Source organism: Physcomitrium patens, chromosome 14 (genome assembly GCF_059467195.1).
Source record: "Physcomitrium patens ecotype Gransden chromosome 14, ASM5946719v1, whole genome shotgun sequence".
Lineage (NCBI taxonomy): Eukaryota > Viridiplantae > Streptophyta > Bryopsida > Funariales > Funariaceae > Physcomitrium > Physcomitrium patens.
Window position 1 is genome coordinate 13457583 of NC_143423.1, and position 72089 is coordinate 13529671.

The 72089-nt window shown below is 31.8% G+C and overlaps 4 protein-coding genes across 8 annotated transcripts; 2 read left to right on the forward strand and 2 right to left on the reverse strand.

Annotated features, from left to right (window-relative positions):
• Positions 1-10895: 10895 nt before the first annotated feature.
• LOC112291918 (uncharacterized) lies at positions 10896-14351 on the forward strand. Of its 2 annotated transcripts, none has more exons than XM_024539907.3 (8): positions 10896-11069; positions 11592-11695; positions 11970-12073; positions 12527-12609; positions 12742-12850; positions 13324-13337; positions 13553-13654; positions 13878-14351. In XM_024539907.3, the coding sequence occupies exons 1-8, from the start codon at positions 11013-11015 to the stop codon at positions 14058-14060; spliced, it is 756 nt and encodes a 251-aa protein (XP_024395675.1). In that variant the 5' UTR covers positions 10896-11012; the 3' UTR covers positions 14061-14351. The 2 variants fall into 2 exon arrangements, with proteins under 2 accessions (XP_024395675.1, XP_024395676.1); XM_024539908.3 differs by having other exon boundaries at positions 11595-11695.
• A 4390-nt stretch (positions 14352-18741) lies between these two features.
• Positions 18742-23051, forward strand: LOC112291680 (uncharacterized). 4 transcript variants are annotated; one of them, XM_090255940.1, is made up of 7 exons: positions 18789-19067; positions 19202-19441; positions 19930-20197; positions 20437-20765; positions 21060-21134; positions 21575-21712; positions 22062-23051. In XM_090255940.1, the coding sequence occupies exons 2-7, from the start codon at positions 19334-19336 to the stop codon at positions 22572-22574; spliced, it is 1431 nt and encodes a 476-aa protein (XP_090112066.1). In that variant the 5' UTR covers positions 18789-19067; positions 19202-19333; the 3' UTR covers positions 22575-23051. The 4 variants fall into 4 exon arrangements, with proteins under 4 accessions (XP_024395229.1, XP_090112066.1, XP_024395232.1 ...); XM_090255941.1 differs by having other exon boundaries at positions 18930-19067; positions 19192-19441; XM_024539461.3 differs by having other exon boundaries at positions 18742-19441.
• Positions 23052-31855: 8804 nt separating this feature from the next.
• LOC112291113 (uncharacterized) lies at positions 31856-37855 on the reverse strand. Its single transcript, XM_024538146.3, has 8 exons — positions 36589-37855; positions 36042-36197; positions 35846-35950; positions 35605-35715; positions 34816-35455; positions 34038-34591; positions 32850-33914; positions 31856-32616 (listed from the first exon to the last, which is right to left on the reverse strand). The coding sequence occupies exons 1-8, from the start codon at positions 37222-37224 to the stop codon at positions 32257-32259; spliced, it is 3627 nt and encodes a 1208-aa protein (XP_024393914.1). The 5' UTR covers positions 37225-37855; the 3' UTR covers positions 31856-32256.
• Positions 37856-39098: 1243 nt separating this feature from the next.
• LOC112291114 (eukaryotic translation initiation factor) lies at positions 39099-42118 on the reverse strand. The gene has a single exon (XM_024538147.3). It carries the CDS (start codon positions 41932-41934, stop codon positions 39370-39372), a length of 2565 nt encoding a protein of 854 aa, XP_024393915.1. The 5' UTR covers positions 41935-42118; the 3' UTR covers positions 39099-39369.
• Between the last annotated feature and the right edge of the window lie 29971 nt (positions 42119-72089).

Below are 72089 nucleotides of genomic sequence, written 5' to 3' on the forward strand. Positions count from 1 at the left end.
TTAAAACGTACCACATCAATTTGCATGTCTTCTACTTTCGAATGTACGTTTGGCAAAGATGTTGATGTTGCCATTGAGTAATAACGTTGAGGTTCCCGTGAATGATTTTCGGATCGAAATTCGAAAAGTCGATTATCACATTTTACCGCAAAATCGATTGCTTGACTCAAAGTTTGAGGATCAGGTAAGTTGAGCATCAATTTCTTTACTTCGTATTGCAATCCATAAAGAAATTGACTGATGAGTGCAGCATCATCCCACTTGATGTCAATTGCAAGTTGTCAAAATTGTGAAGCATACACTATTACAGAGCAATTTCTTTGTCGCAGAATTTGGATCTTATTTGTTGCAACACGAATTGCATCGTGTTCACCATACATAGATCGAAACTCCGCCAAAAAAGCTTCCAAAGTGTCTAATATTGGATTTCATTGTTCAAGAAAAGACGAAAACCATGATAATGCAGAACCAGAAAATAGAGTGCCAATAAACCTGACTTGTGATCCTGGAGTTGGATAGCTTTGCGGTTGAAGTTCAATTGCCAATTGTACTTGATTGATGAATCCTCGAAACTTTGATCTCGTACCATCAAATTTCTCGGATAAGGTAATTCTTGGTTCTCTAGTGCTTACAAGGTGTTGTACAATTGAAAAAGGAACGTGATTTGTTGTAGATGTTGAAGCAGCTCCGATCATCTCTATATCCCCACTTTCTGCTATTCTTGTTCTTTCCTGTGTTGGTGAATTGAGTTGATGCATCGCAAGCATTAACTCCCTCATTTGCTCTTGCATTTGTACCATTGCACTCTTCATTTCAACAAGCTCTGTCATAATGACACTAAGAAGAAAAATTTGTTTGATACTGCTCAAGACAAAAGAAAAGAAAGACTTGATAACAAAGAAGATACTAAGAACAATATCAGTTTAGAAGTGGGTAATCCGTAAACTTCTAATACGCTTATGTCTTGTCAAGAGAAAGGGGTAATCCACTCTTACTCAAGAAAAACAAAGCTCTGATATTGTAAAAGCACACTTGTCAATCTGTCAAGGACAAAGACTCGATGAGGGAAAATATACACAAAAGGCTATCTCGATATAATAAGTCAAAATATAAACAAGTATGTATATTAAAAGGAAACTGGAATGGCTATTGCCACAAGACAAGAAACTAAAGACTCTTGAACCTGGACTAGGAGCAAGAAAGGAGTTGACAAGAGTGAAGAAGCCTTCACTCTTGTCTCTATATATACTATCTAACTAGGGGCTACGTGGCGACGTTCTATAGGACCTCCAATATGTGTTGACTTTGTAGGACACATGCCTTGACTTACAAGGCAAGTTTTTCTACGTGTGGGCCACATAGTTAGCTTGATCTTCAAGCTAACAACATGTGTGGCACATGGCCAACTTGTTGACCACGTTTCTAATCCAAAAAGTCAATTAAAGATACCTATGAAGTCAAAGCAGCGTCTAGGAAGTTTTTAGGAAGCTTTCATATTAAATATTATAGAATTAATTTACTTTTATCTATTTTTACTTACTTCTACCTATTTCTATATGTAATTATTAGCTTACATGATTATGGCCATGACACTATGTTCTTAGAATAGAACATGATGTCATTTAGATAATAGACAACAAAATTGTCTAATAACTCTCAAAAAACATCATTCATTAGATGTTGAAAAGTTGTCGATGCATTTATAAGTCCAAAAGGCATGATATTGTATTCAAAATATCCATACCTAGTTTGAAATGCAGTCTTCCATTCATCTCTTTTTTTAATACGTACTCAATTGTATACTCTCTGTAGATCTATTTTTGTATAGATCTTAGCTTGATTCAATTGATCAAGAAGTTCAGATATCAAAGGTAGAAGGTACTTATTCTTAATGGTGATCTTATTGAGTCTTTAATAATCAACACACATCTTCAATGATCCATCTTTCTTCTTCACAAATAAGATTGGAATTTCTACTTGTGCTTTAGAATGGGGTATGAAATTCTTGGCAAGATTTTCTTCAATATATTCCTTGAATTCAGCCAATTTATTTTGTGATAAACTATAGATTGGTCTAAATGGCGGTTGTGTTCCTTCTTGAAGGTCAATTGAGCAGTCATAGGGATGATGTTCCGAAAGAGTATCTGCATTCTTCTTCTCAAATACATCTTGAAATTCTTGATATTGGTTGGAAATGCCACTTGAAGTCTTTGCATCATTAGAAATAGGTGTGGCATAAATGAGATAAGGTGATCCTTCTTTTGCAACATACAAGAAAGCTCTTGTACCTACAAACATAAGTTTAATTGCACTAGACTTACGACTTTTTATTGGATTAATTTCACTCTTAATTATGTTTTTAGAAGAGTCAAGGATATAAGAAATTTAATCTATACAAGGATTATATTTTTTTAACCATGATAAATCTAAAATGATTGGATTAGAAGGAGATCTAATTATATTAAAGATTATACAACTACTATGATCATTTATTACTACATCTATAGGAAGTGTTTCATGAATAACATCTCTAAAAGGCAACGGATGACCATCTATGACTTCTACATGAATAGATTTGGTTTTTTGTACTAACGATATTTTATGACTTTTAACAAATTCTATCTCTAAGAAACAAGCTGAGGCTCCTGAATCTATCAAGGTGGAGGCTTTGTAATTATTAGGTCTTAAATACATATCTATTATAAAACAAAGAGAGGATTCTGAAGAGAGGATAGGACCTTCATTAAAAATTGTATAAGATTCTAACTACACGATTCTTATTTTAGTTGGACAAATTTGTTTTCCGACACATTGTCTTCTTTGACAGATGTGCTTCTTATTTTGTAATTTTTTTGCTTCTTTGAATAGTGTTGAGTAGTGTGTTTAGGTTCTCTATAATATAAGCACAATCCTTCTTGATGGTGACAAATCTTTTCTTACTTGGTAAGAGGTTTAAAATATATCACATCAATTTGCATATCTTCTACTTTTGAATATATGTGTTGAAGAGATGTTGGTATTGCCATCAAATTGTAATAACATTGAGGCCCACTTGTACAATTCTCAGATTATAATTCAAAATTCAATGTTTCAAGATCAGGTAAGTTGAGCATCAATTTATTTATTTCATATTGTAATCCATAGAGAAATTGGCTAATAAATGCAACATCATTCTACTTGATATTTATTACAAGTTGTCAAAATTGTGAAGCATAAAACGTTATAGATTGATTGCCTTGCTGCAAAATATGAATCTTGTTGGTTGCAACATGAGTTGCATCATGTTCTACATGTATGGACCAAAATTCTGCCAAAAATGCCTCTAGATTATCTAATATTGGATCTCGTTGTTCAAAAAAAGATAAAAACTACAATAGTATTGAACTTGAAAGAAGTGTAGCAATAAATCTAACTTGTGATCTCAAAGTTGGATAGCTTTAAGGTTGAAGTTTAGTCACAAGTTGTACTTCATTGATAAATCTTCAAAATTTGGATTTTGTACCATCAAACTTCTTAGACAAAGCAACTCTTAGTTCTCTAATACTTGAAGAATGTTCTATCATGGGTGGAGGGACATGATTTGATGCACATATTGAAGTAGCTTTAATCTTCTCTATATCCTCACTCCCTGTCATTCTTATTGATCCTTGTGGTGGTAAGCTAAGTTGATGCATTGCAAGCATCAACTCCTTCAATTACTCTTACATTTGTGCCATTGCACTCTTGATTCCAACAAACTCTATCGTAATAACACTCAAAAAAATATCTAATATCATTCAAGATAAGTAAAAGAAAGGATTTAAGGATAAAAAAAATACTAAAAATAATATTAGTTTAGAAGAGAGTAATCTATAACTTCTAATATGCTTATGCCTTATTATAAAAAAGGAGTAATCCATTCTTAATCAAGACAAGACAAAGCTTTGATATTGTAAGTGTACCCTTGTCAATCTATTAAAAACATGAACTAAAAGATGATGCATAAATCAATGAAGTTCATATCAAAGAAAGAGTAACAAAATAAAAATAAGGAAGTATGTATATTAAAAAGAAATTGGAATGGCTTATTGCCAAAAGACAAACAAACTTCAGACTCTTGAAACTAGACTAGAAGCTAAAAAAGAATTGACAAGAGTGAAGAAGGCTTTACTCTTGTCTCTATATATACTATCTAACTAGGAGCTACGTGGCAATATTCTATAAGACCTCCAATATGTGTTGACTTTGTAAGATACATATCTAGACTTACAAGACAAATTTTTTTACATGTAGGCCACATAGTTACCTTGATCTTCAAGTTAACAACATGTGTGGCACATGGCCAATTTGTTGACCACTTTTGTAATCCAAAAAGTCAATTATAGACACCTATAAAGTCAAAGCAATATCTATGAAGCTTTTAAGAAGCTTTTATAGAAGATATTATAAAATTAACTTACTTTTACATACTTCTATTTACTTCTACCTATTTATATAGGTAATTACTGGCTTACATGTATACATTCATGATAAAAATTTATATCCCTTGATCCAATTATTCAATTTTTTTAAAATTTAAAAATAATATTCAGAGTATTTTAAAGCTTTATCACAAAAAAATGGACCATAAAACTATTAAAAAAAATTTGGCATTTTAAAAATCTTAGCATGTTCTTTAAATTTTGATAAAACAAGACTCGTCTATCATGAGTTTTGAAGATCCTTTTAATCCACAACAACATAAAATCTCATTACAAAATAAGAAAAAATGGACCAAAAAAACTAAACAAAATTAAATAGAATAGAACACAAAAGACAAAACTGAGTAAATAAAAATAGAACAAAACAAAATTAAAAAAAAAAGATGCAAAATCAAATTTTACTAAAAAAAAAGGTCTAAAGTCATACCTCACCAGATGCCTAAAAAGCCTTGGCTAGTCCTATTTATAATTTGTCCAACCATCTTCAAATTTTTTAGAAGGTTTTGTAGTAAATCTGGCCTAAATAACTGCCTTAAGTCCTTTTTAGAATATTCTATGGTAAAATCTACCTAGATAACTATCCTAAGTTCTTTGTAGATTGTTCTATGGTGGATCTTATATAGTCCACTAACCTAGCTCCAATTCTAGAAACTTCTAAAACTTTTCAAATATGGTTCCAACTATCTATTTTTATGTGTCAATAATACAAATATTTAATCTATACTCTATTATACCTAATTTATAAATACTCGAGTACTATTTTTTCTATATCATAAAAAATCAAAATCCAAATGTTACAAAGTTTGAATATAAAATTAGCAACATGACAATATTCATTCTTAAAAAAATTTAGCCAAAATCTTATCAAATTGCTAAAGATAAAGTTCAAAATACAACCACTAGTCAATCAAGTTATTTATTGCCTTTAGATTGGAATTACTGACTTCAACCTCTTATATTTTCTTTAATTTAGTTTAGAATTTATTAAGCAATATGCAAAAAATATATTCAAAAAAGTTTTATCTATAATCTTAGTTGTCAATGCTTCATAATTTTCTATATGCCCTTATTATATACAAAAGAATTATAATAGGTACAGAATCAATATGATAATTTTGAGTATTTCTATTTCTTTTATAAAAACTCCAAATCACTCAAAATTTGTAACAAAACTATAGACTAAAATCTAAACTCAATGATTTAAACCTCCTAAATTTGAATGCACTCAAAAAAAAACTTCAATTCCTGATAAGAATTCCAGAAACCTCTCAAAAGTACATTGGACATGCCTTTTGGCTAATAGCAATAAAACAATTTATCATCCATTCTTATTTATCTACATAGATACTTTAACTATTTCTTTTGCTACCAAAATTCATCTCAAATCGATTTTTATAAAAGATTTATATAAAATATGTCCTAAACAATAAATTAAACAAAATAAAATAAAATTACAAGAATCACATAGGTGGCTCTAAATGTATAAAATATATAATCAACATAAAATCAACTTCAAAAATAGCCTTTAAAACTAATTACTAGAAAATACTAATTTAAAGAAATTTAATAGATAATTAAAATTTAAAAATATAAATCTTACAATAATATAAAATAAAATAAATGTTATATACAAATATATAATATTTTCATATAAAAGCCAAATTAAAATATAACTAAATTATATTTCACAATTTATTTGAAGAAAGACATATCATTCTTGAGGATCTTCATCTCGATTACATCATCTCAAAGGTTTTGAGAATCACAATGTCTCATCTAGTAAGTCAATAAATGATAGCTCTTGACTTCAATTTGCTAGTTGTTGATTTTTTATTTGCTTAGCATCACAAATATACAAAAGTTATAAATAAAAGTAGAAGATAGAATATTATCTTCTCTGGATCTTATATCTTTTATAGCAAAGATTTGCTATTCTTCATCTTAATTTTAATAGATGTTATTGATGAAAAGCTTCAATATTCTTTGTTACATGTATAAGATTTTTTATCAATTCCTATGTACATTCACTAATATCATATTTACATCAATGAATAAAATATTATAATCAATTTTGGCATCGCCTTAAATGTAAGACTTCTTCTATTTCAAACTTTTGATTATTATCTATTTCTATAGAAGGAAGTAGCATTTGTCTTCTTCCCAAGTTATTTACTATCTTATATGGCTCCAAAAGAGACATGTAGAATACATGATAGATCTTCATAGACTTCAATAGATGTAATCAATAAGCAACATGATTGACTTGTTCAATGATTAAAAAAAAAAATCTAAGCCTACAATAGTCCAATTTGTCACAAAGACATGTCATGGATGATAATCACAATTGACAAAGAAATATTTTTTTTGAATAGAAAAATGTACCAAATTATTGTGTGCAAACTACATCAATGGCAAAAAATTTGTCTAATCATCTTAATAATAATTGATGGTACACGTCAAATATTGCTCCAAAATTTGATTCACTTATTTTGTTTGTTTAGTAGTTTGAGGATGAAAAGTCAAAAAAAGCTTTATATCTAACTTTAAAATCTTGAAAAGAGTTCTTTAAAATCTTGATATAAATTGAGTCCCTTTAGTCAATATAATATCTTTAGGCAATCTGTGATAGCAATAGATATTGTCATAAAAAAAACTTAATTGTTTCTTTACTTGTGATACATTTTGTACATGGTACAAAATATGTAATCTTAATAAAAAATTTCTATTATCACAATTATAGAACCATACAAACTTAAGACTAGAAGATCTACAATAAAATCCATAAAAACAAAAGATTATGATTGTTTTGGAATAGGTAATGGCTGAAAAAGTCCATAAGGTCAATGATGAGGATTTTTTGATCTTGAATAAATATCACATAATTGCACAAAGTCTTTAATTGCCTTACATATTTGAGACCACCAAAAATCTTTTGATATTAATTCCAAGATCTTATTGTATCCAAAATATCCAATTATTAAAAAATCATGACAAGCTTGAAGAATATATAATCACATTTTATCTTTTAGAATATATAATTATTTTTCAAAATAGAGTAGATTATTCTTAAACTCAAACTTAGAAGTATAATGAGATTTAAAAGAATTATTCTTGATATCATGAATAAGAAGATTAGAGGATATACTTGATTGAATTTGCTTGACAAAAGTTGAATCAATAGTCAATGTTAATTTCATTATTCAAAGATGAGAATGCTCTTATTTTAAGAAGATTGTTCTTTGTTAATCAAAAGTTGTGTTTATTTCTTTTGATATAAGATAAGAATATTTAGAAATAGCATCTGATAAATTTTATTATTTTTTGGATTAATAAGTAATCTTAAAATCAAATCTTAATAAAAACATGCTCCAATAGGCTTGGCAACAATTCAAAATGCATATTGACATAAAATACTTGAAGTTCTTGTGATTCATATATGCAATAATTGGACTAGAAGTACCTTCTAGATAATGATGCCATTCTTGAAATGAATCCATAATTGCAAGAAGTTTTTTGTCATGGATCTCATAGTTAATCTTGGATATTAAAAATTTCTTGGAATAAAAAGCTATTGAATAGAACTTGTCATCTGCTCCCATTGGTGATAAAATAATACCTACAGCAAAGTTTAATGTATTTTTTATTATGAAGAATGCCTTTGAAAAGTCAAGATTGGTACAAAAAAATATATATATTGTTTTCAAGACTTTAAAAGCTACTTCAACTTCTTTACTCCACTTAAGTTTGTCATTACATGTCAAGCATGTAAGAAAAGCTGCAACTTGAAAAAAGTTTTTGATGAAGATCTACTAATAATTGGCAGATTTCAAAAAACATTGTACATCTCTAACTATTTTAGAATCTTTCAATCTATGATAATTTGGACCTTCTTTGGATCCATCACAAGACTATCATTTGAAATGATGTATCCTAAGAAGTCAACTTAAGTAGTGTAAAATACATACTTTTCTATCTTAGCATATAATTCTGTATTTCTTAATTTTTGTAATATATGATGAACATAAAATTTATATTCTTTTGTATTCTTAGAGTAGATCAAGATATTGTCTAAATAACAAACAACAAAATTATTAAGAAACTTACAAAAAATATCATTCATTAGATGTTAAAAAATAGTTGGCACATTTATAAGTCTAAAAGGCATAATATTATATTTAAAATGCCCATACCTAGTTTGAAATATAATTTTTTTTAATGTATATCAAATTATATATTTTTTATAGATTTATTTTTGTATAGATCTTTGCTTGATTCAATTGATCAAGAAGTCTTAAAATCAAGAATAGAAGATACCTATTCTTGATGGTAATCTTGTTGAGTCATTGATAGTCCATACACATCTATAAAGATTCATCTTTTTTCTTTACAAATAAGATAGGAGCTTTGATTGGAAATTTAGAATGGTCTATGAAGTTCTTAGCCAAATTTTCATCAATGTATTCTTTGAGTGCATCCAATTCATTTTGTGATAGGCTATAGATTGATCCGAATGGTGGTTGAGTTCCTTCTTGAAGACCAACGGAACAATCATAAAAACAATGCTCTAAAAGAATATTTTCATTTTTCTTTTCAAAGACATCATGATAATCTGGGTATTAGTTTAGAATATCACTTAAAATCTTTTTTCTATTAACAATAGGTATGGCATATATATATATATATATATATATATATATATAAATCTTTCTTTTGCAACATGCATGAAAGTTCTTGCATCTACCAATAATGGTTTAAATATACTAATCTTATGGACTTTTATTTGTCTAGCAAAATCTTTAGCTAAACTATGAAAAAAATCGAAATTGTAAGAAATCTAGTATATTTGAAGATTATACCTTTTTTACCACAATAATTTTAAAATAATTATATTAAAAGAAGATCCAATCATATTAAATATTATTAAACTATTATAACTACTAGTTGCTACTTCTATAGAAATAATTTTATGTATAAAATTTCCAAAAGATAATAAATGGCTACCTATTATTTATGTATATATATATATATATATATATATATATATAAGTTTGATTTACTTAATTAAAGATATATCTTGTTTTTTAACAGAGTCTTTCTTTAAAAAATATGTTGAGACTCCTAAATCCAATAAGGCTAAGACATTGTGATTCTTTGATCCTAATCAAAGTTCTATTGTAAAACAAGGTGAAGGATTTGAAGAGAAAATTTAAAACCTTTACTAGGAGTTGCGTAAGATTTTAGTTGCATAGTCTCTATTATAATTGAAGAGACTTGTTTTTTGATACGTTATCTTTTTTAACAACCATGCTCTTCATTTTGTGATTGCGTTGCTTCTTTGGATAATATTAAGCAGTGTGCTTGGATTCTCCACAATATAGGTATAAATTCTCTTTGCAACAATAAGTCTTTTTTTTTTAGTAAAAAATTTAAAACGTACCATATTAATTTGCATTGCTTCCAACTTTGATGAATAAGTTTTTGAAAACCTAAGAATTGCCATCATTACTTGATTTGTTCTTCTTTAGCCAAATCTTTGTATTTGATGTCTTTCAAATAATCAATTATTGCATGCAATGGCTTGAGTGATAAATTATTCCAAAGATTTTGCTTGCAAAATTGTTAATAACAAATCTTTGACTTTGTCCTTCAATCTATATCGAAATTGATTAATAAAGGCTTTGTCATTCAAATCCACATCTTAATATCTAGGAAGTCTTGGTATAAATACTTTAGATAAAGTTTTATATTTTTGTAGAAAATGACGTTCTTTTAAAAGCTTCAGATTTTGAAAATATTATTAAGTAAAAAGAGCCCATAGAATGAACCAAATCAAAATTTATTATTACAAGTCTAAATATGTTGGGTCATAATATGATTTCTATAATTATATAATAATAATTTTGTTTTGAATTTTTTTAATGGGATTTTTTTAAATTATATTGGATATGACTTCTCAACAATTTATAAAATCCACGTTTTAACGTTTGTCGTTACTAAAATATCTGCTCTGCTGTGTGATCCAAAACCCAGGGATAAGCAGTGGACCGAACCCTAAAAGTGCCAGTGTTAGGGACCCCCAAGTTCCCTGTAAAGAAGCGAGAAAGATATTAAAGTAGAATCTGTTTCATCATCTAATGTCGGAGAGGATGGACTCCTGGGTAAGGATTGTCAAAGTGGGATATATCCTAATTACTGGTTAAGACTCGAAAATCCGGGTGAAAAACGGAGCCTGAACCTCAGAGATAATATGGAGCAAAATTGGAGGTAGTGATCATGGGTTGGAAATAGAGACAACATAATTAATGGCAAGAGATTAGGGCCCAGCTTAGAATTCTCTGGGACACTGATGCAATGCTCACCAGAGTGTCCACGATACCCATTCGGCACCGAATTTAGCATCCGGATTGGATAGGTGTTGGCCTTGTTTGGAGACTCTCAGGCTGCGTGGATGCGCTTTGTTCTGGGAGCTGCAAGGGTGAGAGTGGTGTAGAACGAGAAACGTATTCACGCACACGGAACTGAGAAGGAGAGTGTAGTCGAGAGAATTCGACAATGGCTATGGCGGCGATCTCGTCGACGACGTGCACTGCAGCTCCCTCCAGTACTCTGGTAAGCTCCCAAGAGCTGTCGTCTTGAAGCTTGGGTTTAACCTTATCTGAATGCTTGTGGGCTGCGAGGTAATCGCTTTCTGACAGTTTCGAGATTTTGAAGATGGACTATTGTGGGTGGTTTCTGAGAGTGAGGTGACAAGTTTCGAGATAGGAATGACAAAATGGGAGGAACTAGACGAGAGCGCAGTGTATTGGACCATTAGAGCAGTTGCAAGTACTATTTTGATTCATTCAGGTCTCTCTTGGTGAAGTCCTTGTTACCGGACTATGTTCCTCGAGTTGGGGCTCGAGTTGGATGATTGTTTTGTTCGAGGGTAGAACTCGTCTGCTTACTTGTATCGGCTAGTATGTATAGTGTTCTTCGTAGATTCTTGCTTAGAGATTATTTGACCTTGTTCATTCGCGCACTGATACCTGATAATGTCGATTCAATTGGTACTGTTGTTTATATGTTAAGCCTTATACTGGCAATTGTTTGTTGGTATTCTGTAACCTAGTCAACGTTTGGTTATTGTCATAGCAGAGGCTATCTAGCAACGGTAGTGGATTACGAAGTGCTTTTGCTGGTCCTCAATGTAGCTGCGGAGGATTTTCATCAGCACTCTTCGGTGCCCCTATCTTGAGGTTGCATATGCTGGCCCTTATGGATTATAGTCTCTTACTTGAATTGAATATCTCATGGCTTTCACAAGGATCCATTCTTGGATGATATTCTAGTGTGAAATGTTAAAGCCTTTATGTACTTGTTAGAGGATCTGAACATGAAGAAATCCACCAATGTATATGCAGCGTGGCGGCTTACACTCACTTATTTTCTCACGCTCTTTCTGGCTCTTCACATATATATCCTCTGAATGTAGGTTTGTGTTACCCTAAAAGATTTGTACCATGCTGACAGGGTCCAACGTCTAAGCGGTACACCTCGCCAACGAGGACCTGTTCAAATTTCTGCTGTCAAGTATGAATATAAATCTTCTCAGAATACAAATGATCTAAGTCAAGGTATGTGTGCCATCATTTCACGAAGATTTCACTTTTGGCTTGTTACGTATGCGCATGGAAGTTACACGAAGTGCTCTGATACGCAACATTCATCTTGGACGCAACATTAGGAGAGAATGTCACGATGTAATTCAAATCTCTAGGTTGGGCTACTTGTGATCCCTATAAGAGCGTCGCTGCAGCTTTGTTCTTCACTCATTTACCTATAAATTGAATGACGTTTTCACTGGGTGTTGTTGTAACAGTATGCTACTATCATCTCTCTTTCGTTGATCGTATCATTTTTGTTCCTCTTGTGTTACATTTTTTCACAAATCGAGTAGTGTTGGCGTTTTCTCTATCAGAATATAATATGTTAGATAGGTAAATGGCACCAATAGATTGTCTTTGCCTCCCGAGACGTTGTTGATTTTAGTTTTTATTCATTGGTGATATGTATTGTGATGCGAGCAGCTCCGCTATCTAGTGGAAATAGCAATTTGACGTTGATCAAGGATGCTCGCATCGAGGCTCAACCTCAAGACATGAAGCTCAAAGTAAGAATCTACCGAAATTAACTTTTTCCAATGATCAGAATGTCCTTACGTAAATGCATTCAACGACTAAGCTTCATAATGTATGATCAATACTCTATTGATATGTATGATATCTTCGTGATGTGGATGCAGCTGAGAGTAGATTTGACAGGCCAATCTACACAGAAGGCCTTTGACACAATTGTGAGAAGTCTTGCTAAGAACGCTCCACCAGTACCTGGATTCCGTAAAGCTAAAGGAGGTGATTTCTTACATGATTTTCCTAATCCTTTTCAAGTACTTGTTGACCGTTACTATCTGGCATGAAAACTTTGACATACATTACTGCTCGGTCTTTCAAGAGGATCGAATCTTGGTCCAAAAGTTTCTGTTTCATTATCTCTCTAAAACTTGGATTTCGTCATTAAATATCCTTGGTTGATAATTATTAGTGAGAGTTGGGAGTTCTTCAGTGTTGCTTTTTGGTCGCTTGTCTGTTCAATAGTAACCGAAAATTTTGCACAATTATGTTCTGCCCATACCTCAATCTGTTTTTAGTCACGTCTAAGCATTTTTGAAGCCTGCCTTGTCCGTCCTATACCCATTTTTAGGTCTTTCTTAAAATTTTCTAGAGGACGCGAGGTGGAAACCTTTGATGGGATTGATTTTGGGAACAGTTGTCATGGCCCCTGAATTTCTGTGATGTTGTGTGCATGTCTTCAATACGTCAATCAGGAAAAACATCCATTGTAAGTTCCCCATATCAAATAGAGACTCCTCAGAGTGCATTTGATGACTAATCAAGTAACTTTTCCAAGGGTGCCATTTTGGACGATTTGGGTCGCTTATTTCCTGGAACCAAGGCAACTCATTTTTAAGAAAATCACTGTAAAGGTTAAAATGGTCTGACTCTTCACAAATGCTCCTAGTTTACAAGTTGCGTACATGCTGAGTATGTGAACAGGTCCCTACAAGTGTGTTGCTGAATATGATGGGAGTCTCAAGGGTACGAAAGTTCGTGATTGAGGAGATTGTGCGGACGGTTTTGGTAGAGTATGTTGAGCAGGTTCGTACATATCGTCTCTGGCACATATGTTCATGTACATAGTAAATGTTGCAAGGTATACCACACCCCCAAAATCTAATACATCAATCTTCGACAGCGTTATATTGGTATTACAATATAATTCCAAGTAATCGTGAGGTATGTAGACAATTTATTGTGGTTGAATATGGAAGTGGCAGCTGCCTGTCCTCGTTCTCTAGTAATGTTATCTTCGTGGTTGCAGGAAGGAATCAAAGCAAAGAAGAACCTCGCAACAGATAAAACTGCGGACGAACTAAATGCCATATTTGAGCCTGGACAAGAATTTGGCTTTGATGCCACCCTTGAGCTGGAGGATGACTCAGCTGATGAAGTGGCAAAGCCAGAAGCAGCAGACGCATCCGAAATTGAGGTTGTGGGTGCATAATGTTCAACCAGGATCAGTACCATTTTGCCCACTCAAGGAGAGTGACACGAGCTCACTATGAATCTCGGACACTAGTCCATCCGGGACGGCGTTGCAGACACAGTGAAGCACTCAGCTGACTTTCTATAGTATGCTTCTGACCATGTAGAAAGTCTAGATTCTTCTCAGGCTCAGCTCTTGTTTTTATCTCGGGTGGGGTTTCTTACGCTCTAGGAAATGTTGAGCAGCTTGAATGTAAAATTTGTAGCGACCACATTCTTACCTCAATGTGAGTTATTTTGCTGTGAGAAACTGCCAGCGTACCCAACTCTCCATGCATGACGTGCTTCTGTGTGTCAACTTCATCAGCTTACTTTGCTTGATCTGAGCTAGTGGTTCTTAGCAATGTCGATGCTGATGTGGGTACAGTGAGGGGCACTGGCATTGTTCTATGTTCGTGGCATTACTTCCATTCAAGCAATTTCAGTGATGAAAAATCAAAATGGGAAAAAGCCTTTCAATTTGAGGAATTTGGCTTGAAAATCATAGAACTGTAACGAAAGTTGAATAAGACGTGATCACTTTCAAATTACAGTTGAAGTAGTAATCTTACAAGTCTTCAAAAATGTAAACATTTCATGAAAGAAAAAGTCGAAGTGCTGTAAGGAATCCCCCATTGTAGGCATCCATTTTCTCTCTTGTTTCTACAAAGGTTCAATTTCAGGTATGTGTGTCGGTGAAGGTGGTAACGTACGCGGTTTTAATTGGCAACGTAATCACATTAATATATGAATTTTATAAAAATATTGAAGTGTTTTGCTAAGTGGTTTGAGGTGCATATAAATACTTAAGAGATACAAAAAAAAGTTCAAGCGATGTTAAAAGTAGATCACCAAGATTTTTTTAAAATTCTAAAATAAGTGTTTACTTTACTTGTCAATTTGCTAGAATCTAAAAAAAAGTTTAGCATGCTTGTATTACAAGCACAATGATGACAAGTGTAGTCCATAGAATGGTTGATGATAAGTGAGGCCTGCACAAGAGTGGATCAGCTTAATCTAAAAAGTGGGCCACCAAGAAACTTGTGAAATGAATATTTATCTAACTTAATGATTTAGATAAATCCAAAAAAATCTAATTTGCTTCCATTAGCAATGAAACAATGACAAGTGTGGCCATGGGGAGGGTGGAGAAGTCTAAGCTAAAATAGATTTCCCCAAAGAGATGAGTTGCAAAATCAATATTAATGCATTAAGAGCTTTCTATAGAGATTCAAACTTCACCCCATATATATATATATATATATATATATATATCATGGAGATAGTCCTACTTTTTGGATCTACTATTTATTATATTCATATATATCATTTATGAACAATGAGAAGATATTTATTGTGACCAATCTTTGCATCTTATTGGTTGCTGCTCAAAGGTAATAAATTGGAAGGCAAAAGATTTTGTAGATTGTTGCTTATGGATGAAAACATGATAGATAAAAATTATTCATGTGATTTGATATAAGAATAGTTTTTTAAATATCTATTTTTAAGAATATCTCACTACTAAACAGAACTTCAATAAGGTTCCAAGGATTTATTCTACAATTTGACATACACAATTAAATACATAAAGTCAAATTAAATCGTACAATGTTCAGTAATATTGACACTTGTTGGCATTTAATTTATCAAATGCCAATTTAAATAATGTTCAGTACTATTGGCGTTTAATTTATCAAATTATTTATTTCTCAGGAAAAAAAAAAATGAAAAATACATTACCACCATTCCTCTTCAGTGTGTCTTTGTCCTCATAAATTACTCATCCTTATCTAAGTTAGACATTTCCATCCATTTGGTTCATACGAGCTTGGTAACATTGTATTTTAAATATCGCTTATGACACGTGTACATCACATCGTCTATCACGTCACTCGTGGCGGCGATTAACTACGCACCCATTTAGTAACTTACTACAAGGCCGGTTCGTTATCGGTGACTGCTCCACAACTAAATGCTTGCTTCGCTCCATCTTTCCATGCTTTCTCCAGGTTATCAGTGGCTAGTTGCGATGAGTTGCGGAAATTAGCCTGGTCCCTGAAGCTGTTTAGAACTGTGAGAAGAATCACTGCTTGGCTGTAAATGAGGGTGATAGCGATGAACGCCGTCGTGAATATGACTTGTTCGTAAGAGCACCTGTGACTTGGTCCTGCATTTCGTTACGGTTCCCCCTCGAGAATCCCGTCTGGAGGTTCACAAACTTAGCTGGAACACTTAGCCCCTGCATATGAGGGATTCCGCGGACGGCTTGTAGTTGCCGATAATTTTTGTCACCATCTCTCGAAGCTTCTCCGCAGTGCTGGAGGGATTGCAGCGAGACGCACCTCTCGGAGTCCTTTCCATGCTTCCCATTGCTGACTATGATGCAATGCTTTCCTGGCTAGGTACGCATCCTGGAAACTTGGAAAGACAGGGAGGGAAGTTCGTCAGAAGCAGGAAGTGAGAATGAAAACAAAGAGTCTGTATCCTATGTGCTTCCAGCTGAAGTTGCCAAGATGCAGCTAGAGCTCCAATTACTATTCTGTAGTCTTGCTTTTAAAGGTAGGTCCAACATCAAATGTCTCTCAAATTACTTCAAGTAGGTCACATTGGTGTAATAAAGTGTACAGATGAGTATGTGTATTTGAATAAGTATATCTCCATGTGGGTCAAGTTGATCATGTTTTTAGAAGTACAGTTTTTTTGGTTTTATGGCGGGGTTTTCAAAATTAGCATGAAAATGAGGTAATTAATGGAAATAGTTTTAGTGCTTTTGAAGAAGTTGTGCAGCATTTGGTATGAGGGAATGTATAAAATGTCCTGTCTCTAATGATGATGACCGTAAAAGGATTGGAGTTGACGTCCACGGTGTGCAAACTTGTGTGAGGTATGATAAGATTATAATGCGCTTACTTGATTTATCCAACTGCAACTTATTTAGCCTGTTTTAAATATGAATCCAAATATTCACTTATATTTTTAATATCAGATTAAGACTCTGTTTTATAAGTTGTAGAACATCATGTCAACATCTAATTCATTTTATTTCATTAAAACATATTTATTTATCTAATAAGTGTTTTTTAGAAATACTGTAAGGACTTGTGGTTTTTATTTATTTATTTATTGCAACATTCAATATGAATACTATCCAAAAAAACGTATATGTGCATTATGGAGAATTGAATAAAACTATTAAGAAATGTTGTACTGTAACAGTTTGAAATTTTTGTGTTTCTTTACTTTTTTATTTGTTTATGAAGTCAAGTTTTTGTGCCTAATTAAAAACCTGTGCAGATTTTAAAATAATAAATTTATTGTTTCTTTGCAATGAACAAGTGTGAAATTCTTTCAACCACATCACCAATGATTTTTTCATTTTTTATATATTTCTATATATCTATATATAGATATATATTTAATACACTAATTATGTATTTTGAAAATCATGGATGCTTATTACTTACTTTCATAAAACTCATAATAAGAATGACACAAAAATTTATATATACTGTCTATAAGAGATTATTTTATTTTCACAATCAATTTTTTTTTTCATCTTTAATTTGTGAATATGAACAACATCAAAAAATAATTAAACCGGCAACTGTTTTCCACCTACAGGCACAATGCATAATCTGCAAAAGACATGGAGCCAAATGAGGGTCAAGGATATGTCACTTCAGACTTAAAACATACAAGAACAGTAGATTCAGAACATTAGAAGACATGCAGACTCCTTAAAAAGCTGATATTTAAAACAAACAAACATGGAAAGCATCAATGAAATCCCGTTTCACACACTTGTGTCAACAGTTGAAGCCAAATGAAGCCAAATGAAGCCAAATGCGTTGAAACTGATAAGGACGTTCCACCATCCATTCTAGATCCATGTTTGCATCCATCCGTCGATGTTGCCAGCGTGTGATTCTTAGAAGGCGCAACAGGATAAGACCCACCCTTGACTTACAGAAGCTCCAGTCTTGACTAAGCCAACGAAAGCCAGTTCATTCATTTACATGATGAACATTTATTTATAGAAGTGCACATTATTAATTTAAAAAAAAAGTTTAGAACATTGCCATAGAAAGAGGTTATATATTTGAATGATTAAAAATAAGAATCTTCCGTTACTCAAATCTAGGATTTTACTTGTGTGAAGTCCCGGAAGTAAGTGAAACCACGTGGCGTGTGCAATAGGCATATTAATGGAACTGACTCTAGGAGGTCGACGGTTCGGCGACGAGGACTCCGGTTTCGGCACGGAAACCGGCCTCGAGACACAAAAGGCAACATGGTGTGGATCTTCGTGTGGAAGCAAGCTTTTAGCAACCCGACCTTTTCACGTCGGCCAATCAATCGCCAAATTCCCTCTTTAGGAAAACGAGTAATTCGACGCAGAGTTCGAGATTTCCCTACAAGTATCAGACCTTGGGTTTTCACATGCATGAAACTCGTCACACCCAAGATTCACTTGCAGTGACGGAATTCACCCTATTTCGGAGCGTCGCTAGGCTCTTTCCGTCCGCCGGAGGTGAAAAAGCAGCAGTCAGAGCACGAGCTTCCGTTATCTGTTGTGGCTACTGGGCCAGATAGCGGCTAAGCTGGGCAAGGGATTATGCGCAATCGTGCGGGCTGGCGGAAAGGTCATCGCGAGCCAAAGCCTGTCATCGCCTCAACTCCATCTATTGTCAGCACATTTCATGCTGAAGCCTGCGTTTGGACGTTGGACCACGGTAGTGTCGGTTGTCGCGGCCAGGGAAGGGAAGCGGGAAGACGGGAGAGGGAGAGAGAGCGAGAGATAGAGAGATAGGAAGGGAGGAAGGAGAAGGGCTCGTGGTGGACTCGGGGATGAGTGAATGACGAATTGGCTTTGTGAAGAGGTGGTGCGGGAGTTGTTTTGTGCTGTTGTTCCTCACTCCGTTTGCCGTCGGAGCATTCTTTGAGGCGGGGAATGCGCGCCGCTAGTAGCTGGCCGCGTACGCAGGTACTGGCAGTGATTGTGAGTATCGAGAAGATTGGGGAAATGCGTTAGATGGTTGTGTGCGTCCTTGGCCTGGTAACCTTCGACGGCGTCATTGGAGCTGAGCAAGGGGTTGACTGTGGTGTAGTTTCTTGCAGCCTGGGCATGAAGAAAAGTACCCCCGAGTGCTTTACATGTAGCATTCAAGCATCAAGTCGCCGACGCTCCCTAGTTGCTAGCCTTGACTTATCCGGAAGTACAGGTGAGGTCTGCGGAACGCCGTGAGCGAGATGGCGGGAACTGGGAACAGTCCTGTGGTGGCCATCAAGTTAGCCAGGTCGCCTCAAACAGAATCGTGGACGCAGGACAAGCTCTTAGCTGGTGATGTTGTGCTCCAGGTAAATGTTTGACCTCTTGGAGAATCTTCATGAGCAGTCTTTCTTCTCCGGGGTCGCAATTTCTCATTGGACTGGAGAATGATAATCAGTTTTCCCCTAGTTCCGCAGGTGCTATGATAAGTGTTTGCTGCTCGATAACAGAGAATATTTCGCTTGTTGCTTCTTTGAGTTCCCAACCTGAGAGTGGCTTTTTTGCTAGCGAAATTGGTTGAAATGCCTTTCCTTTTTATGACAAATTAGGTTAGTTATCGTAGCGGCAGTTAGTTATAACGTCGAATGATGTCATCTCTAAGCGAATACAGTACAATGCTTCTTCGTGCGGTAGAGTCTGCACGGTAAATGTTTCTTATTTTCCGCGTTCATGTGAAGCTTCCGAAAACCTCTCTGATATGTCTTCTGAGTCTTCTTTCAAGAAACGCCTTTTAAATTATGTTAATGCAGGACTGTATTGTGGTCTCGTCAATTAACCTCCAAGAGCTGTTTCGTAGGTCAGCAGTGACAGTGGAGTTATGTTAGTTGCTCCATTTGCTGGCGGGAAGAAAGGCCTCATCCGTGAGCTGAAGAAATTGTACAACGTGTCAGGCGGGGTAAAGGTCAAAGTCAAAAGAGGTTCCTCCGTAATCGAGGTTCGAGCTAAAGTCGCGGTGGACGAGAGTTCCCTGCTGAAGAAGACGTATGTACTAGCTAGTGCTACTGATAGCGGTCATGTAGCGACATTGGTGGATGCCATGGAACAAGATTGCCTGGTTTTGCAAGGTACACTTGAGTGAATGTCCTGCTTGAATATTTAGATTGAGTTTCTGACATTCACCTCTATCTGGAAAGTTCATTCACTGGGGCATTATAGTTTTTCTTTGCTGCTTTACTTTTAACAAATTGATGCCTTGGAGGCTAGTGAGGGAGTTCTCGTCAAATTATCTTCTGTTGTGTTCTTGTTTTTTCTTTTAGAAGGAAACTTACGAGCCTCTAAGAAATCTTGGCGAATTTGCATGCAGAAAAAAGTCGAAAGGTACTGGAAGCATCCAAGATACTGAAGGAGTACTCCAAAAAGGATGACTTGCTTGTGAAGTTAGGCAGTATGAAGTTGAAGGACAGCTATGTTAATTATCCTTGGGAACAGAAGATGATGACTTTCTTACCTGTCTCGGGCTCCGCGATGCTGTTTTCTCTTCTCATCATGCCACCAGCTCTATCGACAAGGGCTCGCGACTACGCTTGTGTTGAGCAAACATCATCTCGGGCAGTTGCCTGGCTATCGGCTGCCCAGGCGTCTGGAGTGCCGATCACCTTCGTCAATATCCAGACAGAGCATCTCTTTATGCAAGTGAGTAATCAACCCCTAAAATATATTACATATTTCATGTTTTGTATGTCGAATGTATTAAGAGGGAATCCGTGGCACCTTTGTCATTTGTTGATGGTGATAGTGGATTTTCAGATTATGAGCTACAAGGTTCAATCATGCTCTTCGAAGCTATCTTAAACGACCTCGATGTGGTTAGATCTTATTTTTTGCGGTTAGCAGTTGAAGTTGGCTTTTTTCATAAACCATGCCTTTCTGTTCTACAAAGTAATTCCTTAATATCTCCTAATTTACTTCGATATTCTCGAATTGCAGTTTGCAGATTACCAAGTTCCAGGCTACAAGCAGGACCCTGCGGTTATTAGCAATAGTGGTTGTTACAGATTGCAGGTAAATATGGTTTTGTAAATTCTCTATTTTCCGTTTCGTCTTCCTTGAACGCAGAATCTTTTACCAACTATTGTAATGATATTGGAGAACTTAGTCTTTACATAAATATTTAGGTGACGCTGCCACCACTTGCCCGAAATATAGATAGGAGACTAGAGAAAGCATACGCAGTCATCATCTGATTCTTTTGTTCTATTCGTCAAATTTTCATATATCCTACTTGGTAAAAGTAAGACCGGGTCTCAAGGACTTTTGGAAGATCCCATATGAATTTCACAGGGAATATGGAGGTTATCTTGTGACCAAGCAGGGGTAGAGCATCAGCAGAAGATTTAGCATTAATCCCCTCGTTTCACTGTATTGGACATCCTGGGGTTACTGGAGAATCCGCTTTATTTAAAAGTTTATCTTATGTAATAATGACAAGAATGTGCTTGCAGGATCGAGAAGCCATGGATATGGATGTTGTAAGAGCAGTACGATTATGGTACTCGCCTGCAGCTGCTGAGCTTGCCATCGACCTGAGACCTGAAGCGAACGAGTCTCGCCTTGGTGTTGGCATCAGCTGCACAGAAGAGGTATATTTGCGATAAGTTTGTGATAGTTTGTTGTTGGAGGATGATCTTCATCGAACTAGGACTTGTCATTCTTATATTTAAGAATGTTGTAATTGAACTGACTTTCAAATTGGTAGCCTGACGGGGAAGTTTCTTTGCGGCTTGTAGATAGTGATAAAGAGGATTCTTAAATTCAAGTTTACATTGATACATGTTTTAGCATGAAGATTATCGAGTCGTGTATTTAATAGTTACGAGCTTACGGTTTAGGATTTTATTTTTATTTTTATTTTTACCCTACGTAAAAGTCTACGGTTAAATAAATATGAAGCTGAACATATTCGAGGTTCTGGTTCTGTTTTCTTTGCAGGGGTTTTGCTATGTCTCTTCTGTGGACCCAGGCACAGTGGCTGACCGAGCAGGGCTGTGGACTGTATATCAAGATGCCTGTGCAGCAGGAAAGCTGCTTGTTATTTCTCGAGTAGGAGGGGAAAAGATAGCGCCCTGGTTGGTTGCGTCTTCTGGTTCAATACGGTGCTATGAAACTATCTCGTTGTCTAACAAGCTTTCGCTGCACCGGCAGACTGGCCAAGCTATCCGTCTACATGTTATGTTGTGGGAGGGTGCTCTCACATCTGACTTGTACCGCTCACCAGAGGATGGTTCAAACCTGGAGGAGAATCTTCCGTCGGTTGCGTGTATGAGTAGAAGTGTTCATAGATATTATGACGATCACTTACCGTATGATAAAGCATCCCACCATGAGCCGCACGAGAAGCATTTCATGCCCACGGATTTGCGAGATTTCGAAGTAACAGATAGTCGTGCAGAGCCATCGTTGCCCATGAGCGGTCCATATCTGCAGTACAAGTACATCAATTGATTTCCCATCTGGACCCATGTTTCAAGCCAACCTCGGGTTTTGATATCCGCGGCGAACATCCTCGGACGGCGTATTGTACATACTGAACTTCCCAGAGACTGGGCGGTTCTGAGAAGGTGCTGGCGAGAGGGAGACCGCTGCTCCTTTCCAGTTAAAAACCTTTAAGTGAGCGTCCAAATCGTATAATATGACGCAATCCCCTTACATTCTGTACATATCAATAGTGTAAACAACTTTCCCAGGTAAGTATACTTTCTCACCCAACATCTGTAGGCGCTTCAGCAATGCCATCTCCCCTCACTCACAATCAAGTCAGCGGCTTATTGTGACGTTATGTCAACATGTCACTATACGGTAGAAACCATGGATCAGGCAGGGATAGCTCGGGTATAAACCCACGTGTGTTTTTGTGTACAATTTGTGTGTGGCGACGCTGATTATGATAATTGATGCGTCGCAGCGCCCCTTTTCACTATTGATCTCGAGCCTTGCGATTATGTGGACCATCTGTACTTTTCGTACTTGTTTTTGGAAGTGAGTTTTCACTGTTTGCTGCTCTGTGAGAGCTGCAGCACCGCCATGCCCTGACGAGCTCGCTGTCAGTGAAGCGGCGCACGCTTAGTGGGAATGCCGGGGCAGACTCTCATCCTTCTCTCTCGACTCTCCACCGCTGCCCGCGGGCAGAAAACTCCAACGAAAACAAAATTTTGATTCTCTTGTTTGTTATATGCTATTGTTGGTACTATTTAACCTATGGCAGATTCATATCTGATTTATTTTTTTATTTTATTTTTTTAGAAAATTTATCTACAATTGTCACAGGCTAACTTGAAATATAAACATCCTAAAAGAAGATATATATGTATATATAAAAAAATGTATGTACATGCATATATAATTTACTTAATATTTATAAATGCAAATTTTCATGTATGATTGCGTCTTTGAAGTCCAATTTATTGTATTTTTACTTATATTGTAAACATATATTTTATTTGAATTTTTTTTGCAAGGTAAATGAATTGAATAATGTCTATAGTTTAAATTACAAGCTTCATAGATGTGGATTTGACTTCATATGTGTTTGTAGTTGATTAGTAGGTTAGAAATTAGGCTAACAAATTGGCCGTGCATTGCACATATTAGCAACTTGTGGTATAAATTGGTTGTGTAGCATACATATATGAAACTTGTCTTATAAGTTAGATATAAGTTTTGCAAGTTAGATAAGTATCAAAGGTCCTATAGAACGTCTCTACATGGCTCTTAGTTAAATAGTTTATATAAAAGCAAGAATGAAGCTTTTTTCACTCTTATTAATATTGTTATATTACATGAAGTCTTGCTTGAGAATGCACCAAGTACCTAGTTGTGGAAGGTAAATAAAAAATTGCAACAATATGGTCCTAATAAATTATAAAAAATCTTAATGAAATACTAAAAAAATCCTAATAAAATCTTAATAAAATTTTAAACAAATTTTAAATAAACTCAAATAAATTCTAAATAAATCCTAATCAATTCCTATATCTATTTTAAAATCTCAATAGCTATTAATTAAACTATTGATTTCAACTTAAATTTTACCTATATTTCAATCCTTAAGCAAATAAAAAACACACAAAGTTTAAGGAAAATCAAACTCACTAATTGAGTGAAAGAATTTCAAAAACTCTTAAATATTAATTGTCCACCTTTTCCAACTTGGATGTTGATCTTTCAACAACAATTTCTCTTTGTTAAACTATTCAATTATTTTCCAATTTTACAAATATATAGATACTAATATCTAAAATATTCTCACAATTTTTTTCTTTGATCGAATTAGCTAAATTCTCAGGATTATAAAAGTCTTCCTTGATCCTAAAACTCAAATATCTAAAATCTTAATCTAATAAAACTCTCATATCTTTCAATCTAACAATTCAATTGATTTTGAATTTATAAAATATATTCAAAATAAGCAAAAAAATAATTTCATAAAATGTTACCCATAAATTTTCTATAATAATTATAAGTTCCTCAAATATATAAGCATTATTTTCTTTTTGAATATCTAAAAACTTTGAATACACCTCTTACTTTGAAAAGCTCTTAATAACTCAATATGCATCCAAATGACTTGAAATCAATTCTAAAACAATCCTTTTAAAGTTTTTTTTTTTAAACTTTGCTCTTTGATTTATTGAAGAATCTTGGAATTGCTATAGATACACAATTTTGTACATTAGAGGTTTAATTTTTTTTCAGGTTTACAACCGATCTTCTTAAAATATCAATGTTTGGTATCTTCAAGAAATGGTTGCAAAAAAATATTATTAATTCCCTCCTAAAGATACATATATTATTTTTTTAATCTACTTTTTTTGCCTTATTTATGGCCTTATAAAATAAGTAGAAGTCTTTTTGTATAAAAAAAAATATTAATATTAAATTTTTACTACCTTCCTATTTCTTTTCATTGTTTTGCTACTATATATTTTAACTAGATTCTTCTATGGTAGAATCTATATTTTTATCTTTTACCATATAGTCATATTACAATACAATAATATATTTCTTGTCTTTAGTCTTATTTCAAAAATCTCTAGTTTACTTATTTTTGGCAATATTCATTCTAGTTTTACTACTATAATATTTTTAAGTGAATATCTATTTTTTTTTAAGTGATATAAGAATATAGTGAAGATTTTATTATTTATAATTCATGTCCTTAATACCTCTGTTCTACATCAAAGGCAAGACTAGAAAATACTTTAGTCTATAGTTAATTTAAGAACATTTAATTAAATATCTATTTTTTAATACTCCATGATGCTACATAAAGGAGTTTTTATCTACCATAAATTTTTTAAATCTAATATATTTTCCAACATGTTTTTGAAAATCTATAAATTGTCTTAATATCTAATAATGATATTATCATTATTAGATTAATGATCCATTTTTTTCTTAGTGGTTTTTTATATTATTTTATTTTTTTCTAATAAATTATTTTATTTTGGTTCTTAATTTATAAATCATAGTATATAACATCTTCAAAAATAAAGGTATTATATTCAGTTTATATTCTTTAGATGTAGATTCCTAAGAAGAAAGACAATATAGTAGCAAAATATTTAAAATTGGAATGTAGTTTGTCAGCAAAGTTATCTTGTTGTTAAGAGAACACTCTCTATAGATTAAATTGTCTTAGGCTTAAAAGTGATTTTTATATTAATGATGTTACCAAAGTATAGATCTATTTTAATTGGAATCATTTCCAAAACTTAAGTATCAGTATTTTTGGGTGTTTATGGCACATATTGAACATAATTGGGAGAAAATTTTTAATTGCCTTTTGTTTTTTACATATTAATAATTACATATTAGTGCCAAATTAGTCATATTATCATAACTTCTTTTTTAGCTCTTAGTTTGAATTATAAAACTTTTTAATTGAATAAGAAGTTATGTAATTATATATTGGCCTATTTTGAGTCTTACAATATATACACATTATACTTAGATTAGATAAATCTCTATTAAACTTTGCATTGCATGTCAAAAATTTAGATTTAGTTTCTCAATTGTATTTAAGTGGATTAAATCATAGTTTGTTTAATGACCTACAAAATATTTGAACTATTTAAAAAAAATAGATTTTTTTTAAAACAAATAAAATTATTTAAATACATGCTTCAATGAATTGAGATACATTTGTAATCCTACCATGATTTGCTATATCTGACTTTGATAGCAATGAATTAAGATATAATACTTTAGTTTATTTTTATCATTTTTTTTAAAAAAAATTGAATTTCTAATAATAATCCTAAATTAATATCTAGTTATATTCTATTTTTATTGTTAGATACCTTTGTTTAATTATATTGATTTTTCAATGAAAGTCTAAATAAAGTTTTATATTGCTAATATGCTAAAAATTTATTCCAATTAATTTCAAGATCTAAAATTTAAAATATACTCTTAAAGACTTTTACAATCTTAACTATATCATTGTCTTTTTTTTAAATGATTAATGTGGAGTCATTTACCTATTGTCTTAGGATTTACTGATTTGGACTATTTGATAACCTAATCTTATGTATAGATAAAATTTTGATAAAATATTATATAGCTAAATTTAAAATATTATTTATAATATTCAATAAATAAAGAAAAAATGATTATATTATTATATCTCTTATTTTAATATTTATTTTTGTAAGAGCACCATTAAGATTAATGAAGGCTTTTTTCTAATAAAGAATAATTTTACTATTTTTACAAAGAGCTGATTCAAGTCTATTATTTTAAGAAATTAAATTAAAAAATTCCATAATACTATATTAGATGCTTTGATAAAAATATAGTTTTAATAGATTAAAGGATTGATTCAAGTTTTAGTCTAATAAAAAGTTTCTTGAACTATTAAGATGTTATCTAAAATAAATCTCATAGGTAGAAGAACATTTTGATCTAGATGTATAATTTCTATCAAAACATATTTTAGTCTTCCTTACAATATTTTGGTATAAAATTTTACATATTTTATTTAAATAAAAAAATGGTCTCAAATTATTTAGATATGTCTTGTTTTCTTTTATATATAAAAATATGATTTTTTAAAACTATATAATAAGTAAAGGAGTCATTTTATATAGATTAATTGATTATATTTAATAGTTATTTCTAATAATATTATAAAAAGCTTATAAAAACTTCATTCTAAAACCATCAAGTTTTAGAACTTTTTCATTATTTATATCTTTCTTAGAATCTATTGCCATGTTGGAAGTTGACAAACCATCAATATATATTTATATTTAAATCTTTAAAAGACAAGGGCTTAATAAAGTCTATATTTCTTTTTCCATGACCTTACTTTCTAGTAGTTTTAGAATTAGATGGCTATGTTGATGGTCTGTTAAATTCATAATTTTTCTTCTATACATCGACATAGGAGTTATGAAAAATATTTTTTCTATTTTCATGATTAATTTCATGTTATTGAGACTAGAAATAAAGGAGAAATTATGTTTTTTTTTAATAGAAATTATAAAAACTCTTTTCAAGACCTATCTCTAGTTTTTATTTTATTTTTATCTTAACCAACTCTTGTATATATGTTTGCCTCTAATTAAAAAAATTGATTACTTATTTTTTTACTTTTTAAAATAATTTATTAAGGTTATGTGTCTTGAAGATTTTCTTTTTGGTATCAATGACCATCTAAAATTACTTGATTTAAAAACCAATACTTGCCTTTATCATAATCTTATGTATTTTATGAAAATTATTTTGTAAAATCTAAGAAGAAATCTATTTTAAATTATAAATAATTTAAAATATTTTTCTCTTATTTTTATATATTATAATTTCATGTTTACTCTTTGATCTTAGAAGTTAAAGAAGTTTTTTTGAATAAAGACTTTATTAATTGATATTTTTAGATTCAAATATTTAAGCCACTTAATAAATAATATAATAAAATATTATTTCTTTTTATATTGTGCCCCATGATATTTTTTTCTTAAGAGAGTATTTGAGTTTATATAGAATCTATCTAGTCTTGCTGGCTCCCTTGCTCCATTTTTATTTATTTATTTATTCATTTATCTTCTAAAAAAGATATAGATTATTATTAGCCTATTAAAAGATCTTCTAGTTGAAATAGAGATTTGAAGTTCTTTGCATTGAGTTGTTTCTATGGCTAATATTTCTTTGCAAAATAATGATTTATTTTGAGTGGATTTTATTATATTCTAATCTCCTCCAATAATCCAAGACTAGCTACTAGGAAACAAATCCATCACATCTAATCACATCAATGTCTTAACTTGATATTTATTGGATACATAAATATCAGAAATATTAATATGATTGCTTAAAATATTCTTAAAAATTATCTTAAGAATTTTTTTGTATATAAAAAATTGACATTGTCTATTAAGTATTTAGTATAGGATGCTCTGAAACTACAAACAACTCCACCCCTATGCACTATGAAGGCCTAAACCTTATCTAAGAACAACCTTTAAGATATTAAATGATGCATTTAGCCATAATACTCTATTAAGATCTTAGGCTCTCTTACTATATAGCTTATAATATTGAATTAATAAAATATAACATCATGGATGCATATTATGTGTACATGTATATAATTTAATTTTTAGAATTATTATTTAATTTTCTAATATTATAGAAAATAGCATTAAATTTTATATTTCAAAGTAGGATTAGAAGGAAAAAATCTAGGATTTCTTAAGAGATTCTTCCTTAGATATCATGCAATGTCAATTCTTAAATATCTTAGTAATAAGTCATTGTTGCATTGGCTAGTTTCTTTTAAAGTATGGATATACAATTTAAATTTATTTTTCTTAATAAAATATATATAATTAAATTTTTCTATTTTTTTGGCTAGTAGATTATTTAGCTATATTTTTAATAAGTTTAAGGCCACTACTTAATCTATGTCTATGCAATAAGTAGTTTTAAAATGGCATAAAAATAATTTACTTAATTACACCTTTTTTTATTTTTTATTTTTTTTAAAGACTTGTATTAGAAATGTATTATCGTTAGGTATAATCACTAGTCTAACTTGCAAAGCCGAATTTCCTAAAAAAATACTTTACTTTCCAATCAATCCTTTACCATTTCTTGTCATTTAGCTCCATTATATTTCTATTTATTCTACTCTTATTAATTTTTTGAATATGCTCACTTTTCTACTTGCTGCATATTTTTTTATTGCATTAAGATAATGATACAAGAATCTAACATATCTTAGAAATCCACTTTAGTTGGTTGAAGTAATAGACTTTATCTTATTCCAATCTATTTTAAATCTATTTTATTAAATTGTTCTACTGTGAATTTTTTTTTAAGTCTTTAATAAAGTAAGGATAGTAGGTATCTCGTATTGCATTGCATTTAATTTGTTGCATCAAACTAAAGATTGTATGTTGTTGATTTTTCAATATTAGATTGCTTACTTATATATTGATCTACTTTATGTTAAATTATCTACTAGTTATTCCAATTAGATATATCTATATAAATATAGATCCTAGAATAGTTAAATTTATATTGGCAATACTTTTTTTTTATGTTGGTGTATTTTCTAAACCTACACCTATATATAAGATATCTTTTCTAATTGTTGTTATCAATTGTGATAGTAGAAGATATCATTGCATGGTTGAAAGAGACTCTCTTTTATTTTGTATTGAGTCATCTTTTGTTTTAATTAAAATTACCAAAGTACCATTGCCTTCCTCTTCCATATTATTTGATATTACCATCTTTGAATTCAAATCCAATATACCAGATGTTATTTGATTTTGTTGATAGTTTGATCATGTGAAGATGAATTGTCCTAACCAATGTGGATTAGAAGATGTAGGACTTGCAAAATTATGTCCATATATGACTTTGCAAGCTAGTATTGTGTCTGGTTGATGCTAAATAATAATATTAATAGTTATACTTTATGCATTTCTTCTATATTATTTTATTGTATGATATCTCAGATTTGCTGCAAGGATAAAGCTATTTTCTAAAATATTGAAGTTATTATAATCTATGTATTTTTATCCTTCTCTACTAATAAGTTTGTTTTGATATTTTGTCAAAGATTTTGACTCTAGTTTCTTATTTTAATATTTACTTCTCTTCTAAGTTTATACTATCTTTATTTAGAAGTAATTGATACAATATATTATTTTCTAGTCAAAATTTACAATAGATTCAAAGATTATTATAGTAATTAATTTTTACTTTTATTTTTATGTGATTAGGTTTATTGTCATAAAATGTAAATCCTATTCTTCTTCTAATAGTAATGCAATGTAAAAACTTTTAATCTTGCACTTTATTGTTTTAAAATCAATTCAAAGTATTTCTTCTTTGCCCTCAATTATTTATTTGGCAACATTATGGAATTTATCTTAAAGATCTCTTAATTTGATCTATATAGAGATTTTTATACTCTTATAATCTAATGATAGTTTTAGATTTTAATCGATTGTTGGTTTGAAGTTTATATTTTTTTCTTTAAAATAAAAATAAATAAAAATAAAATCAATAAATTATAAAAATAAAATTATAGAAAGATTGAATTAGAACCATTTTAATGTATTCTTATATTTGCAATTTTAAATTAAAATAATGCTTTCAAAATTTTCTATGCAATGTAATTTATACAACAAGGATCTCCTAAACTTCGTCAAATTACTAATCAAATTGTTTTAGGGAAGGGAGAACTCTCTATTTCTCCTACCATGAAGTGAACAATGAAAACATATTATTCTAGAAATTCCATTTTGTATTGACTAAAGTGTTGTTTATTTATGTGTTTAAAAGTACAATTCTTACTAAGAATTTGTTGTAGCTATAAGTAAATCCTATTGACAAATACTCCTTCTAAGTAGCCTTTATGAGATGTAGGGGCCCTTTTTGCAAAAATGTTGCCAACTTGTCTGCCTTCTGTTATTCTTTTGTTGTATTCCATTGATCAGTTCATCCACCCTTGCACATATTATGCTTGGTTTCTTGCATATCTGTTTGATTTTCATATTCTTATAATCTAATGATGGTTTTATGATTTTACCATCACACACTAGACACATAAAAATTCTACTTTACTAACCCTAAACCTAACCCTATTTGTTTGTTTGACTTTTCTCCAAAAGTAGCTATTGCATTCTGCTAACCTTACGGCTCTACCCAAACATACACAATACATTCACTACTGTGTGTGATCACAGCCAAGGCCACGCCACTCCATTCCCACCCACTCATACGAGCGGCTTCCGTAAATTGCTTGTAGCCTCTCCAAAGCTCCTTTTAGGTGATAGGTTAATAATTATGATTTGTTTCAACCAGAATTTGAACATTCGTATTGTAAAGTTAGAGCGCAGTTTGTTTTAAAGTCGTGTAGTTGTGTCACATGTAGAGTAAGCATTAATAGAAAGGCGTACATTAGTGTGTTCTGTTAGTACAACCGAAGTTGACAGGCCTACTTCCAACTATTACCCTCTGTCGAAGTATGTGCAACATTTGTTGGTAACAGCAGTGATGACATGGACATCATGTTACGTACGTCAGCTTGTACAACCTGGTTGCATCCGATCCTTTCCGACTACTTAAACAGATCGTACATTACATAGGAATTTTTAACACTTAGATGCCATTGTCTCTCCAACGTTAAAATTTGTCTTCACAGTTCTGACGAAAATCACATTGAGGGATTCAGGACTCTGATACGAAAATTGACATAGACATGGAACTGCATCAAGAATGGTATGTCAGATAAATTTAGTATTAATTTTGTATCAGTAGAACAGCCGGTTACAGTAGCAGGGCTCTGCAGAAAAAGGGGAACATTTGTACTCAAGTATTAGGATACACTAAATTACATTAGCAGTTTGCCTCTCGATATCTCTCTAGGCTGGGAGCTTGGCAGAAGTGATGGCTTGATAATGTTAGAACTTCGAGAGGCAAGCTTGTCAAGGATATTACCGGATGGCGATTATGAAGCAACGACGTACAAAAGGCTTTTATACAGAATCGGGTCATCTCAGATGGAGAGATGAGCAATTGAGTAGGCGCTTTAGGATTGAAGAGAGATCAATGCCCTAGCAGATGGCAAGTCGGCGTAATAGAACTAGCTCATTAAATTTAGAAATGTTTAGATGCAGCGAGTAGAGTTGACAATGTGTGCAAGGCCTGACTTGGGTCTCACTGTCTCCCCATTACTGGATCTGGCTCCCTTGGCGTGTCCCAATGGAGAGCCAGCTCGTCCGTGAGAAGTCAAAGGAATTCCTTTCAGCTTACCCATGGCAACAGTTGTCTCTTCATCAGAGGCACCAAGCTGGTTCTCAAGCGACCTGAAGGGTGCCGACTCAACTCTTGGAGCGACGAAAAGGCTCTCAGTCGATGGAGGACGGAGACATGCAAGCCGGCTACCGTAGTTTTCTTGGGAGGCTGGCAACGATCCAACACGGACATCACTCTCAAATTCCCGGTCCACAGGGGCTCCTCCAGTTTCCTGCAATTCACAGATTCAGCAGATTGACTATACTGTTCTCCAGACCATCACAAGGCATACAGCAAAAACCATGAAGTTCAGTAATAATTTACAAGTACCTTGATAAATCTCATCGAGGACAACAACGAAGTCAACAAGGCAACAGGACAGTGCAAGGAAAAGGTAGAGCAATAGTAGCCGAATTCAAGTCCGAGTCCGATGAAAACTTGATACAAAGGCATAGGTCCACTTACCCCGAGGAAGAGAAACTTGAAGTTCCTTAAGGACACAGGAATGTGAGCCTCAACCTCCTCACGAAGTTCTAAAAGACTCGAAGTTTTGGGGACGTTCACAACGCAAATAAGCTTCCCGTCAGCCGGATCGCTTGCCTTCTCCCATTTCACATACACATCTGTCTTCTCACCTTCCTGCTTTGGTTGAGCGTTCTCGTTTGCAAATATACTGGCGGACATCCGACGCGTTGGCCTTCTGGAGGAGGGAAATCTTTGTGGAGATACCGCAGGCATTAGGGAAGGCAACGAGCTCACGCTGACATCGGTATTGTACATAGCCTCGGAGTAGCTAGGTGACGTGGAGAAGTCGGAGATGGATTGATCCAGCTGGTTTTCCGCGAACTGTTGAGACCCATACGAGCTGGACGTGGGGCTGTATCTTCCAGATGGTACATCACGTACAGTGTCTTCCGATTCCTTTGAAAACGGGCTCACAGTCTTTCTGGCAAGTTCTCGTCTTTCTCCACAAAGCATAAAGATTGTTTCGATTCTAGCTCTCCTGGCAGCTTCTGCATCACTTCCGCCTGACTGACCACCGTCAAATAGGTCCGTGCCCAAATTCAGGAGCTCTGTCTCAGCCGGGGAGACTTCAGAATATTCTTCACCTGCGCTCTCATCGAGTGACCTCATGGAGCTGACCGGATCATCGAGATCGGCTCGATTCTTCAGGGAATTTTGGGCTGGTTCAGCAAGTGCTGTGAGTGGACTGTGCGTCCTAAGTGAAGGAGCAGCCAGACGGTTGTCATGTTGATCTTCCTCCAGCGCCCACTCTTTGGATACTCCAAACACAAACTCAGATGATGCTGTACACAACTTGACCCCAGCGAAGTTATCAATCGGTGATGGGTCATTTTTCGCCCGGGAATCTCCCCAAGGAAACAATGGGCTGCCACCAAGGCCGCTGTTGCTGGGATAGCTCGCCATGGCTGTGTTGAATTGTTCTTCAGGGGATGGGAATGTCAGGGACGGAATGGAGTCCCCACCCTCGGCCTCTTCCTTGGATGCGATTGTGTTATCTGGGGTCACCTGTTGCATCGATAAAAAAACGGACATCAACAAACGATTCATGTACCTACAATTTACTGACAGCTTCACACTTAATTTTCAGAAATAGCTAGTGCAATTAAAGACCAAGGTCGGCCTGCCAACCTGAGACCACAAGGTGGAGTAGTCTTTTGCAGAAGATCCTTGTGGAGGCGTCACAGATTTCCTGCTTTCTAAAGACTGCGCAATTCGCTCGTCCTCTTCCAGAATTATAGGCAGCCATCCTTTACTGCATAGTCGCTCACCCATCCACTCTTCGGACTCAATGTCTTTCCTCGGCTGAACTGATGGGTTTACAGCATCACTCGGCGACTGGCTTTGGGTTGCTTCTTCAGTTCCCAGAGACAATCGTCTTTCCTTTTCTTTTACAAGATTTTTCAGAAGCAGTAGGCTGGGGGAATTTGCAGTAAGACTCATGACCTCAGATGGGGAAGAACTGCCACTATCACGATCATGCCTGAAACTATCATTCATGCTGCTGTTGGGACCAGGCTTGGCTTGGAGGTCACTGTGAGGGTTTCGTTGTCCATTCCTTTCTCCGACTGCCTGCTCAGGGATAAACTGGGCTTTGATACGATCACACTCAGCTTGCGTTGCATGAATGCGATCATTAATGTGCTTCTGGATGTCTTGAAACCGCTGGTTGGTGGCACCTGGACCTTAAGGTTCAAAGGACATCGCTCAGTTTCAGTAAATGGATTAAGCCGTATATCTGAGATGTCACATACGTTCCAGCTGCAATCTAATCATTGAAGAAACTAAATTCGCGACGAACGAGTTAATACACAATTAAATTCACAGATAGAATCATGTAAAGGACAGGGCAGATGAAAATCGGATTCATTCTGTGCAATTAACTCGTAATAAAATGGGTGCAACTTACTTTGATTGAAAGATGGCATGCGCTTATCCATACTCTCAGGACCAGCTCCCTCTTTGGCATCCGACTTCTCACCACGGGTGTTACCAGGACGGGCATTGTTGTTGAGGTTGTATGATCGTTGCAGGTGCAGAAGTTCTGCTTCAGCTTTCTCAGCCCGTACCCTCATCAAATCTATCTCTCTTTGCTGTTGTAAGACAAGAGAAGTCAGCTCCTCAATTTTACGCTTCCTGGTAGGCGAACTGTTTAAATCCTCGGCCTCACCATCATGAAGACTTTTCCTTTTCTTCTGTGGTTCTCTCTCAGAGTTCCACATCTTTGCCTTCTCTTTAAGATCTGCCAGCTCTCTATCCTTCCGTTCTAACTCTTTTTCCCTCTCTTCGTTCTCCTTGCTCTTCAGCTCATTCTGCTTTCGTAGAGCCTCAATATAAGCATCCTTCTTGGTCAGGCGGGCCTCTAGGACTTGAAGTTGCTCAGCCCTTGTCGCAGTTATCTGATCTTTGCCAGGAGAGTTGGGCAGGCGTACGATGCACTTGGCTTTCGCCCCGTACTCCAAGGTGCATATAGTTTTGTGGAGGTCCCGGAGGTCGGGACTTGCACATAAAATCATCAGGATCTTGGCTCTGTCATCCTCGAATGAATCCTATTGCACAATACAGGTTACGATAAACAGCCAGGCATGAGATGAAGATGTGAGCGGTTAATGGAGACAACTTAAGCTGGATAAAGTCCAAGACATCATAGACTTTGAGGATAAGTCTAAAACTGAAGCATTATCGAGTCTAATTTCACCTGTAGAAGCATAGTAAGTTTGCTGTCACGATAGGGGATGTACGAATCTCCATTCGCGATGGCCTCAACGACTCTCTTGAGAGCTCCGTTGCCTTGGTTAATCTTTCCTGTCTGACAATCGACACCAATTTCAAAATATATCATGCATGTTCTTTCTTCAACACCATGAATGAAGAATGAACATGCTTGTTCAACAAAACATCTTCAAGTGCCTGTTGGAGTCAAGGGTAAGATGGATTACCTGCATCTTAAGTTCTCTTCCTAAACCTGCTTGTTCTACGTTCTCGGAGCCAGCCATGTCCACAAGGACCAGCTTGCCGCCCACGTCAGGTACATCAAGCGTGACCTGTGCCAATACAATCCGTGTTACTAGGGACGAAGCATTCAAACATTGTATGCAACTAGATAAATCAAGGTATACTGATCAATGACAGTACCATGCAATGGCTGCGGGAGCTTCGGTCGTTACAGTTCGTGCTTTTCACGACGCGCCGTCCCTCTACTTTCGAGATCTCTTTCAGGAGCTTCTGAGGATCAGTGCCAGATATCGACATACATGTCTTCACTTTCTTCCCCATAACCTCCAGCTTCACCTACAGTGTATACATGCATTCAAGAGTCAAATAGGCATTTATCGGTGACAAAAAAAAAATCTGACAAACCCAATAATTAAGATATTTGGAATGTTTGACTATGTTTCTAGTTAGTAAAGCGACGGGGATGCAAATTAAACGTACTTTCACGGTTGAGTTGGGGCAACGGCCGGAAGATAGAACTCGGGGAAGGCCTAAAAATCCTACACGAACTACATATTCTACATTACTGATACAGACAGCTTCTTAGCTGTAACCACAGGACATGCACAGAGTGACAGTGATTGGGATATTGACATCAACGATTCCAAACCAGAAAATAGCAGGGCTTTCTCAGTTTCACTCTAAAACTGACATATTCCTTGATGCACATTGGAGAGATTTCACATACCCGTCCGCTGCTACTTCCGCTCATCTTGAACAAAGTCCCAAAGCCTGATTTCGGGGCACTAACACTTGCTAGCAAATCGTAGATTTCCTCGTTGTAGATCTCCCACACGGTTGCCCGGACCTCAATGCTTTTGTCAGAGAAATCGTCGCCACCGTCAGAGGCTTCGTGAGTCATGAGCTGAGACAAGGCGTGATAGGCAACACCTTTCTCGTGGGCAGCCCCAAACATGGTGTAGCTCTTTCCAGCACCCGTTGGCCCATACATCATGATTGTGCATCTTCCACCAGCTTTTACGTCCTCAACCCGAGATTCTACGTATCGGCCGTAGAACGCCTGCAGATTCTCCATGGCCGCCAGAGACACGCCGTCGAGGGAGAACTCGCGGCAGCCGTTTCCCATTCCCTCTGCACGAACTGCGACGCGAGAATGTGGAAGAACCCGAATAGCACTTTCCTTGTCATTACCTTCCGGGTGCTCACGAATCCGCCCTACTACTTCGACAGGATGACTTCCAGTACGCGAAGCCTGCCTGTCCAGAAAAGGTTGCATAGACCTGGCCTTACCCGTGGGTGTATTACCCCCTACATTGCCAGACGGCCTCTTCTCCCTCGGCTTCGGGGACATCATCGTTGTCATCGCACCCGACGGCTCTGTTTTAAGGGAGTATGTGGGCACACTCCAGCGGTCACCGTGAAGGCCGCAATGTAGAGGACACTGTAAGAAAGTGGATTTCAAATTCCAGATGATAGGTGCATGGATCCTCTAGTCGATGTCTGGAGGATAAGCTCCTTACCTGCATAAGCAAGACGACATTCTTGGAATCCTCGTCCTCACCAGCCCTCTGTCACACTACACTGGGGTCGCTAGAAGAGTTTCATTCCACAGGACTGAGGGGCTTGACGTTTTAGAGACATTGAGCGAGGTGCTTCGAAGACAGCAGACCATTGCCCTCCACGAAAGACGTGTAAGACGTAACTACAGCTTCGAGACGGAAGAAAACATAAGCTAAGGCACGATAATAAAGTCGAAAACAGCACACATCTCACGATGAGGAAACCCAAAAAAAATTCAAACGAGAAAACAAAACTTGAGTAAAAAACACTACTTACGGACGCTACTCTAACCAGAAGACTGTGGGAGAGAGGCGAGGCGGCACAAATTGAGAAGCTATGGGCTATTCCCAACAATAGGGCGGCTGTACAAGGGCGAGAGAGAAGCAACAATGTGCGGGAGCGTCGCTGTGGAGGAAAGAAGAAGCAGCGGGGCTGCGAGGAGGGAGGTAGCTGTGAAGGAGAGCCGTTGGAAGGCAGCCTTTCAATTTGCGACTAGGGCTCCTTCCCATTTTGGTTTCCGCTGTGGTGCTTGGCGGAATTCAAAACTCCCAGGAAGAATGTCGTTATAACTTTGGAACAAGTCAGCGCCACCACTCCACGTCGGATCCTCGACGAGAGAACCAAAACAGATGGATTGTGCCAGAATGTCGTGAACGGGTACTCTGTTAGTCGAAGATAACTAGAACTTAAATTATCCGTGAACTAAGGGGTGTTTCTGGTTTGAATCGGCGCTTGTTATGCTGTGTTCGTTTTATGAGATCATTTTAAAGTGAAGTTCCAGGTATATTGGGACACTGATTTGAAGGCTGAATACAAAATTGAATGACAGAGAAATCATTCGGGTAACAGTCTGCGTTAGTATGTTGACATTGAATAGGAATAGTGATGATCTACACAAACCTCAACTTTTACAAGAATAGAACTGGATCTATTTTCATCGTACACTATTAACGTGGTGGCGTAAACCAGAAGGGACAAAGCCGGAAAGTGGTGGATTAAGAAACTCACGAGTAAGAGAACACACTTTACCATTGGCTCCTAAATTTGTAATTGATTCTTTCACGCAAAACCAATTTATGACAGAAATGTCCAGTAACACGCTTTTATTCATGTTTTTTGATACAAAACTTGTATAGTCTCACTTTAAATGTGCGTTGCAAGACTAGTCATTTAAAACTTGCGTTAACAAGTACGAACACTTGAATTCTTTGAATTCAATCATCCTGTTCACGACCATGCTTCGCAAAGACTCCAAGAAGTTATTAAGTTAAATATTAATCACCTTAAGAAAGCAAAAAAGTAAAACCTCCTCAAACAAAAACTCACTGCAGAGGACAAGCGTAAGCGTAACAGAATCTACAAACGTCAAGAAATGCAACATAACAAACAGCTCAAGATGGGTGCAGTGGAATCGCACAAGAAGTTGGTGCAAGGTTGAGCAGGAGAACCAAGATAAGCTACATTAACTTCCCAAAAGCAATGGGGTCGGAGTACCTCAAACGCTACTTGAAGATTTACAAAAAATAGAAAAATAAAAAAAATAAAAAACTGGTTACAGATAGAAATGGACGATACTGAATTAAACACGCTTCCAATACTATCACAAAGACAGTCATGCGTAGGCTTGAATCTGCGTGTAATAGATCATCGCACGGAAAATAACTATCTCTCTGGAAATAAAGTAACACTAGCCAAATTTGGTTTTACTAAGGTTGATAACGAAAAGTACAAGCTATAATCCAGTGCAAAAAGAAGTCGGGCAGGTCTCAAAAACAAGAGACGTGACAGAGCTTATATGAATAGAATACCTCAGGAAGTGTGACAATCATCCCATAAATTAAGAACAATCCCTATCTCAGAGAGTCTTGAAATGTAGCAGACAGAAACAGCAACAACAGTCGTGCTTAAAAACCAAATCTCAATACCCCATCAACCTACATACCATCACTCAACATAGTCTCGCAATGTCCGCAACAACAGTAACACTCAACAGACCTTCTTTGTCCACAGAAGCCCTCCGACACACCTCATCAAGCTGCGCTTCGTTCTCTTTCAACTTGTTCACTACACCCTTTAACACATCCTTCTGTACAAACTCGTCCTCCAGCTTAGCTACTGCCTCCTGCACCAACCGGAGCTCTGACGCCCCAGCCAAAACCAGACCTGCAATCATGCTTCCCAACTGCTTCGGAGCCAACGGCGCATCCATCGCCATGTCCTCCAGCCCTTCCATCACCATCAACACACCTCCCCGCAAGTCCCCGCTCGATATCACCCCCTTCGACTGCAAGTGCAACAGCAGCTTCAGCACCAAGTTGCACTCTTTCTCGCGCATGTCCAGGGCTGTCGAAATCGCGATCTTCACCAACTCCGGATGGAACCCTGGATTCTTCAGCTCTTGTACGCACAGTGCCGCCTCGTTCAAATCCACAATCGACAAGTACTCCTTCAACAGCGACTCCGACTTCTTCGTCAGCTCCGCCGCCGGAGCCCCACCTCCTGCAGCCGGTGCTTGGGCTGCCACTGCTGGCCGGACGGCTTCCCTCACTACTTCTGGCGCCTTCGCCACCTCCACCGCTGGCTTCGCGGGAGCATTGCCCAGCAATGCGCTTGGCTTCCCCATGAACCCGTACCCACCGCTGCCTTGCGGCAGCACCCTCGCACCCACGCTGCTCGTCCGCATCGACGGAGAACCGTAACGCCCCTGATGACCCATCGCTCCTGGCATTCCTCCGCCCATCGGACCGCCCACCCCACCAAATCCTCCGCTCCCCGGCATCGGCAGCACTCCCGTGCTTTCCTTCCTGCTCCTCCTCCCCATGCTCACCGTCTCCCATCCGTCCGCCTCCAATCTTGGCCCCATGAAGCTCCCCATCATCGGACCCCCGCCCATCCCCCCTGGTGCTCCGGGCATTCCCCCTGGTGCTCCTGGCATTCCCGCCATCCCGGGCATTCCTGGCATGCCCGGCATCATGCCTCCCGACCCTGGCATAAACCCTGGCATCGCAGCTCTCCCGTTCCGCAGCGCCATCATCCCCGGCCGTAGTCCCAATTTCGCTTCCGCCTCCGCGTGGATCTCGTTGATCGTCTTCGCCTTCATCTCCTCCCGCCTCGGCACCCACTTGTTCGACCTCATGTCCAGGATGTCCCGCACCATGAACCGTATTCGGGATGCCAAATTCTTGCTGTCCCCGATCACCTTCAGCCGCGCAAAGTACGTGTCGAACGCCATCTTCGACTTCGCACTCTCCTCCAGCTGCTTCCCCACCGTCGTGAACAGGTGGCACAGCGCCTCCACGTTCTCCTCTGCCGGTATGCCCTTCGGATCCTGCCCCAGCAGCTCTTGGATGCACGCATGCACGATCTTCTCCGGCAGCATCTTCTGCTTGAACAGCTCGCCGATCAGCTTGATGTTCCCCAACGTCCGCAACTTCACCTTCTTCTCCTTCTCGTCCCGCTCCACTGCCTGCTCCGCCCGGGTCAGCTTCTTTATCTCCTCTCGCATCGCGTCCGCGCCCTCGAACTCCTCCTGGCACGTGTTCAGCAACACTCGCCTGAACGTTATCGGCTTGTCTCCAGCTTGCTCGCTCGGAAACTCCGGCAGCTCCTTGCTCAGCTGCAAGCACAGCCGGGCGTACATCGCACAGAACGTCGGCTCCAGCACCGCCTTGTCGAAGATGAGAGAAATCACGCCCTGCAGTATCTCTGCCGAGCTGATTCCCGCTTGCATCATCTGTTCCGCCAGCAGATCGTACTTCTCCGGCGTCAGCTTGTTCAAAATCCCCTTCACCGTTCGGTACACCTTCTCCTTCTCCGATTGCGCTCCCCTCCGAGCCGACCACGGATTCGCAGCCTTCACGATTGCGGGCAGCGGTCCTGACGCTGCGCTCTCCTGCTGCCGCTGCGCCTGAGAAGAATTCGATTGCTCGCGCGCACCTCGGTTGTCGCTCCTATCACTCCTATCGCCCCTGTCATTGCGCTGCTTAGGGTTTCTGTCTCTCTGCTGATCGCGAGACGATGATCTATCCTCCTGCGCGACCGTGGGTGCAGGGATCGGCGCTCGGCTCTTCCAATCCCTGTTATCAGGCTCCGCACCTCCGAACGCCGGCGACTGGGGCACATCCCTAGGCTCTCTCCTGATCCAGTCGTCCGCACCACCGCTGTTGATCAACCCATCGATCCCCGAGTTCACCAGCTCCTCCGGCGCCTCCGTGCACTCATCCTTGAACCGCAACAATCGATCCCTGCTGTACCGGATCCTATCGCGAGAGCTCCTCACGGACCCAATTTCCGGGGGCACCCCAACAAACCTCCGCACGCTAGGGTTCCCAACACCTTCTTCTTGATGCGTTCCTCCCTGGCCGACGTTGCTGCTCTGCTGGGTGCTACTCAAGTTGCTTCCTCCTCTGAAAGGCCGAAATGCGACTGACCTACCTCCACCCGGCCGCAGAGACACGGACGGCGCAAGCATCGACGTCGAGGAGGCGGTGTGAGCGGCGGCATCCATACTCATATCTAGCCAACAACTATGCTCAACGCAACAGTACTACTAATACTACCTCTAACTTACCGTGTCCCTTCTCGACCCCCCTGTCCTCCGTCCTCCTCTTCTCTCTCCTGTTCATAATCCCTGCACCTACGAAGCTGTCACCGCAAGCAAGCACGGTTTCGGAGCACAGACTGCTCAAAGAAAGAGCCAAGCAGCTCCGTCGCGGTTAACCCAATTGAGGTCTGGGCTGAACCCTTGTGGTCACCTCCTCCTCCTCCTCCGCCCTCTCCTTCACTTCCCTTTCCTTCCCTTCCCCTACTACCCCCGTTGGAAGCGTCTACCGCATGGCAACAGGCACCTTACTCATCCAAGGATGAAACTGGCCCTGTGATATTACATGGCCCCCTCTTGCTATTCTCTCTCTCTCTCTCTCTCTCCCTCTTTGCATAATCCTGATTCCAAGTTCGCTCATCCTCAGCTTGAGTTGGTTTGGGGAAATAAAAGCCTCAGTCAAACTCATGCATGAAAGTAGAGTGAGGTTTATTTTTATATTATTATTTTTTAGTTTTCCATTTTGGTTCAATACTGTTTGTAATTGTCCACGTTTGTTTTGCCCAAATTTATAGCAAACAAATGCCAATGTTGTTGACATGAGTAGGCAGAAGCTAGTGTTAACTTCTCTTTACTTGGTATATATACTTAAAATTGATTTGCAAGATTAGTATGCATGGGATATGCTTCTATATCTTTGTGGTTACCATTGGTATAATTTGGTGAAGAATTCATATCCTAATGTTACAATTGGTAACTTTGTTGGATATTATAACATTTTTCCACCCACAAGCATAAAATACTTTCACCAATTACATTCTCTCGTTTTTCTTTATTTTTAAAATAATTGTGTAATATCAATCGTTTTATAAATTAAAAATAAATAAATATTATAGTATTTACATGTAGCATGAATATTGCAAGTTTTTAAAAATTTCTTTTGAATACTAACATTTGTTAAATGTTACAAATTCAACACATACTACATATGTGTAGTGTTAGCACTCAACCAACACCCCAATTTTAATGATAATTGTTCAAAATATCATTGGTCAACTTGCTTAAGACAAAACATAAAATATTATTTACATGTAAGGTTGTAGGGTGATACCATTTTATTTTGTGATCTAATTACACTTGAGTGGTATCAACACTCTTTTCATTCTTAAATTACAATAAATCCATAGCTTCAGCCTCATGACGATGTCAAGGTCATTTGTAATGTATTGATAACAAAATACATGTATATTTTTTCTAACCATTATCACTTATTAATCACAAAAATGAATAATTTTATATGTATTTTTAAAAATTTTATTTATATTAAAATCATATAAGGAAGAAGAATAAATAACTTTATAAAAAATTTATAAGTATAAAAATTTAAGAATTTCTTTAATGTTATCTAGTAAAGTATTATTTGGCTTTATTTTCTATAATCTATTTTAAAAAAAGTTTTATTTACATTTTGGTACTAGAACTTAGAGAACCACATTTATTATAGTAAGTTAAAAAATAATTTAAAAAATATAAATTTTTATTTTTTCTATATATAAATAATTTATATTTATGAAATTATTAGAAGTAAAGAAATACATATTGTATTACTAATTTGTTTCCAATTTAGATAGACATCTCATTATTCATATAAAAAATATAATAGTTTGTAAAGATTGTTTTATTAATAAGTTTTTATAAATTATTATGATTTTTTTTGTTACTGTTTTTACATTTTGAAGTATTATGTTTTTTATTAAAAAATTATAAATTATTTTAAAAAATTTAATGATAAAAAGAGGTAAAACCATTTAATTTTAAATGATAAATCTTTACCTCATTTTATGTCCATATATGATTGGAATATTAAAATCTTTATCACTTATGGTATAAGTTGGACATGTGGCACACATACAAGCAAAGTGTCTTGCAATTTAAATATGTGTTTTATAATTTGGACACATGTTGAAGGTCCTACAAAATATTGCCATGTAGCTCTTAGTTGGATAGTATATATAGAGGTAAGGATGAATTGTTCTTCACTCTTGTCAATTCTTTTCTTGCTTCTAGTCTAATTTCAAGAGTTTCTAATTTTCTTGTCTTTTGGCAACAACCATTCCAATTTCTTCTTGAATGTACATATTCAATTTATTTATTTATTTATTATTTTTTTCATCAAAAAAGATCTCACTTATTTATTTACATTATTTAAATTCATATCCTTAAAAATATATTAATAATTTTTTAAAAATAAAAATTCTATATGTACTTAGTTATATTTTATAATTCATTGATTTAATTACAAATAATATTTTTCATCATAAATGGACTGATTTAGTAAAAATCAAGGTTTATTCAATATTTTTTTAAAAATATTCTATATACATAATATGTTAAAGTAATAAAGTAAAAGTGAAAGTAAAAAAAGTTATCTTGTAGAAGATATTGCCTTACATAAGTTGCTATTGGTTAAAGGGTTGGCTCTTGGTATGTAAGAAGGCAAAGAGATACAATAGATGAAAAGACCAAGGATCTTAAGAGAATACAAAATATACTAAAAGTATATTTTTATAATAAATAAGATAGGAATGAATAGTATTAATAGAATATTAGATGGATGTATTTATTAAAGAATGGAACTTGTCTATTAGGGCAGCAACCACCACCTATAAGTAACGGATGTTGGAAGTGAGAGATATCTTACTCCATACTCTCTTTGTATGTAATCTTATTGATGCTAAGTGTTGTGACTTCATAATGCTTGTTCTTCAGTATGTTATGGACCTACTCACCTTTAATTGGGAGTTTTGAAGTTCTTTGAAGTCTTATTTGTTATGAGGAGTAGATCTTTTGGTTGTTGATATTAAGATTTGATATCATCTAACTCCATTGTTGTATCTAGTTATTGATGTAGTTTTGTTCTTACTTGTTGTTAAGTGCATTGATAATCTTGGAGGTTGTTAGATACCTTAGAATGATATTTTAGAATACTAGTATTGTGTTTCTTTGCTAATTTATATCATTTGTGATCTATCATTGTGATTTTATGTGATAAACTTCCCTTGAGATCCTTTTATAGTAATAAGAAGTGTTTTGTAAGCTTAGAAATATTTCAGGAGAGAAGAGGGTTGATTGAAGACAGATAAAGCTCATAGAAGAGGATAAGATAGAATATAAGACTTGTGAGAAGTCTTATAAGTGAAATTGAGAGTGATTAAAGAGTGAAATCACTTTTTTATTCACAAAGAGGGCATTTTGGATTTCTAAAGGAGCAACATATTCTTCTTGATTTTGAGAGCTCTTTCTTTTTTCTCTTGATTTATTTTGATACATCCTTTTCTTAGATATGGATTTAAATAAAGGTGAAAATTTGAGAGTAATTGAGAAATTTAGGAATGACAACTTCTACTATTGGAAGAAAAAAATAAAACTTTTGTTGGCTTCATTCGACCTTTAGAATATTGTAAATGAAAGTGAATAGTCTCCAAGTAGTGATATTAATGTCAAGGTGAAAAAAGAGTACAAATATTGTAAAAAGAAGGTTTTTAGCATTCTTACATCAAATTTGGATGATACCAACTTTTCACATGTAATTGCTTGTAATCAATCAACAAAAGCATGGAGGACTCTTTGCAACATCTATGGAAGTAGAAACCTTGCCAACATTCTCTGGCCAAAGAGGAAGTTCTTAACAATAAAAATAGAAGAAATAAATGACTTTATGACTCATGTTAATAAGGTAAAACCACTTGCAAATCAACTAGAAGTTATTGATAAGCCAATTGATGATAAGAAAATTGTATTGATATTGCTCATGAACCTTTCAAAGTCCTACAACTATCTTATTATGGCATTAGAATCTATGAATATGAAAAAGCTTACCATGAATTATGTTACATGAAGGTGTGCTCATGAAGTGATCAAGAGGAAAGAAAAAGAACTTCAAAGTGATAATTTGGCTCTATTTTTAAGATAAGGTAAAAGTAGCTATTTTTACCAATGATATAATTCAAAAATTAAGATAAAAAATTACTATATTTATAGAAAATTATGTCACTTTGCCAAAAATTACTATAAAGCTAAGAAAGAAGATAGAGAGAATGCAAACAATGTTCGTCATAACTTTGATAGAGATGACTATGCTTTCATGGCAAATAAAGGAGCCTCCATGTCTACTATGTCTAAGTGGATTATAGATTTGGATGCTACTAAGCACATGACACCATATAAGTATTTATTTGACACTTATGAAGAAATTCCAACAACCAAAGTTTAGTTGGGAGACAATGGCATAGTACAAGTCATTGGAATTAGATCCATTGTTGTGGAAATTTTTGTGAAGGACCAAATCAAGAGAATCAAATTGAAAGAGGTTTTACATGTGCCAAAGATGAAGAAAAACCTCCTTTCTATGACCAAACTTATATCACATGGTCGTAAGATTTAATTTGATAAGAATGGATGTTTTTTGAAGACATTGGGAGGATAATATGTTGCCAAAGGCCTTAAAGATGGAAACCTGTATTTTATCAATTGTAAGAAAGTGAATAGAGTAGAAGTAGCAATATCTACTGATTTTCTATAAGAGCAAATTAAATTTAAAATTTGGCATCAACAACTTAGTCATTTGAATGACAAGAGCATAAAAGAACTTCAATCCATAGTAAGTAGCTTGGATCTTAGTCAATTTAGCCATAATACATTGACACTTGCTTAAGAAGGATGCATACAAGGCAAATAACAAAGGGCTTTATTTTCATGAAGAATTGCAACATGTGATACTAAATTATTGGAGATTGTGCATTTTGATGTTTGTGGACAAATGAAGACACCATCAATTAGAAGATCAAGGTACTTTGTTACATTTATTGTTGATTTTTCAAAAAAAATGTGGATTTACATCATTAAAGCTAAGAGTGAATGTTTTTCAAGATTTAAGGAGTTTAAGGCTCTTGTAGAGAAACAATGTGAGTACAAGCTCAAAGTGTTGTGCATAGATAATGGAGGTGAGTACATATTAAAATATTTTGATGAATTCTTGAAGATTCAAGGTGTTGCAAGAGAATCGTCTATTTCCTATATTCCACAACAAAATGGAGTTGCTGAAAGAGCAAATTGCACCATTATGGAGATGGCAAGGAGTATGCTTCTTATACAAAACCTTGGACATGAATATTGGATAAAAACAGTGATAAATATAGTGTATATAAGAAATAAGTATCCAACAAGTATACTCATATCAATGATTCCACAAGAAGCTTAAAGTGGCAAGAAACCTTATGTTTCACATATGAGGATTTTTAGATGCATTGCCTATGCAAAAGTATCAGATTGTATGAGGTCTAAACTTGATGCAAAAGGTATGAAATATATATTTGTTAGATATTGTGAAGGTACTAAGACATATAGGCTTATGTGTTTAGAAACCAAAAAGATCATCAAGAGTGATGATATAAAATTTTTGGAGCATAAGAATGCTTCTAAGTACTTGAAGATGTATCTAAGTGAGAGTAATGGTGTATTTGTGGACACATCTTCAATTTCAACAAAAGAAGAAGAAGAAGAAGATGATGACATTGATGATGGTAGAAATTCAAAGGAAGATGAAGAGCCAAAGAAGGTAGACCATAGTATGCCTACAATTACTAAAACCAACAATGAAGACAATGAAGATGTTGAAGATGATGATGACAATGAAGAATATCAACCTTTGAATGTGAAGAAACAAATTTTAAGAGAGAAGAACCTTCGAAGAAACCTTGGAGTGAAAGAAGATGAAGCTTTATCAAGTAAAAGGAGATATTTTTTTGAAAAATAGAAAACAACTTGGTGCATGGTGGAAGAATCATATTTTTCCTCAAGTAAATGAAGAACATGTCAATTTTGTATTCTTTATTGATCTATTGAATTTCTATGATGCAATAAAGTCCACAAATGCTATGAAGTGGGAGAATGCTATGGAAGAAGAATACAAATCATTCATGGATAATAGAATATAAGAATCGACTCAACTTCTACCAAATCAATCTTCAATTATTTGTAAGTAGGTGTTTAAAATCAAAAGGGATGCAATGAGTAATGTTATGAGATATAAGTCTAGATTAGTTGCCAAAGGCTATTAACAAGTTGTTGGTGTGGATTTCAATGAAATATTTTTTTTTGTGGCCAAATTCACCACCATTAAAACCATTTTTGCAATTGGAGCAACAATGGACTTGGAGATGCATCAAATAGATGTGAAGATGGTTTTCTTGAATAGAAATAAAAAGGAAGACATCTACATAGAGCAACTTCAAGGATTTTTAGAGGAAAGAAAATAAAATCTTGTTTATAAGTTGAAAAAAGCCTTATATGGGCTCAAGCAATCTCTAAAGGCATAATACCAAAATATTGATATATTCTTTGTGAATGAAGGATTTAAAAGGAATGAATCTAATCATTCTTTGTATGTGATACAATGAAGTGAATTTATATTGATTGTCATGCTCTATGTTGATGATTTGATCATCTTAACCAATATTATGAAGATAATAGATTAGTTGAAGGTAAAGTTAGAAAAGAAGTATGAGATGAGTGATTTGAAAGAGCTTCACTATTATTTAGAAGCGAAGTTTGTAAGAGATTATTCAAAGGAGACTATTACAATAATCCAAAACAAGTACATTGAAGAAATATTAAAATGATTCAATATAGAAGAGTGTAAGCCTATTGGAACACCTTTGGAGGCTAATTTGAAGTTGATGAAGCTTACAGATAAAGAATTTATTGAAATTGAAGGTAAAATACAAGATATCACATATGAGGCAACAGTGGATTCACTTATATATGCAATGGTTGGCAAAAGGATGGATATTGCATATATAGTCAGTGTTGTAAGCCAACACATGTCAAAGGCTAATTCAATCCATTGAGCAACCATCAAAAAGATCATGAGATATTTAAAAGATACTTTGCATTTCATATTGTGTCTTAGAAGTAATAACATTAATTTATAAGAGGAAAACAACAATTACAAAGTCAAAAATAAAGGTGGAATATATAATAACAAGCCATGGTACAATGGAGGCAATATGACTAAGACAAATTTTAGAGAACATTGGAGTATTGCAAATGAAATCAACTACAATAAACTGAAAATCAAGGATATCTTGCATTTACAAAGAATTCAAAGCATAATTCAAAAACCAAGAATAATGACATTCAACATCACTTTATAAGATAGAAGATTGAAATATGAGTAATTGATATGAAATATTATGCAACAGAAGACATGCTTGCTGATTTGTTGATAAAGGCATTAATAAAAGATAGACATGACATGTTTACAAAGACATTAAGATTAAAAGCCTTTGTCACGGATATATGCATGTAAGCCAGTAATTACATGTATAAATAGGTAGAAGTAAGTAAAAGTAGGTAAAAGTGAATTAATTCTATAATATTTACTATAGTAGCTTCTTAGAAGCTTTATAGACAGTGTTTTGACTTTATAGGTGTCTTTAATTAACTTTTTGGATTAGAAACGTGGTCAACAAGTTGGCCATGTACCACACATGTTGTTAGCTTGAAGACCAAGCTAACTATGTGGCTTATATGTGGAAAAGCTTACCTTGTAAGTCAAAGCATGTATCCTACAAAGTCAACACATATTGGAAGTCGTACAGAACATCGCCATGTAGCCCCTAGTTAGATAGTATATATAGAGACAAAACTGAAGCCCTCTTGACTCTTGTCAACTCTTTTCTTGCTTCTAGTCTAGTTTCAAGGATCTCTAGTTTTCTTGTCTTTTGGAAATAGCCATTCTAATTTCTTTCTTAATATATATATTAAATTATTTCTATTTTTTTCATCTTTCTTTGAGAAAAGTCTCACTTGTTTCTTTGTTTTTATTAAGTTTTTATCCTTGACAGCCTTTAATCAAAAACAAAGTGGGAGTATTAAAGTAAATAAGTAAAAAAAAATTAAAATAAGTTATCTTATAGAAGATATTACCTTAGATAAGTTACTATTGGTTAAAAGATTGATTCTTGGTAGATAAGAAGGCAAAGAGATATAATAGATGAAAGGACGAAGAATCTTAAAAGTATACAAAATATACTAAAAGCATATTTTTAGAGTAGATAAGATAAGAATGGATATTTTTGGTAGAATATTAGATAGATGTATTCATCAAAGGATGGAAATTATCCATTAGGACAACAACCACCACCTATAAATAACAAATATTGGAAGTGAGAGATATCTTACTCCATACTCTCTTTGTATGCAACCTTGCTGATGTTAAGTGTTGCGACTTCATAGTGCTTGTTTTTCAATATATATATATATATATATATATATATATATTATAAAATATATCTATTAATTAATAAAAATATTCTTATTTCGTAAAATATATATATATATATACATCTATAATTATTTTAATAAAAAGACTAAATTTTTAAAAATTTAAACTTTTTTATTAGATTTTAAAGATATAAAAATAAATATATTAATAGTAATATATAAAAAATAAAATAAAAATTGATTAAAAAAATTATATATCATGTCTTTTGAACTTATTCTTGTATATATATATATATATATATATATACGAAAGTCTAAATGAATCTCTATATTAAATCTATATATTTAATTTTTTTAATATTAATTTTTTAGTTATATTATTGAAACAAAAATATCTTTTAATAAAAAATTTGTCACATGTTTAAACAACATATTAATGTGTATGTCCTAAAAGTACATATAATAAAATTATAAAGGTTTTTTATATTTTTTATATTAAAAACTATTATCTTTAATGTTTTTGTGAATTTTATTTTCTTAATTATTTAATTTTTTTAATAAACCAGCTATTTTTTTTATGAATTTATGGTTTTTCCTTTTATTATTTCATCTTCAAAGTAAATAATAATAATATATTTTAATATAGATATATTTTTTATTGATTGAATACTACATTCTTTTTATAATTTTTTAAATATAATTTTAATTTTTAATTTTTTTATACATTTGTTTGGAAGTCGATAAAACAATATGTTATTTCAAAGTCCAATTTAAAACATAATCTACTCAAGTTGTTGCTTAAAAATTTGTATAGATATAAGATATTCTATATTATATTTTTTTATGTCAAATTTCTTCAAGTGCATGGCACTATATTTCATAAACAACAAGTATCCCTAAAAAATATATTATAGATTACATAATTGATATTTAAAATAATTCTTTTTGGAAAGCAATGTAGATAATAATTAATATCTCTATCATTGGAATTGTGTAAAAATATATAGAAAAATTTAGATGTATTTTTTTTTATAAAATTATGTTCTTAGATTTTCAAGAATTAATATTGACAGTAATAGGAATATGCATCCTTTTTTCCTTTTTTTTTTAAAAAAAAAACAAAAACATTTAAAAGCTTCTTTGATCAAAATTATATAGGTGTTTTAGATCCCAAAAGCATTGAATATCCTTGATTGATGAAGGTTTCTTCTACTCAGGATTTTCCACCAGCATGGTTACTGGTAAAAGCGTAGGATATTTTTGTTCAGTGGGTGCTGATCTCCATTTTGCATGGACATACAAGGCAATGTATTGTGATTGGTTGTGTCCACAAGATGAATCTTGGAGGTTAATTTATAAATCAATTTCTTTGTTAAGTTGGCAAGGTTGTTATCACTGAAGCCTGTGCCCATATTTTTGATTTTGATGACTGAAGTCAATTACTGTTTACTTTGCTAGTCCATTCAAAAGCACGTCTCTTCTTTTTTATTATTTATTAACTGATTAGTTGAATACTGACATCTTCCTCCCCATTTTATTACTTCTTCAGTAATCCAGACGAGTGTTGAACATTTTCTCAACTGACAGTATGCTTGATCCATGCCATACATTAAGATCCAGATATGCTCACTGTATTGTCTTTGAAGAATTGAATAAGATCCTGGTTCTTGTTCTCCAGCTGAGAAATCAGAGATCTGCAGCTGGTTACTATGGAATTGATCCATGGATATGCAGGCCTCAGGTTACTAATCTATTTGATGAGGCTTAGCAGTCCAACAGTGGACATTGCCTTAAGGTTAGGAACAGTTCCAAGAGTGGCAGACTTCGTCATCAATGCTGAAGGTGCTGATGGGGTTGCTATCCATCTAATGTGTAGGCCAACTTTAGACATGCTTGACTTACAACACTCACCTTTCATCATTCTCACGATTGATATGAATATTCATAGCTATAATCATCGAATGTTTTAAAGTCGGCCTACACATTGGATGGATCACAAGATATTTGAAAGGCAAATGGATCTTAAATTGTGTCTTGGTGGTAAGAATTATTTTATTTGTAAGGTTATTGTGATGCAGATGATTAGGTTATAGATGCAAATGATGGAAGATCTATCATGACATATATATTTTTGGTTGGGATGGGAACAATTTCATGGAAATATAAGTAACAATATTGCAATAGTGCAAGGCAAACCATGAGAATATGAACATGGTATCATATCATTGTGCAAAAGTGGCTTATTAAATAAGACAATGTTTAAATGACACTATACATGTATAAATGGAGGCAACTCAAATTTTGTGCAAAAATCCATGATATGTTCTTTTCAAAAAGAATCCAAATTGATACTCTTGTCTTAAACACAATAATATTCAACACCACTTTATGAGTAAAAAGATTGAAGAAGAGGTAATAAGTGTGATGTGTTGTGCAAAAAAAGACAATATGTTGAACTTGCTAACATAAGCACTTGTAAAGGATATGGTTGTGAAGTTTTTAAATAAAATTGGTTTAAATGGCTTAGATCATTTGCAAAGTAGAAGTGTTTTTGATATTTTTTTAAGTTTTTTATTTTAATATTTAATATTTAATTTTTCTATCACTTTGATAAAATACTTAATATTAAATTCTTAATTTTTAAAATCTATCACTTAATAAAATATTTTTATATCCATACTAATAATTTTTTATAATTATTTTATGTAATACATAAGATGATTAAATATTTATATTTAAATATAAATTTACAACCAAAAATTATTAAAATTATCAAAGATATGTATAGTAATAAGACCGAATTGTTAATAAATAATTATAAAAAACTTGGTTATTTAAAAAAAATTAAACACAATTTATTTATATTTATAAAAAAATTTAATTTGATAAAATCATGCAGAATATAATTATTCTTTCTAATAATATTATTTTTTATTATAAATATTATAAGAAATATTTAGATATTAAATTATGTAATAAATATTTATTAAAATAGATTTTTAATATTATGGATTATTTTTGTGATACTTTGACTTCTATGCACAATAATACTATACATATATATAAACATATGTTCTTGTATAAAAATATTTTAAAATTTTTAGCAAGTAATAATTAAAAATTAATGTAATTTTTTAAAATCTTGATTTATATCTAAATGTGAATTTAAAAATATTACATGATTCCTAGGATTATATAAAATTAAGTGATATTTTTATTTAATTTTTATAGTCTTAGAATTTATTTTAAAATACTTACTATATTCTATTTCTTATATTATATTTTATAAAATAAACATGTGGATTTTTTTTCTCACATATTATATAGATAATTTTTTTAAAATACTACTTATATTTTAATAATTCTTTTGAAAAAATATAGTTTTGTATTGTAATTTCAAATTCTTTTAACTTATTCGTGTACATAAAAAATAATAAATATTTATTAGATAAGAGATGAAAATAAAATTAATATATAAAAATAAAATATTATTTACTATATTTTTATATTTAATATATTTACAATGATATTTTGTGTCACAAAAATCAAATAATTTATTAATAATTTATTTTATATAAGATTAAACTAAATTTTATTTAACTTAAAGTTATAATCACTATTTAGATTCATATTTTTTTAATTCTAAAAAATTATATTAATTTTATTTAAAAAATAATAATTTGACTAACTTGGTCATATATAATAAAAAATATTCTCTTATATTTAATTTATATTCTTTTAGATTAAACTAAAATATTTTAATTGATCTTATTTATAATTAAAAATAATTATGTAGTGTCTTCTTTGTTTTTGACTAATAGCACTATCTTTACTATTTTTGCATAGTCAAATAAGTTTTTCTTTTTTCTTTTTTCTTTTTTTTTAAAAATTTATTTTAGATTTTGTATAAGATAATTTTGAAAGGTAAAAGGTACATTTATAATTTCATGGTTGATATTGGTCTACATCTATCTATTAAAAGAAAATAATAATAGAATCATTTTAAAATAAACCAAAAGCATAATTTTGCTTTAAAAGTAAAAAAATAAATAAAAAATATATTTAATAAGCTCATATAATGATTATAAAACTATATATCTTTAAATTCATGGTAGATATTTTTAAAATATTATTTTTATAACATTCTACTAAAATAAAATTTAAGCCAAATATTAATTTAAATATACATATATATATATATATATATATATATGTATGGAAAAAAATCAAGATCTAATAATAAGAATAGAATTAAAAGAACATAAAGATAAACAATCTTTCTATCTATTTTGTTTATCTAAATTCTTTTTAGTTCTTAATATATAATAATTTAATAAAAAAACCACAAATTGATAGAAAAATCTATAATACTTATTAATATTAAATAACAACTATTACATATATATATATATATATATATAATTAGATGAATAGATCGATAGATATTTTAAAAAGATTTTTTAATTAAGTTGGAAGTTTGATATTTTTCAATTTTTAATGTGTAATTATTATGATTTTTTATTAATTTCTATTACTATTAAAATACTATAAAAAATTAATGAAAAAAAATATTTTTTGGCTGTAGCATATTTATGCTTGATACATAGTATTTTAAATAGTAATAATAATAATAACACTAAAATGTAAATATGAAAATTTTGTAATATTCTTAAATTTTTATTTATTTATTTATGTGTTCTTTTTATAAAATTTACTACAATTTCTATAATAATATTATAATCGTTATTTATCACTCTTTAGTATAATGCTTAACATGCTTGTCTATTCATTGTTGTCATGGATACAATCAATTATAAGAGAGTAAGAACATATCTTTATATGATTATTTGATCAAGTAGTCATAGGAGTCTATGCTACAACCTCCACATCTGCTGGGCGTCATTAATGTTTATAACTCACGTTTCAGGTATTCCAGCTGAAGAGATGCCGGGGAGTCTGACAAAATCCAGGGACCGAATGGTCCTACAAGTGGCGGACAGGAATGAGACTTTAGGGGGCCGGTCCAACATGACGCAATGCTTTTCTGTACAAAACTCGTCACAACTTTCCCTGTTTACAATCTGCTCTCTCTCCCCTGATAACTCCTTTCTCTTCTTTGAGCTCCTCCTTGTAGTTTGTGCTTCATTTAAATGCTCGTTTGATTCCGTGTACACCTTGATGAGAAGTGTAGAGTTTTCATCTCAAGCCTTTTCTTGCGCATGGATATCGACAGGGGCTTGCGAGATCCTGTGACCATTGATCAGCCACTGGATATTCCTCACAACCCAGATCAACAATGACGGAGGGATCTCTATCTACCTTGCTGGCGCTGAGTTTATCAAAGTCTTATTCCTGCTGTTTCACTACTTCAATTATAGTATCAAATATTGTGTACTCAATGTAGTTGCCTCGTTTGTAACTGGTTGACCTGGCTATTCAATTTGCTCATGCAAACACAGGTAGACTGGAACACAGTTTGTATCATCGACTAGTTAAGTGCCTCGATGTTTTTAGCACAATGTTTCTGACCTTTCGTCAGTAAGTCTTACTTGTATTGCGCACACCTTATTTTTGTTGAAATATTTTGTCAGCCAATGTAAAAAACAAACCGTAGTTAGTAATTGTAGAAGAAAACTTATATTATTGCTCATTATCCACTCTTGTTTTCTAGCTAGTTTCATGTATATTTTTGAGTCTATTCAAAACTCTCCCTCTCTTTTTCTCTTAAGTACAATGTGTTTTAATTTATGAATGTTTTACATGGTATAAGAGTAGGTTATCACCTCTCTCTATTTGGTTAAATTATGTTATACTTGAGCTTATCTTTCTCTTAGTCTTCTTTGCTAAAATTATATATCTAGGAAACACTTTTAGTAATACATATTAGAATATTCAATCATGGATATACTAGATTCAATAGTATCAAAGAAGGTGATGCTAGTAGGATCCAAAAACTTCAAGATGTGGAGGTCCATTTTGAAAAGCATACTTTTGAGAGAAGGTCTATAAAAACTTATAGAAGATCTGAATATTGTAAACACTTCAAATATTGATGTTGGAGATTCAAATCTCGCAAAAGACACCAATAATATAGATTTGTTTTTGAATATGAGATTTAGCCCTTCAATAGGAAAATTTTAGAAGCAAACAAAGAGCCAAGTTATATATCAAATTATTCATAACTTAAGAATTTACGTTAAAGATTTAGAGAATCTCTCAAAAGCCTAAAGGAGGCTCTATCAATTATGTCATATTAATGCCATTTTAAAGACAACAATTATCTTGAACAAATGAAAAAACCTTCAAATGATAAAGAACATGAATTTGGAAACTTTTATAATAAAGATGTAGAAAATTTAGAAAAAAAGTCATATATATTGGATAGTCTTAAATTAATCCAGTACTTATTCATTGAATCCTAAACAAGTTATTTCTTCAACTTTAAGTACTAGTTTGATAGATTGAAGGAAAATGAATCATTCTAACTTTAAAAGAATTAAGTGCTTGAATTCATATAGAAGAAAACTACAACTCTCTTAAAAGACAATTATAAAATATACACTTATTATGCAAATCTACAATATAGGCTAGAGATACTTTTAACTCTAAGGTGGCTTTGGTACACCTCAGTAGATAATATTCCAATAAAGTACATATCTTCTTTGGCCTCCATCTAAAGATATAATTAGTTGCAAATGTGTCATGGACATATATTTGCTGTGATTCTTGTCTCTGTAATATGAATAGGTAGAAATAGATAAAAGTAGATTAATTTCAAAATAACTTCTAGAAAAACTTCTTAAAAGCTTCATAGACACTATTTTGACTTTTCATGTGTTTTTAGTTGATTGGTAGGTTAGAAACTTAGTCAATAAGTTAACCACATGCCACACATATTGGTAGCTTGCAAAACAAGTTAATTATATAGTGTCTATATAAAAAACTTACGTTGCAAGTTAAGATACGTATTGTATGAAGTCAACATGTTTTGGAGGTTCTATAGAACATTCTATAGAACATTGCTACATGACTCTTAGATAAATAGTATATATACAGACAAGAGTGAAGCTTTCTTCATTCTTGTTAATTCTTTTTTTGCTTTTAGTCTAATTTCAAAAAGTCTCTAATTTCTTATCTTTTAGCAATAACCATTCTAATTGCTTTTTAATATACATATTTCTTTATTTCTATTTTTTTATATTTCTTTGAAAAAGTTTCACTTATTTATTTGTTTTCATCAAATTATTTTCTTTGACAGATTAACAAGAATATACTTATAATATTAGAGCTTTACTTTTTTTGATTAAGAGTAGATTATTTATTTTTTCAATTAGGCATAAGCATATTAGAAGTTAAAAATTATGTCTTCTAAACTAATATTATTTCCTATATTCTCAAGTTTTTTTTTACTTGTCTTAAGTAATATTTGACATCTCTTTTTTTCTAAACATTATTATGATAGAGCTTGTCAAAATGAAGAGTACAATAGTACAAATACAAGAACAATTGAGGAACTTAATGCTTACAATGCATCAACTTAATTTACCACCACAAAGAAAAACGAGAATGATAGAAAGTGGAGATATAGAGATGATTGGAGTTGCTTCAATATTTGTACTAAATCATATCTATGAGCATTTTATTCTCCCTTCACTTAAATTCAATTTGATTCAATTATAACTTAAATTAAAATTCAATATTAATCAATATGGGTACTTAAACCATAAATATAATAAATAAATAAATGATATAGTAATGATAATTAATTCAACCAAATACAACAAGTCAAGTATATAATTTTTATGATTTCGTAAATATTATAGTCTAATAAGTTAATTGCCTTCCAAGGTTTATTTGATCAAGCTTAAATTCTAAAAATTATGAATAGAAATAAAATAAAATAAATTAAATTAATTTAGAATTAATCACTAAAAAATGAATTAAGAGTTTAAAAATAACAAAAATAAAAAATTAAAGATAAAAAGTAAAAGTTAAAAACTATAATTAAAAATAAAAGATGAAAATAAAAAGATAAGTTTTTTTTTCTTTTTATCTTTTAAAGATAAAAATGGATGAAAAGATGAAACTTTATAATTAATTATTGGAATAAGGAAAAAGTTCTTAAAAATGATTAAATAATATTATTTAATGGCAATAAGATAAATAAGAGCTAATATAGTAGATTAGGTACTAAAAGAATGTGATTAAAGGATGATTAGAGAGGAAAACAATAACATACCTTGAGTATGTCAAGTTGTAGGCAACCACCCTTGCCACTCAAAAATTCACCAAAAACTCCTTGAGATTCTAATGTATGTGAAATTTAGTATCATGAAGGTTAATTTTAGCATGCTTCTACTTGTCTAAATATTATAGCAATCTAACATAAAATTCTTGAGATATGATTTTTTTCAAGTAGAGCCACCTGGGGTACCTTGGCAATAAATCCTTTCTATTTAAAAATTTACTAAAAGTTGATTAGTGATTCAAAGTTAAGAATTCTAATTTTTTCTTAAAATTAAACTTATTAAGTTTCTTCTCCAAAGAGAGATTTGATGAAAAAAATCAGTAGGTATTGAGCTATGTTTTTTCAAAATTAATTGTTCTAAATTGCCGAGGCAACAGATCCATATTTACTTTAAAAATCATCAAAAATTTGTTATAATTTGGAAGTTAGTAATTTAGTTTTCTAATAAATTAGACTTTAAATTGTATTGATAATAGAAAATCACATTAAATTAGAGTTAGAGGTCACCAAGTTACAAATTTTTGAAGTTGATATTCTTATGCTGCCAAGGTGACATAGACATATACATGTAAGCTAGTAATTATCTGTATAAATAGGTAGAAGTACATAGAAGTAGGTATAAGTAAGTTAATTCTATAGTATCTTCTAAAAAAGCTTTCTAAAAGCTTTATAGATGTTGCTTTGATTTTATAGGTGTTCATTGTTGACTTTTACATTAGAAACTTACTCAACAAGTAAACCATGTACTACACATGTTGGTAGCTTGAAGAACAAGCTAACTATGTGGCATACATATAGAAAAACTTGCCTTCTAAGTTAAGGCATGTCTCTTACAAAGTCAACACATATTGGAGGTCCTATAGAACATTGCCACATAGCTCTTAGTTAGATAATATATATAGAGACAAGAAAGAAGCCTTCTTCACTCTTGTCAACTCTTTTCTTGCTTCTAGTCTAGTTTCAAGAGTCTTAAGTTTTGTTGTCCTTTGGCAATAAGCCATTCCAATTTTTTTTAATATACATACTTTCTTATTTTTATTTTGTCTCTTTTTCTTTGATATGGATTTCATTGGTTTATGCATCATCTTCTAGTTCATGTCCTTGACACAAGGGCAATAGACCCCTTACAACTTGGAAATTAACCAAAAATCCGTTTGAGTTTCAAATTACTCATGGCTTACATCATTAAAAAGTTGATAACTAATAAAAGACAAGTACCAAATATAATCCAAAAGAATAAAAAATTAAGTGACTAAGAAGAAAAAAATACTAAGGTAGTGACAAGGTAGGAAAAAATTTCCTTGAATTAAAAGCCTAAAAATAATTTGGTGGGGCTTTGCCTTATAGAAGGGAGAAAGAAAGAGGGATTTTAGCCATCCAAGCCTTCTTAACCAAGTGGAAGGAGGCCTACAGGTGGTAGCCACATTTCTACCATTTAAATCAAAAAAGCTCCTAATCAAAATCAAGGGTCTACAATCACTGAAAACCTAAATCCGACTTTAACAGTGGAATTGCCAATAACTCAAAAACTAACATCTTTTTGGAAAATCTAATACCACCAATGTTTCTAAATTATATTTTAATTCCAAGGTTGACTATTCTCAAGCCCAAATCTAAATTCTAAATCATAAAAACTAATTAATTTGCTAATTTGGTTGTAAGTTTCAATTATAATTCTAATTTTATTCAGTCTACTTGGAAATTAGCAAGGATTTGTGCCATCAAAGCCATCATAATCACCATTCTCCTATTTAAACTTCCTTAAATACAAACTCTTAACAAATCTAAGATCCAAATGCAATTTGGCCTTGATTTAATACACTTGTGTTTTTTTTTTTTTTTTTTTTCTAATTTTCAACTCCAAATAGTGATTAAAATTACTAAAAGAGGAAATTCCACCATAATAATTAGATCACCTCTATCTTCTAGAAATCATCATTAATTTAATAATTAGACTTTATATATTTAATTCATTTAAATTGTGGCATGAAATTTAAGCTTAAAAAAACTTAAAATTAAATAAGAAGATAGAACAATTAGACTTAAGGGATTTTCTAACCATAGTCAAATTAAAAATTAGTCTTGGAGTTGAAAACTAAGATTGTAGATTAATTCAAGATATAATTTTTATGACTTAGAAGAAAAATTCTATTGAAATTTTAATTTTAGTACTAAAAGAGTATTTAAACCAAATCAAGAAAAAGAAATCATAGACCTTTTAAAATTACTATTTTAATAGTTTTTAACAATCATCCAATCTAATATTTAAAAATATTTACCTAATTAATAACCTAAAAATATGAATAAAATCATACTTAACTAAAAAAAACTAATTTGGATTCATAAGTTAATCATATTAACATTAAAATTAATAAAAATATGTTAAAAATCACAAAAGTGATTATAACTAACTATTGGAGCTATTAATTATACTCAAAATATCCCTACTTTTTAAGTAGAATATCATTGAAGCACTAGAGAACCAGGAATTCTCTTATTTAAAAAGTTTCATGGTAGAAGTTCAAAATTTTAAGGATTCATCAATCAAGTTCAACTATTAATTGAATATAAATACCAAAGCTATCTAATTTTAAAATTACAAGTTAGGTTTATTAGAACACTATTTTTTGATTTTACGTTATGATTACTTTTATCTTTTTTAAATAATATGATCAAATATTTGATAATTTAGAAGTTTTATTAGTAAATTTTTAATCTATATATGGAAAATATAATGTAATTCATGTTGCAACAAACAAAATCTATATTTTGTAACAAAAAAATTAATTTATATTATTGTATGCTTTATAATTTAGACAACTTGTAATTAATATCAAGTGAGATGATACTGCATTCATTAGCTAATTTTTTTTGTAAATTATAATATAAGATAAAAAAATTGATTCTTAATTTATTTGATCTTCAAATATTGAGTCAAAAAATTGATTTTTTTGTAAAGCGTGATAATTAACTTTTTAAATTCTAATTTAATAATTGCATAAGTAGACTTCAGTAATATTACAATTTAATGGCAGTATCAATGTTTTTTCAATATATACCTTTGAAAGTAAAGAATATGTAAATTAATGCAATACATTTCAAATCTCTTATTTAACAAAAAAAACTTATCATCATCAAGAAGGATTGTATTTATATTGTAGAGAATCAAAGCACACTGCTCAATATTATCCAAAGAAGTGATACAATCATAAAATAAAAAGTACAATTGTCAAGAAGATAATATGTCAAAAAACAAGTTTGTCCAGCAACAATAGGGATCATGTGGCTAGAATCTTGCACAATACTTAATGAAGGTCCTATTATTTCTTTAAAATCCTTTCTTTGTTTTATAATAGATATTAATATAAAACTTAAATATTATAAAGCCTTTACCTTATTAAATTCAAGAGCCTCAGCTTTTTTTTTAGATGAAGAGTTTATTAAAAGATATAATATATCTTTAATAAAAAAAATAAATTTTTTTCAAATCCTTGAATAAATTGTAGTCTTAATTTTTTTGAAAGCATAACTAAGAATATAGTTAATCAAGTAAAAAGTCATAAGTTTAGTACAACCAAACCTATATTTATAGGTATGAGAGCTTTCTTGCATGCTATGAAAGAAGGATTACCTTATGTCATTTATATCACATCTATTTTTAATAGTGGAAAGACTTTAAATGGCATTCCTAGTCAATACCAAGATTTTCAAGATGTATTTGAAAAGAAAAATGTAAATATTCTTCTAGAACATTGTTCAATATGACTACTCAATTGACCATCAAGAAAGTGCTTAATTGCCATTTGGACCAATCTATAATTTATTACTAAATGAGTTGGCTAAATTTAAAGAATATATTGAAAAAAAATTGGCCTAGAACTTTATATTCCATTTCAAATTTCCAACATAATATCCATTTTATTTATAAAGAAAAAAGATGGATTATTACAAATGTATATTAATTATTGAGGACTCAATAGGATCACCATAAAAAATAGATATCTACTAACTTTGATATCTAGACTTTTTGATCAGTTGAATTAAGCTAAGATCTATACAAAAATAGATCTATGAGGGGCATACAATATGGTATGCATCAAAAAAGGAGATGAATGGAAGACTACGTTTTCAACTAGATATAGACATTTTGAATATAATGTCATATCTTTTGGACTTATAAATGCACCAACAGCTTTTTAACATCTAATAAATGATGTTTTTTAAAAAAATTTAGATGATTTTGTTGTTTATTATCTAAATAACATCTTAATCTATTCTAAAAATATAAAAGCATATAAACTTTATCTTTGTCTCTTATAAAAAGTAAGAGATGTAAGATTTTATATCAAGATAGAGAGGTGTGTATTTCACACTACTTAAGTTGACTTCTTAGGATACATCATTTCAAATGATAGACTTATAATAAATCTTAAAAAAGTTTAAATTATTATAGATTGAAAGATCTCAAAAATAATAAAAGATGTCCAATATTTTTTGGAATTTGCCAACTACTATTTGATTTTTATGAAGGACTTTTTTAAAGTACAACTCCACTAAGACATAAAGACAAACTTCAATAGAATTAAGAAGCAAAAGCATCATTTGAAGCTTTGAAGAAAGCCTTTGTTTCTGCACCAATCTTATATTATGTTGGCTTTTTTAAGCTATTTTTTATGGAAATAAATGTATCAAATTTTGCTTTAAGTATCATATTTTTATAAATAGAAATATATTATAAACTTCAATTAATAGCTTTTTATTCCAAAAAACTTTTAATAATCAAGATCAACTACAAGATCTATGATAAAGAAATTCTTGCTATTCTGGATTTATTTTAAGAATAGTGCCATTATCTAAAAGGCATTTCTAGTCCAATTATTATATATATGGATCTATAAGAATATTGAACATTTTATGTTAGCATATATTTTGAATTATTCCTAAGCTTATTGGAGCATGTCTTTATAAAGATTCAAATTCAAGATCACTTATTAACCAAAAAAACAATAAGGCTTGTCAAATACATTCTTTAAATAATTTTACCTTATATCAAAAGAAATAAATGTTGCTTTTGATCAATAACAAATAATTTTCTTGAAGTCAAAACATCTTCATCTTTGAGCAATGAAATCAACTTTAATTATTGATTCAACTTTCATTAAGAAAGTTCAATTAAGTATACCTTTTAATCTTCTTATTTGTGATATTAAGATAAATCTTTAAAAATCTCATGACACTTTTAATTTTGAATTTAAAAATAATCTATTATATTTTGAGAAGCACTTATATATTCTAAAAGGTGAAGCTTGATTATATATTTTTTTAGCTTATCATGACTTTTCAATATTAAGATATATTAGATACAATAAGACTTTGGAGTTGATATCCAAAAATATTTGGTGGCTCAAAATGTAGAAGGTAGTTAAAGATTTTGTACAATCCTATGATATTTTTTCAAGATTAAAAACTCCTTGTCATTAACCTTACAAATATTTTTAGCCATTATCCATTCTAAAACAACCATGATCTTCTGTTTCTATGGATTTCATTATGGATCTTTTAATCTTAGATTTTCATAATACTATATTTGTGATAGTATATTTTTTTACTAAGATGGCAAATTTTGTATCATATATAAAATCTATCACAAGTAAAGAAACAATTAAGCTTTTCTTTGACAATATATATTACTATCATAGATTATCTAAAGATTTTATATTAGATATCAGAACTTAGTTTGTATCAAGATTTTGGAGAATGATTTTTAAGATTCTAAAGGTGGACATAAAACTATCTTTGGCTTTTTATCCTCAAGTTGATGGACAAATAGAGTGTGTAAATCAAATTTTGGAACAATATTTGAGGTATATTATCAACTATCAACAAGATGATTGAATAACTCTTTTATCATTGATAGATTTTGCTTATAATAATATATTATATTTTTTTATACAATAAACATCTTTCTTTATTAATTATAGTTATCATCCATGACTTAATGCTTTTGACTTTTGAAAAGTCAATAATCTTGAAAAAAAAGATTTACACTAATGATTTTTAAAATTAAAAAATAATATAATCATTTTTTCTAGAATACACTTATGTAGATGTTTTTTTCTAAATCTACCAACATTAAAAGACATTCAGAAGAAATTTTAATAAGTTTAAGGAATGTATTTGCAAAATTGTTTGATTACCTTTTACAAAAAAATTTATATTTTGTTATTCTATCAAAATGGTAAAAAATTAATAAAATATGTGACAAAGATGTATGAAAAATATTCACAGAAATCCTTCCTATTTATGAAGCATGTATTCATATGGAAAAAAATTGCAAAATAAAAAAGTGCACACTCTTTCAAAACCATCATTAAATAGAAGAATTTATAAATATGTATCTTTAAATAAAATCTAGAACGTTAGGGATTCTTCATATAATTTCCAAAGACGTACATAAGATATGTAAAGTCATAGCTCTAGAATTGCATGAAGGTAGAAAAATTATCTTTTTCAAAGATTTAAAATACTTTATTTTGATGAATCTAAATCAATTTGGTACTCAAATAGTAAGATCTATTTTGAATATCAACTATAAATAATTAATGTATGTACATTAAAACCTATTAAAAACATAAAGAATTATATAAATAGAAATAATTTTAAATTAATGCTTGAAAAGTCATTCAACAAAATAATGACATTTATAAATATTTCAAAAATGACTTTTCATGTGAAAATTAAAGATTTCATGTATTATGATAAAAATGAATATATGCTATGAAAAAATTATAATAGAGAGAAATACACACACACACACACACACACACACACACACACACACACATATATATATATATATATATATATATATTATAAAAATATTGAGAAATAAAGATGGTTGTGTAAATAAAAAGAGATGTCAATTCAAATGGTCTATAATAGCAATTCTACAAATTCCATCTATGATATGGATTTTTTGTTGCTTCTTATATAAAGACTTAATTTGAACATTTTTCATATTTTTTTCTCATCTGTAAGTAAAATGTCTAAATTCATTTTGTTTCAAAATGATTTTTTTAATATATATATATATATATATATATATATATATATATATATATATATATAATTTTTATACTTATATTATTACTTTTTATTTCAACTCTTTTTTAAATATAATAGTACTACAAGTAGCTTTGGTTTTTCAAAAAATTGGCAAGTCGAATATATTTAAAGATTGAATTTGGAAATATTATCTCTTATTAACTTATAAATCTAAGAGATTTTAATGACCATTGTAGATATGAATTTGCAACTTTATTAGATAATAAAGTATGTAGCAAAAAGATTATAAAAAGATATTTATAATTAAAAGAGCCTCAAGAACAATAAAAGAACAATGTATATGCCTATTGCAAGAAACAACCTCATTTCCATGTTGGTGATAAGATATGGTACTTTGTCATAATATTATAACTATTTACTCTTATGACAAGTTGAATTACTATAGATTTAGACCATTTCCTATTTGTGAATGAATCAATCCAATTACTTATTGATTACATCTATCACAGTCTATAAAAATCTATCCTATATTTTACATATCTCTTTAATTTCTTTTCCATGTGCTTAGTTACGTTTTCTACAAATTCATTTGTCTTTTTGTTTGTAACCTCAATCAACATTTTTATAAATTTATATAATAATCTTTCAAATTCAAATTGTGTAACTTGAAGAAATGTGTTTATAAGTGTCTTTTTATAATCTTGAGGCTCATTATTGTTCTTGAGGCTCATTATTGTACTTTAGATTTTGAGAAATACAAACAATTTATATTTTTGAAAATTATTTGAAGTTAATAGATGATCTATAAATAATTTTTTTGGTTTTTTGATTAATATTATATTAAATTTTTGTAATAAGTTTGAACTTAATCTAATACTTTGTTTATAAGTTGTTGAAATTCAAATATATTGAAAACTAAAGAATTAGAATTTAGATGACTAATGACAATTTTTAAGATATATTATAATATGTCAATTGAATTGAAATAAAAAAAATTACAATAGTAATTAATTTTAATTTCAAAAAAATTACATAATTTGAAAGGAATTAAAAAACAAAATTTAGAGATATTAAAGCTAAAAGATTGGCACCAAGATTGAAGAAAGACGCTAATCAACATCTAAGTGGATTTTAGAATTTATCTTTTATTTGGTAAGTTTGATCTTCTTTAAATTATTTGTACTTGTTTTCAATATAATAATTAAAAATTATGCAAATTTTAAGTTAAAATTTAAAATTAAATTATTAATTATTGAGATTTTAATCTACTTTATGATTGATTAAGAATTTATTTTAGAATTTGATTAGGATTCGGTTTAAGATTTAGAATTTTATTATAATTTATTTAAAATTTTATTAAAATTTGATTAAGATTTGATTAAAATTTAATTAGAATTGATTTAGGATTTGATTAAGATTTAATTTAAGATTTAAGATATGATTAATATTTGATTAGGGTTATTTTAAAATTTGAATAGGAACTAATTAGGATTTATTTTATGATTTAATTAGGATTTGATTATAATTTGTTTTAAATTATATTAGAATTTGATTAAGATTCATTTTAGATTTTTATTTTTAATACCTTTTTAAGATTTCTTTGGTATTTCTATAGGATTTTTCATTATATATATTTCTTGAAGGTTAATCTATGATTTTTTATATTTTTTTTAAAAAAAATTAAGACTTTTTTTTAATTTTATTAAAATTTAACTATCATTATTAAAATTTAATTAGAATTTATTTAGGATTCTATTAGAATTATTAAAATCTTATTGTAGTAATTTCTATTTTATCTTCCAAATTTAGATGCTTGATGCATTCTTGAAAAAAAATTATAAAATATAATATTTAAAACAAATCAAATGAATACCATGTTATTGCAACTAAGATGCAGATTGTGTAATATTTGTACATTTGTCTCAATACATTAATTTGAATATTTTTGTTTGCTAGGGAGATTAGGACCGCATGTGGAAGTAGTATCTTGAGCTTAATGAGCAATTATTATAGATAGACTACTTTCCTTTCGACTTTTGCATGGACTTTGTATTTGAAATTTATTAAGTTATTAGATATTATTAATTGCCATTTATTAGATTAAATGATTGGACTATTAGCCAATATAAAAATATATCTAATAGATCAATATATTTTTAAACAATTAAGATAAGTTATATTAATGAATCCTTCTAATGTGACATCCAAAGTTTATTTGAAGTGTATTCCAAAATCTATTGTTTTCTTGACATATTTAAGGATGCACCTTATAACATATAAATGTTGTTTTTAGAATTTAGTCATAAATCTTATTATAATTTTTATCACATAAGAGAAATTAAGCCATATGTTGCTTAAGAATATAAATTTGCCTATTGTTTGATAATATTGATTTGTCTCTATTTGAGTTGTTTTAGTATAGAATTGAGTAACAAGGCCCTCATGTAGTAGAATATATTCTAATCTATATTAAACCATGACAAACTCATTTATTATATCTTTTGAGTTGCATATTTCATGAAGTAATATATCATTGGAGAATCACTAGAATTCAACTCTAAGGTACTTTGTGATTTTGCCAAGCTTGTTCATTTCATACTTGTTACTTGATTGCTTCTTTATTTCAATAATCAGTTCATTATGATTACTAATGATTAGGAGATCCTCAACATAGAGAAGGACGAGAATCACAATAATGGTTTTTTAATTAAGTGGTAGAAATTAAGATTAGAGATGTTTTATATCTAGTTAATGCTTTTAAGATAATTATCATTTTCTTGGTACTATACCTAAGATGATTGCTTTGGTCTATAGATTAATTTGGATATAAGATACTCATCTCTTAGTTTAGCAAATCCAATTGGTTGTTGCATGTATATTTTTTCTTGAAGTATTTTGTTTAAGAAAAATATGACTACATCCATATAATTGATGCTTTAATCTATGGACACAATAAGTATAATCATGGTTCTAAGAATAGACCATCTTACTACCAAAACAAATGTATTACTTTAATCAATATGTTTTTCTTGCTCAAGACCTTAAGTAATAAGTCTAGATTTCTATCCATTCTTGATTTATTTATTTTTTATACTATTGATTTGGTCTTGAAGATCCACTTATATAAAACTAAACATTTATGATATAAAAGTTTTGTAAGAATCTAAGTATAATTTTTTATGAATAATTCATATTCTTTGGTCCTTTTGAAACATATCCTTGTATGCTATGTTAATTTGAATGTTTGCTTGTATTTCTCTCTTTAATTATAAAGCCAATACAAATATGTCAATGAGATATAGGAGATTTTCAAGGAAGTTGAAAGCAGGAAGTAATGAAGAGAAGTCCTCAAGGTGGTCCTTAAAGAACGTTATGTTAGGTACAATGACTATTTTTTTTTAAAACAAGTTATAACACCAATAGCCTTTTATTGAGATATTATAGTCAACAAAGATCTATTTGTCGGCCTTCACATGGAATTTGTATCTAAATTCTTTTGGCATATAAACATATGCTATGCATCCAAGAATATAAAAGTAAGTAAGATCTGATTTCTTACCACAAAACATTTTGAAGGATATTTTTTTGATGAGCGCATTAAGTGGACATTAATTAAGGATGTATTTTGTGGCCCAAATACATTTATACCATAGAAAGAATGAACATTTTCTATCAAAGTGAATGATTTGAGCTGCCTCTACAAGAATTTGATTTTTTTTTATTTAACAATGGTGTTTCAATGAAAAGACAATGGAGCAATAAGTTGATGTCTTATGCCATAGATGGACAAAAATTCCAAGAAGTAATTAAAGAGAGATTTTCTACCTAGTTCACTCTAAAGGCACAAGATTTTGAACTTGAACTTCGCTTCCATCATTTGTTTAAAGAACTAAAAGTGTTGAAATGTGTTGTTTTTTGTTTTGAAGAGGTAATTTCATATGAAGCAAGTAAAATCATTAATGAAAGTAAGAATTTATTTGTCTTGAAATTTTGACACTAGCAATCAATAGTAGTTGGTATAGAAGAACTTAAATGATCAGCTTATAGTAGAGAAAGTCTATTTTAGAATCATTTTTTTATGACTATTCTTCAAAATATATAAAGATCATTTATATTTTTGGAATTCCTATCATCAAGCTTTATACAACCATGTAATAGGCCAATTAATAATTCAAATAGATGAAGCCCTTATGTCTTACATCATTAAGGTTGTTGTTACTTATATTGTGAGATTTGATTGTGAATTTTATTTGCAAGAAAGTCACATAAGAAAAATCTCTTAAAAGTTGGAATATAATACCAAAGACAAAGGATTATAGATTCAATACTAGTAGTAGGTTGGCTTTAAGAGCGCTCTCAATTATAGAGGGATTTGGTACTATAAAATAGGATATTCCTTTAGATACGTCCAAACTTATTTTACAATTTGTAAGAAGTGAAGGTGATGTGATTTTTTTAAGTAATAATGAAGGTATCAATAATCCACATGTACAAGTATTTGGAGATGGTTTGGTGGCAATAAAGAGAGCTAAAATATTTATTTTTAATATACATATACTATCATCTATTCTAATATTAATAACTATATTAGCATGTCTAGAATTTATTGCTTACTAGATCTGCAAACTTCTTTATTACAGTTACTACAGTGATTCTATTGTTGTTAAGATAAACTTATAGAGATCCCAGTAATTGATGCAAAGTTATTAGTGGCAATTATTAAAGATATTTCTAATAATGTTGCAGTTGTGCCAATAGAAGTGCTTGTAGTTATTACAGTTTTAGACAATACAAGTGTTTTGGTTACAAGTAAAGAATGATGTGCATTTAAAAGAGGGTGTATCCTAATTCTAGGATCTAACATTAAATTACAAAGTCTATAAGGTTTTAGATAGTTCTTATATTACATATAGGATAATATGTGATAAAATTTTTTAATCATAGGCTATACAAGAACTATATGAGAATATTGAGTTAAATCCAACATCAGCTAATTTTTTTATATGGATAAGATTTTTAATTAATCTCATCATGTATAAAAATAAAAAAATAGAATAAAATTTCTATTTATAATAGTAATATCACCATCAAATGTAGCCAAGTTAAAACTATTTAAGAATTTTTTTTTCTAATCATATAACTAGACATGATAGAATCAATATTCCATAGCATTTCATCATAATCAATGATGTTTGTTCAAAATTATTCTTTTGGAATGTCTTAATACTTATCATATTTAAAGTAGTATTGGTCAAATATTTCAATGAGGTGGATTTGTATAAGAATGCAATTCTTGGAATAATGCATTGTTGTAGCATGAATTTAGGATACTAAAATATAATTATTGATTTGTTTCAAGTCAAACTATCCTTCTCGGTATCTTAATTTACTGCAATAGTTACACATCCATGTTGGTCCTTATTTACATTTAATGCTTTAGTAACTATAGTGATAATCTTAATAAATTAAGCAACCACATCCATTTCACATATTATACTTCTAATAATTGTTGTTTGGATATAGGCCATGATTGCATAATTTAGTATACATGGCTTCTTTATTGACTTTATTTTGGTTCCCTTTCTTCCATAATTCTTTACTTTAAATATGCTTTACATATTTTATATAAATAAGCATGGAAATTTTAATGAGATCAATACCAAATTGTGAGATGCATGGTCTCTAATTGTTCGAAAGCCCTTGTAAGACAATAGGTATTAATTTTATGGATTTTAATTTGGCATTTATACTAGTGTATTTATTGATGGCATCTTCGATTTGTTTGAGGTATTTGTTTTTACTATTGTCTTATTCAACATGTTAATATTTTAGAATTAGTGCTTTATAATTAATTTTTATTAAAGAATGTCTCTATTATATTGTTGTTTGAAGTAGATTCAACATCCTATTAGATTGGAGTGAAATCATTTTAATATTGGTTAAAATTTATCTTAATTGGTGGCCATAAAGATCAAGACTGCTTTGATTTTTTTCTTTTTTTATTTATTGGCAATCAATAGTACTAAAGTTAGCCTTGAAGATCTATTAGATTTTCAATTCTTACATCAACAACTCTATTGTTAGCAATAGCAACTATTATAGTGACAATTATAGATGTTGTAGTAGCAACATGTAGCTTAAATTCAAGTTCATCCTAAACTTTGTCTTATACGAGGACTTTGACCCACATTCTCCATGTGACATAATTTCTTTTACCATCAAGTTTGTTACTTTCAAAAAAGAGTTTTCAAACTCTATGATTAGAATTTCTAATTGAAAAAAGAATGATGAGAATAAACAAAGTCGGAAATTCTAAACTTTGGTTTCTATACAACCAAATATAATCAAAAACAAAGTAGAAAAAATAGCCTCTTTTTTATTTTGATATCATGTCGAAAGATGTAGAGAGTCTTGGCAATCTCAAAATATAAGAATGTTGTGAGTTAGTTTTGATATTGATCTTTATTAATCCATGTTAGTAAATCCTAACAAACTTGTGCAAGGAATTTTATGTGTTGTAGAGTCATAG

Excerpts from the sequence above, each read along its gene's own strand:
- LOC112291918 (XM_024539907.3), top strand. The coding sequence starts at position 11,013 with ATGGCTATGGCGGCGATCTCGTCGACGACGTGCACTGCAGCTCCCTCC. Across the intron at positions 11,696-11,969 it reads TTCGGTGCCCCTATCTTGAG|GGTCCAACGTCTAAGCGGTA; the intron begins GTTGCATATGCT and ends CCATGCTGACAG. Across the intron at positions 13,655-13,877 it reads TGGTAGAGTATGTTGAGCAG|GAAGGAATCAAAGCAAAGAA; the intron begins GTTCGTACATAT and ends TCGTGGTTGCAG.
- LOC112291680 (XM_024539461.3), top strand. The coding sequence starts at position 19,334 with ATGGCGGGAACTGGGAACAGTCCTGTGGTGGCCATCAAGTTAGCCAGG. Across the intron at positions 21,135-21,574 it reads GTGGTTGTTACAGATTGCAG|GATCGAGAAGCCATGGATAT; the intron begins GTAAATATGGTT and ends ATGTGCTTGCAG. Across the intron at positions 21,713-22,061 it reads GCATCAGCTGCACAGAAGAG|GGGTTTTGCTATGTCTCTTC; the intron begins GTATATTTGCGA and ends TTTTCTTTGCAG.
- LOC112291113 (XM_024538146.3), bottom strand. The coding sequence starts at position 37,224 with ATGACAACGATGATGTCCCCGAAGCCGAGGGAGAAGAGGCCGTCTGGC. Across the intron at positions 36,198-36,588 it reads GCGGAAGTAGCAGCGGACGG|GTGAAGCTGGAGGTTATGGG; the intron begins GTATGTGAAATC and ends TATACACTGTAG. Across the intron at positions 32,617-32,849 it reads TCAAGTTTCTCTTCCTCGGG|GAAACTGGAGGAGCCCCTGT; the intron begins GTAAGTGGACCT and ends TGTGAATTGCAG.
- LOC112291114 (XM_024538147.3), bottom strand. The coding sequence starts at position 41,934 with ATGAGTATGGATGCCGCCGCTCACACCGCCTCCTCGACGTCGATGCTT.